Source organism: Hibiscus syriacus, unplaced genomic scaffold (genome assembly GCF_006381635.1).
Source record: "Hibiscus syriacus cultivar Baekdansim isolate YM2019G1 unplaced genomic scaffold, ASM638163v2 tig00110345_pilon, whole genome shotgun sequence".
Lineage (NCBI taxonomy): Eukaryota > Viridiplantae > Streptophyta > Magnoliopsida > Malvales > Malvaceae > Hibiscus > Hibiscus syriacus.
In genome coordinates, this window is record NW_024062696.1 from 742,946 (window position 1) to 815,034 (window position 72,089).

The window sequence follows — 72,089 nt, forward strand, 5'->3', positions numbered from 1 at the left end:
TAAATCGTTAGGAGAAAGAAAAAAAATAAATAAAAAACAAAAAAAGTAATAATAATAATAATAATAATAATACAAAAAATAATAAAATAAATAAAATATATAATAATAATAATAATAAAAGGGCTAAATTAAAGGAAAAAGAAAATAAATGGTAAAATTTAAAAGGAAATTGAAACTAAAATGGGAATTTAGGGGGCAAAATAAGAGTTTTAAAAAATGGGGGACCGAAAACGAAATTACCCCCTTTAAATTGAAAAACACGCGGATCCTAGGCTGGGTGGATCGGGTCACGGGTTGGTTCGGTTCGATTCGGTGGGTCACTATAAATGTCACTTTTTAGAAACACAAACTCATTTATCCCTCCCCTCTCAAATGAATCAAAACCAAAGCCAAAAAAAACTCTGAAATGTTCATCGTGTTCTTCATGTAAATGAAGAACACGACCGTGAAACCCAAAAATCGATCGGCCACCGCCTCGTCAGCCGCAATATATTGGCGCCAAAATTTTTTTAAACCATTCGAAAGATCTCCTTACCCTCGTTCCAAAAATCAAAACCTTTTCTTCAAAATAGCCTCGGGGAGGGCTAGATCTAAGATTAAAAATCTCGGTCCCTCCCCCATGTTCATCGGCTTCGAACCAAAAAGGAAATAAAAATATGGCATCACTACATGCAAGCACAACCGAAAAAAAAGTGAGTCCTTTACCTTTATTTCTTTTCAAAATCTTTACAAAAAGTGCTTCGGTTTCACTCTGATATTGCTTCTATGATTTTCATATCTTTCTTTTTCTTCATATGTAATTTCTACATTTATTTATAGTGCTAAAAATCCTATTTTAGGTTCGGTTTTAGTCTCCTAATAAAACTCAACTTCTTGTTGACTTGTTGTTGTTTTTTACTGGTGATGGTACCGAAAACTCCGGGGATAGGTTGCTGGAACGGAGTTGGAGTGGAGGCCTTAGGGTTGTGAAACCCTAATCTTTGGTGCAATTTAGACCGTTGGATGGGTCCAAATCCAACAATGGATAACGAGAAGCGGTTGGCGGTTGAAATGCTAAAAACCTTAATCTACTTTAGGGCTTTAGATCAGGTCAGGAACATGTGGATCCAGGTCTCGGGTCGGGCTCCAGACTCAGTTTTTGTTAAGGTTCTGGGTTGTTGCTGCTTTCGAATTGGGTTACCCTTGTAATGGTGTTGGGCTTAGGCCTATTGTCTATACTGTTGGATATGTAAAAGGAAAATAAAATAAGTATAATATATACTAATAATAAAAATGAAATATTAATATATTAGTATATTAAATCGGACAAAAATTAGTGTCCACAGTTGCCAATGTTACTTCAATGTAGTTTAAAACTATGGGTGTATGGGGTGCTTATGAACCCAGAATTTATTAACGGAGTTTATGATTTTAACTTAAAAGTTTATGCGATCACCTTTATAAAATGATAATTCGTTAGGTTGAGATGGACATTTTAGCATGCGTATGACCACATATATGAAATGCAACTTTGGTAGGAAAACCACATAATAATAATTGAGCAAAAAGATTCAATATCAAAGGAAAATAGTCTTTTCTTTTTTTTTTGGCTTTAAAATACAGCTTTATATACGGTTGTGTTCATATAGTTATGATTTTATGAACTCGACTTTGTACGACAACAAATTTTGTGCTAATAAAATTGTACATTTATTAGGAAACATATGTGATCCAAATGAAATATTAAAATTTGTTATTAGCATGCATGTATAATATAATGTTATTATAAAATATGATACAAAATTAAGCAACCAATTATGTTACACGTATAAGAGATACTAAAGTGTCATAAAAATAAAGTATAGATATCATAAGTTGTTTTTATAATTTGAGCAGAGAGAAAAATTACAAAATACTTAAATATGATTTAATATTCTCTTTATGTAAAGAGCACTACTACTCCCAAGAAATAGGTTAACTTAAATTTCTCTGATCTCTTAGAGTGTTTTTACATAAAAGGAAATTTTTTTTTGAAAGATCTTAACCTTCTAGGCATTCTGTAACAATAGATTCAGATATGTTTTTTTATGAATCTAATATTTTATGTTTAAGAGTTTGACATGATTAGATATTGAGTTTAATTTTATATTATAACTTTGGGTTAAAGATAATAGGGCTCATAAAATTGTGTTTTGTTTGCCCAATAGGGCAATCTAGAAAAAACATTTGGGAAAATAGGCCCCCAAAAGCTTTTATTTTGGGGAGAAAGGGCAATCTAGAAATTATTATTATATTCGATTGATTGATCAGTTTGAATATTTTATTATTTTTGTGGAACTCGTCACCTTTTAAAATAATATTTTTATTGCAGTGCTTTTATTTTAAATTTGATATTAAAAAAAGAAAGTTGTCACCTCGACATGACGAATTCCTTTGGTTTTGAATATATAGCCATGTATAAACGTTTGAAAAGTTGTCGCTTATATCCGTTGGAAGTTCCAACGGTTATTTTGATAAATTTTCACTATAAATAGGAGTGGGTAAGTTGATAGAGTTCTATGAGAATCAAATCATGCATTTATGGGAAGAATATTTAAAAAAAATCGAACGATCATTTAGGTCTGATTACTCTTATATTGATGATCCAAATTCAAGCTCGTCTTCAGATGAAGAGTGGGTAAAAGAGTCAATAAAGCCTATACTTGATCAACATAAGGAGATGAAAATGGAGGAGGAGGAGAAGAAGAATAAAGACTTATCAATCCAACACAGCAAGCGACTTATAGAGAGAAATGAAAAAAAAGAAAAAGAAAAATAATCGAGTAAAAAATGAGAGGAAGAAGAAGAGGAAATGTTGTTTATTTGTTGAAAAAATATTTTAAATATATGTATAATTTGTGTTTAGTTAAATGTTATTTATGAGTAGTTTGCAATTATATATGAAAATTTAAAAATAAAGATGATTATTGATATTCATAAATTATCCAAAACAAGTATAACATACAACATGTGAATAGAATTACGAAGGTTTTATTAGCCTGATTTATATTTTGGAAGATGTGGACAATGCTTCATATTGTGGTATTCACCTTTGCAGTGACCACAAAGCTTTGGCAGACCTTGCTCTCGTTGAGGATCTTCCATATTAGTATGAATTCGACTAGATTCAGGATAACTCTTCAATTTCCTTCGTAATTGTGGATTTTGCAACCATTTTTTAGAAATTTTTGGTGCCCAATAAGCATTGTTTGGGAGATACTTAAACTCACAACTGTATATATTAAGTATAGTATGCATGCTACAACAATCATCAGCGTATGAGTATGGGTTTATATTAACATGCATGCATGTAGCAACAACGTGAGCGTTTGTGTATCCAAAGGTTTGAAATCGAACTCAATCACACCATCTTCTATTGAGATTACCGGTGTTGGTGGTAGAATTCTCACCCTCAAGTGTTCGAACAAGTTCTTGAACAACGTAATCAGAATCGAGACTAGTGAAATAATGAACAAATATTAATGTTGCATGTGTTTAATTTTTTTTCATTACTTTCTCTATATCTGGAGCCCAATTTCTACCATCGTTAATCATTGCCTCTACTTGTGCACCTTTGTCTGCCTATACTTTACCCAATCTGATGTAAGTCTCTTGAATAATACTTTCTACATGGGGGTGTCTAGTCGCTTTAAACATTAAATTGATACATTTGACAAGATTGGTTGTCATATGACTATAACGCCAACCCTGTAACACCCTAGACACGACACACAGTCGACCGATTTAAGGTGCTACACAGAACCACCGAAGTGGCTAACCAACTTATTCTTAATTTCTTGTACTTTAAAACGACTCTTTAAATCTGATAGCCCTCAAAATATATAGATACTTACATACTGACTCTTAACTGACTTTACAACTCAATACAACTGAATTCATGAATATACATGCCATTTAGGAAATTTGTGACGTACTCTGCTCTGCACTGGATCTAGACCTTGGTCTCTCTAAAGCTTCACAACTGTTGGATCTACTAACCTGCCCATGGAAATATTAGAAGGTTGAGCTAACTAGCTCAGCGCCACACTAACAACTAAAATATACTAAAAGCATCACTGAAAAGCTCAAGCTATCAAGTATTCTGGTATAAGGTCTACTGTTATATGTTCTACTATTTGTTCTGTTCTACTATCCCACTCCTTGAGTGTTGGACCTTGCGCCCAAGCTAGTCTGCTTTAAAACTGGTTTAGTGAGTATCTTGAATACTCGCTCTCTAAGTTACAGTAGGCATCATGGTACGGTTGAGGGTTCTGCATCTTGGAGCTCACGCACCCCTATAGTCTACCCTAAATATGGCACCCAAAATTCTCTGCATCAGAAACCATACCCCTGACTAACCCACCTTTTATTCTAAAGAGTGTTAAGGCCTCAGCAACATAGTTTGTCAGAAGGGCCTCAGTCTTACATAAGGATATCCGAATTGAAACTATACTATCGACTCTGCTAGATTTTCTAAAGGAACTCGGTTCCCTGGTCGTTTTCCTGAGCATTCAAACAAGGCTAACTTTAACTTGTTTATACGTTTGAAAATAACATTGACGTTCTCACTTGTACTCTTATTTGAAGAATTACGAAAGTGTTGGGGTACCTCGAGTCTAAAACATTCAAAAAATGCCTTTATTGCTCAAAACAGACTAAAAGTATCGATATTATCCTTGGAGTATCGATACTCCTGCTAAAGTTTCGATACTTTATATATGTACCAATATTTGTTAGCCCTCTGTTCTGGAAAGTTTCGATACTTGCCTGTGAGTTTCGAAACTATTCCTAAAGTATCGATAATCTTGTAAGAGTATCAATACTCTTACCCAAAAAACGTAGTTTTGGAATAATGAACAAGTATCAATACTATCCCTATAATATTGATACTCCACCTGCAAAAAACACATTTTTACTCGAAAATCTCTTATTCATCTAACCCAAAGACCTTAGTTAGGTCTCAAACGTTCTTAAAGTCTTATGTGATTAAAGAGAAGCATAAATAAGGCCTTACAAGGTACTTAAACATCAAAACATGAAAACTACCATGATCATGCAACATTAAGCTTTATAATTAACTCTCAAGTTGGAAAACATCTCTAATTATCACTAGGAGTATGAAAGGGTTGATAGTGTGTTACATGGCCTCTTTGGTTGCTAAAATCTCCCTTAACTCAACTATTAGTCATCCTACCTTTATCCCTTGCTTTGAAACTCTTTTTCACCTCTTTAACTAAACCAAGCAAGGAAATTGATTACTACTCAACTAGAGGTTATATTAAGCTTAAATACAACTCCTACAACTCAAATCTACCAAAAAACAAGCTTAAAACACTTGATTTCTCTTAACTCCTAAAAACCCATTTTGAAATCTTAACCCAAAACCTATGATTTAGGGCTTAAAAAGAGCTTGAGGGAAGAAGATTAAGGTTCTTACCTTGGTTTCTTCAAACTAAACTTGGAACTCTAAAAACTTGCTCCTCTTTGGCTTATTATGGAGAATAAATAAGAAATGAGAAAAGAAGAGGAAGAAGAATATATTTTTGGGGAAGGTTCTCGTGAAATCCATCTAAATAAGGGGTTTATAACCTTTAAACCCAACAATGGGTAAACTACTCTTTTAGTCCCTCTCATTTTTACCTATACTTAAAACCATCACTTACCTTTAACTTGTTGGCCTTAATTATGCCCAATATCTATGTAACTTGGTCTAACTATCTTGGGAAGTTTAATTGACTTGACTTAAAGGTCTCGGATTGACCCAAACTACTAACTCGGGTTTCGGGGCATTACAAACCCTGACCATCATATGCTTGTGTTCTTATTTCCCGAGGTATTTCAGCTACAAAGTTATAAACATCTTCTCCATATTTCCTCAAATTTTCCAGCCTTAGGCTGAAGTTCAGTTGTAGCAAAGCATATCCAGGAAAAAAATGGATTTAAGAATAATAATAAATGAAGAACATAAATGAACGAAAAAAAGAATAAGTTATTCATGTGATAATTTCTTTCTTGATCTTTTTGTTCTTAAACATTGTCATAGTATTGGAAGCAATATGACATATGCAATATGTCGGATATGCGTGGGGAGATGACCACCTACTTCCCGGTCTATCAATCGTGGCCAACAACCCAGGTGAACGGTTTGATATCATACAAACCTCATCTTGAGTGACAACATAGGAACAAAAGTTAGATTGAAAGAAATTCCACGTTTCGTATGACTTATTTTTAACAATGGCTAAGGCAATGGGGAAAATGCTTCTGTCACCATCTTGTGAAACAGTTATCATCAGGACATGTTTGTATACGCCATGCAGAAAAGTCCCATTCACTTGAACTATTTGTTTGCAATAACGAAAACCTTCAATGGATGACTTGAAACCCCATAACAAGTCTCCGAAAACTCTTTTCCCTGTGATAACATGTCCATTAAACCTTGCTCGTATGGTTGAGGATGTTGTTTCCAGCTCGAATATCCTACTAACTAAGAAAAATGATGAAGAAACATATATAGCTAATAGAGACCCAGAAGCATGGTTTCAATTTGTACGTGAACGACAACAAAAAAATGGAGAACTGAATATTACTTCTAATGAGTCTACTGATTACAAGGATTAAAACATCAAAACGAATATTGTTATGTTTATGATTTTATTTACTGTTTAAGGTGTGTGTAAGGTTAGTTGTATTTATGTCTTTAATGTAATGTATTATATTTGTTGTTTTTATTTTCTTAATGTAATGTTAATGGTTCGTTGTTTTTATCTCCTTAATGTAATGTTTTATGGTTCAATGTAATGTTTATGGTTCGTCGTTTTTATAAACAAAATCTATTACAATCTCCTTAACTTTTCAGTAATATATCAATATGACTGTTGAAACTCATCACCTCAGTATGACGAGTTTCTTTTATATATATATATTAAAAATCCAATCACGAAAAAAAATATTATTTTAATGGAACTCGTCAACTCAAGGTGAGAGTTCAATTAAAAATAATTAAATATTATATCAAGTGAGTAGCCCGAATAAAAAATATTTTCAATTGGAACCCGTCACCTTGAAGTGATGAGTTCCATAAACACTGTGAAAATATCGTAGATTCCAAAATAAACCTCTATCTGTCTTATTTTTCAAAAAAATTTCCGGTTTGCCCTATAGGGCCAAGAAAACCCATAATATTGTTCTTGAAACTTAGGTGTCTTCATTGGTTCCGTCCGTGGTTTTTGTTGCCTTCAATGTAGGTTGTTAGATTGTAGTCAGCAGACATTTTAGGTTGAAGATGAGGAAGTGTTATGGAAGCAATGATCTCGTGTGAATTGGTTCCTACGGCTACATGCGGATCAAAATACTTTGTATCTCATTGTGTTGCCATGGTACGAATAGAAAGAAGCACGACTTTATTGAAATTCTTGTTGATGATGGGGGTGGCCGTCATACTAATCATTTGGCCATGGAGAAGGTTGTTGCGTATCTTCGTAGACCATGTCTCGGTCTAATGCTCTGCTCCAATGAATAATTTATTAGAGTTTGATCCTAATTTGATTTGACTTGAATTGATGAAAGAACATAAGAAATTTAATTTGATTAAAAGTAGCAAATCTTTTCTATTTTCTATTAATTTATAATAGTAAAAATAATTTGGATAGATTTTTTGTCATATAAGTTTCTTTTGTAATTATTGTTTGGCTTTAAACGAATTAATTGACTAATCAAAATTGTATTTGATTAATCAATTGAGTAATTAGATGTTAGATCAATTAACAGTTAAGAAAATTTTTCAAAATTTCGAATATCATTTAATTTTTCAAAAGTTTTAAGCTCGTTTACTGCCTTGCTGCAATGTAGCCGTTTATAATACTAGTATAAAAGGCCATACAAACACAAAACCAGAAATGATATAAACATGTTCATATTGTAGACATAAAAACTCCTACTCCATGCTTATTAAATATCTTATCCTCAAAAAAGATGATATAAACCAACAGATGAACATATAGGAAATACGAAAAATGGTTCTTCCAGCTTATTGTTCAAATGTTCTTAGATGCAAATAAATTGTCTGAAACAGAGAACCGCCCATCCCCTACCATCCAACAAGCAACAGTTTTAGAAGAGACATCCTTATATAAAGCCCATTCTTTGCTTGTCTAAAATAGGCAGCCCTCAGGTCCCCATCCACCTCGACGGTGATCTCGTCAAGCCTCGGGAGTGGGTGCATGACCACAGCATGCTTCTGCATCACCTTTAATACATTCTTGTCAACTATATATTTGCCTCGAGCTTCTTCGTAAAGATCAACTCTTTCTCCAAATCGTTCTCGCTGGATGCGAGTTTGATACACCAAGTCGCACTTAGAGGCCACTTCCATTAAATCAGCGCTTTCTTCCCACTCAACGTCCATTGATATCAAATACTCTTTAATGTCATCCTGAAATAGAATAAAAAGAAGCAAAACAAACAAATAATTTAATTTGGTAATCTATTGGAAGTCTGTCTGTGTGAGTGTAGTAAGGTTGAGTATAAATACTGGCCATGTAGTTCTTGTAAGTCGAGTTTGCTAAAAACCAACCTTCATTTTAACAACGTCGGGGGAGACAAAGTAGATCTTCACGTCTTGGTACTTTGCAAGCAAGTATGCAAGAGAACGAACTGTTCTCCCATTGGCAAGATCTCCGACAAGCCCAACTTTGATACCATCCAATTTTCCTATCTCTCTTTCTATGGTGTAGATATCTAAAAGTGCCTAAACAACAACAACAAAGAAACGATCATTTGAACTCAAACAGTTCAACTATATGGAAAAAAATACTTGGAAAATATTAAACATACTAATAATAAATACTTATTTGTACCTGACCTTCATCCTTGATTTCATGTAACATGGGATGCCAATTATTTATACTAAGAAACCAAACACCAGATGGATAACGACCTTAGAAGCGACAAAACAGATCATGGTGAAGGCAGGCCATATCCCATATTACAAAAATTACACAATAAGGATTGTTGGTTTTTCTTCATCCCATATGCTTTTCATTTTACAATTCTTTCATACCGATAATATAGTTTGCGACTGCCTACAGGGTTCAATGGAAATTAGTGAGATATTTTATTATAATTTACCTGGGTTGGATGTTGACCCGGACCATCGCCAGCATTGATGATAGGAATGCCTGCTGTAGTTGCTGCTCGCTTAGCAGCGCACCACTTTCAAAGTGCCGCATCACAATTATATCAGAGTACCCTTCAACAGTTCTTATAGTATCTACAAAACAAGTTACTTGGTTACGAAAAACACCATAATTGAATATAGTTTGCGACTGCCTACAGGGTTCAATGGAAATTAGTGAGATATTTTATTATAATTTACCTGGGTTGGATGTTGACCCGGACCATCGCCAGCATTGATGATAGGAATGCCTGCTGTAGTTGCTGCTCGCTTAGCAGCACCACTTTCAAAGTGCCGCATCACAATTATATCAGAGTACCCTTCAACAGTTCTTATAGTATCTACAAAACAAGTTACTGGTTACGAAAAACACCATAATTGAACAACTTCAAAGGACATTAACCAAAAAGGTCAATAGAATTTGCCTTCAAGAGTTTCTCCTTTAGCTGCTGAAGAAAACTCCCTAGCATTTTCAGTTGTTAGAACTTCACCACCTAACCGTTTCATGGCCGACTCAAAGGAAAGCCTAGTTCTGGTCGAGGGCTCGTAAAAAAGGGTGGCCATTAGGTAAACTTTGAGAATTTGACTCCCAGGTGATTTCTTTTCTATTTTCTCCATCTCTTTTGCCACTTCAAATATATCATTTAGAGTTTCTCTATCAAACTGTTGAGCTTCGATCACATCATCAAGTCGAAACTTCTTCCCCATTGGATACACAGGCACCTTCTTGACTTCCACCGCATGACATTGCATCCGATTCCTCAAAAGCATTTCACTTTGTCCGCATTTCAGCCACTTCTCATCAGTTAGCAATCTGAATTCATAAAGTCAGAAGATAACATGGCTTTAATAGGTAATCTATTCATGGGACTCAAAGCATTAAACTTGAACACTCTATTCGAATTGAAGGACTCCCTTTTCAAGGAGCAATTGGAAAATAATGTTGAAGAAGCCATTGTAATTGAATAAAAACAGCTTCAAAGTCTCTGCAACAAAAATATAAACCGATGGTTACACTTACTATTAATCATATAACCTACACATGAATTTCTATGGAAAAAAAAGAGTGAACTTTATGAATTTATTATTCAAAATGAATGAATCGTGCCAATGAAGGTTCCCTGATTATGCACGAAAAGTACCCACAATTTTCATTAAGCTGAATCAAGCCAAACACCTTTGCAATATATATATATAACGTTAAAATTATAAGCTTAGTAATATAAACATAACTTTGGAATTGTAAGCTTATTAGAATCAGAATTTTTCTCAAGCAGTCATCTACCACCGCATCAAAAGAAATATCCCAGTCTTTCAAATTCATCAAAATATAAAAAAGAGAATTAAATTACTGTACTACTGGCTCTCAGTATGATGTTCAGTTCAATATTTCCATCATTTTTATACCTTCAACCAAACAAACAGAAAGTACCCAATAACATGAAACGAGTATAAAGCTGATAAAGAAAAAGAGAGAGAGAGAGAGAAAAACGACTGAGAAAAAAGACCTGGCAAAATTTTCCAGGGAAGAGAGAAGCTGTGTTTGGATGCTGGAAATAAAGGTAAATAGAGTGAAGTGAGATAAAGATAGGGTTTTTCAATTTTTTGTTGTTGTTGAAGATTATTATAAATAGTAATGTTTTTAAAACCGGACCAGATATTGAATCGGTGAAGGTATTGGTTCATTGATTTACTTGTTCAACTGCGGTTGAATCGAATTTTATATAAAATAATATATTTTTTTAATTTTACATAATATTCAAAGTAATATTAATATATATGTAACATTTTTTTAAGTTTACAATATTAAAAGGTATAAAAATATTACAAGTCATAACATGTATAAATGAAAAACTATAAAATCAAGTGAAACAAAATTATTCAAATCAACTACAACATAATATTTAAGGTAAAACATATTAAATAATAAATATAATTATATAACTATAATTAAAAAAATAAAATTGGGGTTTAAAAAAATCATAACAAATGATGTCATTTGGTTTAATTGTTTTAAAAAAAATAATCTCACATGACTAAGAAACATAGAAGAGTATCCCAAAAGTTTAAAGAGTAAAAATATGAGAACAAAACAATCTCACATGGCTAAGAAACATAAAAGAGCATCCCAACTTACTTCTATAAATAATAGATGTAATTTGACATTCAAAATCATGGAGCCTTTTGGTGAGCACAAAGCGAAATATTCTTTCGCTTCAATTGAGCTCAAATTTTAAGCTTTAATTGAGCTCAAATTTTAGGCTTCAATCAAACTTCTAAATTTTTTTTTGAGTTCGAGCCTTTTTGATTTCAAGTTTTAATATTATATTTCGAGTTGATAATTTTTAGCTCGTGAGTTTTTGAGTCGAGTTGAGCTTACTTTTAAAATTTTCAAGTTCGAGTAGAGCTCAGCAATACTCGAATTTGACTCGACTCGTTGAACAAACGACGTTGTTTGGTTTAATTTTTTTTAAAGAAAAAAAGTGAACCGGCGGTTCAAACCGGTTTTGCCGGTTTTCAGCCGGTTCACCCCGGTTTTCCCGATTTTCAGCCGGTTCTTCCAGTTCTGTGCTAATCCGGTTTTGGGAGTTAACCGGATCGGACAGGCCACCGATTCACAGTTCAACCGGTCGAACCGGCTAGTCCGGTCCGGTTTTAATAACATTGATAAATAGGAAATGGAGAAAGTGAAAGAAAGAAAGTAGGGATTCTTTGGAAAGAGTGAAAATTCATGAAATTTTTGGCGGAAACTATGTATTTTTCCAGTTTCTTTTTTCTTTTTCTTTTGGATTTTGTCATCTGTTTTCGGCTGTAGTTAAATCGGTGTGCAAAATATGAAGTCAAAGGATTTAAGGTGACGTTTGGTTCGCTGGAATGTTTCTGAGGAAATTGGAATCTGTGAAGAAATTGAAATCTGTTAGGAATTGGAATTCAATTTCATATTCTGTTTGGTTGGCAGGAAATTGAATTGGAATCCAATTCTATATTCTGTTTGGTTCACAGACATATCAGATGAATTTGATTTCAGTAATGTAAAATGGTAGGATTGCCCTAAATTATTATTTTTTGTTTAATTTTAGTTTGTTTTATAAATTACATGTAACAATATATTATAAAAATTTAAAATAATAATAAATTTTAATTTTATTGATTGATTATTTATTTCAATAAATTATAAAAATCATGCTAATAAACATCATAAGTTAAAATCATCCCAATTAGGGATAGCCATGGGTCGGGTTTTTTGTCCACCGAACCGACCCGAGAACAAGGTAACCTCCATCCGAGACCCGACCCGACTAAAATAAAGTTTCACCCGACCCGACCCGAATATATGAATTAGAAATCCGACCCGAAATAATAAAAAAATTATTTTTATTCAATAAAAACAATGACTTAATTGAAAAATATATATATAGAGAGAGGGGTATTATTGTAATTATTCCTAAATATATAAGGTAAAATTATATATTTTTTGAGTGGGGTCGGGTATTTTTCACCCTAAACTCAAACCCGACCCGACCCGAATATCACACTTAAAAAACCCGACCCGACCCGACCAAAATAAAGTTTCACCCGACCCAACCCGAATATATGAATTAGAAATCCGGCCAGACCCGAAATAATAAAAAAATTATTTTTATTCAATAAAAACAGTGACTTAATTGAAAAAATTATATATAGAGGGGTATTATTGCAATTATTCCTAAATATATAAGGTAAAATTATATATATTTTCGGGTCGGGTATTTTTCACCCTAAACCCCGAACTCGACCCGACCCAAATATCACACTTAAAAAAACCGACCCGACCCGAACAAAATAAAATTTTACCCGACCCGTTCAGAATATATGAATTAGAAACCCGACCCGACCCAAAATAATAAAAAAATATTTTTATTCAATATATAAATAAGTTACCAAAAGATTGATGAGGGTAATATGGTCAAATTTTAATTCCCTCCAACAAGGGAATTGAATTTCATCATAGAATGGATGTAATTCACTTTCCCTCGTTTGATGAAAAGTTGAAGTCATGAGGGATTCTAATTCTCTTGAAAAACTTGAACAAAACATGAAAAAGTGGTGGAATTGGTTTCCAATTCTCCTTAATTCCAAGAGATTCATGCGAACCAAACGCCACGGGCTAACCTCTTCATGTCCTTTTCCTATACAAAAACGCGTTTTAATATCTTCATTGTTTTGCAGGGAAAAATTTATAAGGAAATCTGAGAAAATCATATTACACAATTTAAAAATTAAAATCCGAAAATATCAAAATCTTTTGACTGTTTATTTTATTTCGATAGTGAAATGTATAGAGAATTTGATTAATCATATTATCATCAAAAGTTGTGACATGATCTTAAACATATTTTAGATTATCTCACATTTAAAGAAGTGGCTGAGGAGGGCGTCTAGTCGATTTAAAGGGCCAAGACGGTGGCAGAAACGGCAAGGGAGCAGTGGACAAGGCCATAGTAGCAAAGGCTGTGCCGACGACGGTTAATGTAGAAACAACATTGAAAGGTAGGCTAGTTTGTGTCGAGGAGACAACATTAAACGGTTGGCTTGTTCCTACAACATTGCATTCAAGCATATGTCGGATGTTCCGGTCTGCATATCCATGGCCTAACCAGTATATATCTGGCTCAGGGAGTGTTCAATATCATCAGCCACAGTGAGGAAGAAAATGATGATGAGTACGGATTGCCGTTTATAGCTTCCCTTTGGATCAGTTTTCGCCATCGATATTACTCGCACTAACCAGAATCAACATATAATATATAGTAGCAATCCATTGGATAAACAGCTCATTTCAAGATGCACAAAATCAATAAGATCATAGACATATACGAGTAAAAAGGCCACTCTCTTTCACAAAACTTTGGGGATCTTACGGTAACTATTAGATGTGCACATTTGTCGGATTTCAATACGATCCGGATCGGTTTTTATCCGATCCGGTTTTTTCCCATAGAAAAAAAACCGGTTTATAAAATAACCGGTTCGGTTTCTAACCGGTTTGGAGGGCCGGATATCCTAACTGGTGTAACCGGTTTCGGTTTTAAAAAAACCGGTTTTTTTAAAAAAAAACCGGTTATAAAAAAACTGATTTTAATATTCCAGATTGCTCATAGGGAACCGATTCCTCCCCAAGGGGGTACCGATTCCTCACTGAATGGTTTGGCTCCGAGATTTCCAGAATGCTCGGAGGGAACCGATTCCCCCATAGGGGGTACCGATTCCCCCTATTCAACGATCGAAATATTTGAATTTTACACTTAGGGAACCGATTCCCTATGAGAGGAAACCGATTCCCTATGAGAGGGTACCGATTCCCCCACGCTCCAAGCATTTTTATTAAATGTTTTCACACTTAAACCGCTATATTATCTTCATTAATTATCACTAACGTTCAGAAGTGATTCAAGGTGTATTTAAGCAAGCTTAGAAGCCATTGATCAAAGACAAAAGCAACTAGAATCAAGAGAGAATCAAAGAGAAAACATCAAACCTCAAGTTCGATAATTTCAAATACTTAATTGAAATACTTAATTAACTCAACATAATTGAAATACTTAAATACTTCCAAGTTTGATAAATTCAAATACTTAAAAACTTCCAAGTTCGATAAATTCAAATACTTAAAAACTTCAAGTTCGATAATTGAAACAAAGTTTACGATAATTGAAATAAAGTTATAAAATAAACTACATTGCCATCTCTTCTTCATCATCTTCGCCTTCTTCGTTTGGAGGGGATATTCCAAGTTCGACTTCTTCAATGTGTAAGTTTGCTTCCAAATCGGCATCAATTGCATCTTCTAGGATGGTGATATGTTGCTTACGAGCCGCTCCATCCAAATAATCCTTTAAACAAATGCATACTTCCACCGACTCGGGACTTAGTCTTGATCTCCGTTGCGATATAACCCTGCCACTAACAGAAAAAACGGATTCCGAAGCTACCGTAGAAGTTTGGACGGTTAGTAAATCACGGGCCATGGCGGCTAGAATCGGAAATTGTGCTTCATTTTCTTTCCACCAAGCCAAAATATCCAAACTTTCAAACTCTTCAAATGTCATTTTTGATAGAAAATCGCATGACATGTAATTTCCCAACTCGCTACTTGGGGTGGTAGTACGTGATCGTTTGGATTGGGAATTTACAAGAGTGTTAAAAAGATTCAAATTTATGTTACTTGGACGTCTACTAGATGATTCCGCATTCATTCTTGGACGTCTACTAGATGATTCCGCATTCATTCTCATTTAATCGTGTATTACACTACTTGATCCGTATTTAGTTAAATAAATTACAAACATGTCTCGAAAACATTTGTTAAAATAATTTATTTGGTTTTGGACAAAGTTGGGTTCATCATCGGTTAGATTAAAAACAAACGCAATTTGTTCAATTAGTGTTTCAACCCCACCAACATTTAATGTTGGGTTTAAAGCGGCGGCACAAGTAAAAATGGGGGGAATCTCCTTAAAATATTTTAAAAGTTTTTCCTTCATTGCAAAGCCAATTTCTTGAAAAACTTCGGTTTCAAATTCAAAGTCATTTAGTCGGGTAGCCAACAAAAATATTTGATTAAGAACCAACAGGCTAGTAGGGTAATAAACACCGGATAAAAAAGTTGTTGCATTTTTAAAAACCTCAAGCAAATCGGTTATTTTGGCTATAGTTTCCCAACTCGAATCCGGATAAATGTTTGGGACATGACCCCTCTCGAAAAGCCGATCGTGAAATGTTTGCAATGTTTCCCTTTGCCTTAAGGCAGTATGCATCATCATCCAAGTTGAGTTCCAACGAGTTGGACAATCCAAATTAGGACCCAAAGCTTTTTTATTAACGGACTTACAAAATCGTTTATAATCATTTAGTCTTTTGTTGTTGTTACAAAGAACCGATTTTATCATTGTTTTAAATTCTAATCTAATCGGCTCAATAACCTCCAAACCGGCTTGCACGGATAAATTAATTATGTGTGCAACGCAACGTATATGAAAAAACACACCGTCTAAAATCGGTGAAAGTAATATTTTTAATCTTGGAACCGCGTTTGTATTATTCGATGCATTATCAAATGATATAGAAAAAACTTTATTTTCTAATTTATAAAGACAAATTACCCTTTTTAAAAGTGTAAATAAATTAGCACCGGTATGCGGCTCACCGAATAATTCAAACGCGATTGTTCTTTTCATCATTTGCCAATTATCTTGATCTAACCAATGTGACGTAACGGCTAAAAAAGAATTTCCGGTATTATGAGGGGAACTCCAAACGTCACATGTAAGCGACACACCATAACGGTGTTCTTGGAATCCTAAAATCATTTTTTCCCTCGTCGTACGCCACATTTTTATAGTATCTCTTCTAAGGGTAGTACGACTTACTTGAGTATAACGTGGTTGCATTAGTTGTTGAATTGTTGTCGTGAAATCTTCATCATCAAAGTGGTCGAACGGCAATGCTTTTGTAATCACGAACTTTGTAAACGTTTCTCGTAATTTTTCGCTGTCGTAAACAAAAACACCACCTTGCGGTGTAAGATTCGATTGACTAGGATCCGATCTTGAGCGAAGTGCCTTGCATGATTTTGTCAAATGGTTCTTCAACGTTGTGTTTCCTTCCGATGCAAGAAACTTTAGACAAAGTTTACAACGCGCCCTCCTCGAGCCATTTGACATCTCACATAAATCGTAGTGATCCCAAATGTCTTTGTTTCGAGTGTGTTCGATCACTCTCACGACTTCAAGGTTTCCCCCGACGGAAGATTCAGCCGTGTTACTCATGATAAACAAAAAAATTACAAAAATAAGATTTGAGAGATGTTTAAGTGTTGTGTAATAAGATTTGAGAAATTTGTAATCAACCAAATACATCTCCAACTTATTTATACATGTTTAGGGTGGTAAAATGGTAATTTTTTAAAGAAAAAAACGGTCAAAAACGGTCACAAAATCCCCCCCCCCAACAGCTATATTAACGGCTAGTTTTTTAAACCAAGACCGATTTTTTTTTCGGATAAAAACCGGTTTTTTAACCGATTTTTTTCAAACCGGGTTTTTATCCGGTAAAAAAACCGGTATAGGTTTTTTTTTCTCTAAACCGGTTAAAATAACCGATTTAAAAAAATCCGATCCGGTTAAAAAAAAACCGGTTTTTCTCAAATCCGATTTCGGATATTTTTTTCGCAAAATCGGATATTCGGATTTTTTGTGCACCCCTAGTAACTATCTAGCACTCATCGAAATGAAGGGTTTACCTCTCTTTGGTTTTAGATAATGGTTTTTCCGAAACAAAACATGATAACCCCACTGATTCGATGAAGCTCAAAAAGTCTACATGATATACAAACTAGAACTCGACAAAGCTGGCTAGTTTCAACTTTCAACAAAAACCGGATCACATATTTCAAGAAAGTTCAACTCGAGATATCAACTTATAAGCCACCCGTAAAGATACTGGTGCATAGAAGAACGCATACATCTAACAGATGACCAAAAAATGCAGATTAAAGGAACTACTACTAACTTCCAATCAAGCAACACTCCAAAGTACACTACACAACACAAAGATCCAAGAACCTGACGTCCAAATATATGTATTGTCTCATCAAAAGCATGAAACAAGATGGAGACAAGTTAATCAATCTCAGGCCTCACTTGCAACATATTAATAGTTATCCCAAACTGACATCAAGCCCGAACAAGATATGATCATTGAAAAATTCAAGGGAAAGAAGGAATGAAACTCCGAGAAGTGAAGAACTCTTATAAGCTATATTAAAGCAGCAACACACTGAATGAAAGATCGTCAAACCACAATTGAAACACTATCTTATAAAAAAGATCGAATGACATTCGATTAACTATTGACGCTCATATTATTCAACAACATAGGTGCTTAAATCGAACTGCAAATACTCAACATTGTATTAGAAACAACCATAATTTATTTTTAATTTTTCTCTGAGTGCTCAGTGTCATCCGGCTTCTCCAGCCCGTAGCGACGGTTGAACTTAGCAATCTGTCCTTCGGTTGCAGCTAATTGACGTTTAGCCCTCAAGTGATAAACTTTACCAACACTGTGTATTTTTGTCATCATGAAGTTAATTAAACGACCACTTGGGGTCACATAAGATATCCATTGGATCTGAGGGTGCAATCCTTTCTTCATCTTTAATAAAACTACAATCCAGACACAAGCTTATTATAGAATAACTATGAAAATCAACAAAGTAATATAGACAGAAACAGAGAGATTTTAATGTCCAATTAAAAAACAATAAGATTCAAACTCAAAATCAAAGGTTAAGAGCACTCCATTATGATTGAAGTATAGAAATCGTGTTTTTTGATTAAGATATAATTGTTCAGTCCTAAGGTTTAAAAGAAACAAAATTATTTTTCTAAACAAAGTTTAATTTAAACTAAAACCCAGAACTCTCCTTTTTTTTTAAACCCAAATTGGGGAATCTGGGTTCATAAAAAATAAAAGGAAAATATAAGCATTTTAAACAAGTTTCAAGAAAGACAGAAGCAAAAGAAATAAATTTATTATAAGAAAACAGAAATATCCGAACCTGGCGGTGGAATCAGCTGCGAGTGAGTAAAAGTATAAAGGGGTAGCGCCTGAGAACCAGAAAGACGCGGCGGAACAAAGAGGGAGTGACGGCGGTCAGCGAAGGAGAGAGCAAAGCCTATTTTCCGTGGTAAAACGAGAATTTGCCCCAAAAGGGAAAAAAACCAGAACAAACGTATTTGAAATGGCTTAATAAATGTCATTTCATTTTATCATAAAGCCCATGCCCCATGTTGATAATTTATTCTACAAATAATGGTTTATATTAAAAGCTTGAGGTCCATGGCCCAATTGTTCTTTTCTACTTATCCTTGGCAAAATTAGAGAAACATTACAGACAGAAAAAACAAATAAAGAAATAAAGAATTATGGCTGGTGAAAATTTATTTAAGCATATTTTACATTTAGTACAGTAGATTAAGTACTCGTTACGTGAGTATGAGGAGTTTCATAAAATATATATATATATATATATATATATATATATTTTATTTAAAATCATCATGTTCTCACGACGAATTAGAAATCATTGTTTGTAGAGAAGGCATACTTTGATTTGTTTGAAATTTTTACTTATTTACGTCGAAATTCTAGATATAAACAATGGACAATATCTATGTTCCTTTGGGTTCTTTTTCCTTTTCTGAAGTATTTATGTTTGCTACCATATATGACATTTTTGTACGAGGATATGGCCCTCTAAAAACCTTCTAAATATATGATTATGTAAAAAAATACGTATCCGTATTTAATCCTCATTATGACAACATAATAAATGCATCACGATGGAGGATGTTAAACACCCAATTTCTAATAGTAATAGTCTCTAGAGTCGTCGTGTCTAAAATCGAAGTAAGAAGAATCCTGATCCTTGTATGTACTAGAAGTGCTTGGGAGGTCCAAAGTATGCTAGGAGAAAGTTCTCCTCCCAACTTTGTTCCAGAAATAATTTTGATCTTAATTAGCCTTGTCTAAACTAGAGACAAAGATTTAATTATTTGATTTTATCTAAACTAGATTCTAGTCCACAAAACAATTCGGTAAGCTACTTTCGTTTCTATTGAACATACGATTGTTGACCTATGTGGCTTATTAATTTTTGAGGAGCAGTCAAAGAGTGTTTTTCTGTCGTGGTGAGTTTGGTGTTGATAATGCTCCCTTTCTTTTAAATTTACCTTCGCAGTTGTTGAGGATGCATGCTAGTGATAAAATTCTTTGGGTAGTTCAGTAGGATTGTCCGTGGAAATGGTATCTAGAAGAGTGACGTCATGGTGTCATTCCTCTTCCATCAATTGTGTCATGTAGGGCTGTAAAAAGTTGCCCTGACCTGTAAAATTGACTGAAATTGACTCGAGTCAAAATTATTTTTGACCTACATTGTCGCGATCAGAAACCGACTTGAGTCGGAACTGGTGTTGACCTGAACCCGATTTGGACTTGGAAATTGTGGATCCGAACCCGACCTGCATCCGACCTGAACCCGAATTGAACAGAAAATATGATACCCGAACCCGAACTTCATCTGACTGATATGAACCCAAACCCGAGATGGACCTGGTAAATAACTGGTATTACCCGACTGTTTTCAACCTGACCCATTTTCAACCTGACATGTTTTAGTCTGACCTGTTTTTAACCTGACCTGTAAATGATCCGACTTATTAATGACCTGATCTGATATTTATTTGACTTATATATTACCATGGAAATCTTATAAATTATCAGTTTTTTAACTTATGATCTAATTAAAATATTAATATGATTACTTTTTAAATGTTATAATAAAATATTTATTATGATAATTATATAAATAAATAGACCTATTATATAAAATTATTTAATAAAATTAATAAAATTATTTAAATATAAATTAGATAAAAACATTATTAATAATGCAAAGGAAAATTAATATAGTTTAATTTATATAAATTATATAGTTTAATTTATATAAAGAAAAAATAATATTAATAATAAAAGTATTTATTATGTAATATATATTAATGGTTTACATTAATAATAAAAATAATTTTGGCAATAAAATAATAATTAATTTGATAATAAATGAATATTAGTATTAAATGTGATTAATTCTCTAAAATATAAATATAAGCTATACCGTTTAATTTTTGTACAAAAAATTATCTAACAATTAGAACATAAATGAAAAATAATATAAATATAAACTATAACATTTATATAAACTATATACTTTATTACTTTATATAGTTTATGAATAGTGTTTCTATAAATTGCATCGAATTGAAAATTTAAGAAGATATTTACAATTAAACCATGACTAAAATGAAAGAAATTAAAAATCAAATACAAGTGGAAAAATGATGATTGTTGGAGGAGCATGAGCCTATTTAACCCAAAATATCTTGTTGGACACTATATTTGGCGCCAACTTCCCAAATTTTTCCCTCTAAATTCCCAAATAAAATAAAAAAAATTCACACAAAAATCTTTCTTTTAAAAAGTTTTCTCCCACCACTCACTTTGAATAATATATATATATATATATAATTAAACATAAGTGACTAAAATAAAATATTCTAAAATTAACATTAACATTTAATAATTAGCCTACATGTATTACAAATATATGCATTTAATAAAAAAAACCCTAAACTACTCCTAGTCGCCGATTTTTGTGGTGTAGGAGGGGAAAAATTTGACTTTGGTTTTTGAAAGGAGACAAAACACTAAATATTGACCTAACTTTTTAGGTGGTGTGATGTCACTGATCCATGGCTAAAGGTACCAACAAATTCTAACCCTTGGATCAAAAGTAGATCCAATGGCCAAGATATTGTCTTCTCCAAGAAGACTCCAAGCTTCATTAACGTCCTATATATAAATTCTATTTATTTTTAATTTTCCCTTCTTTCTTTAATGTGCATAATTATTAAATGTTAATGTTAATTTTAGAATCTTTTATTTTAGTCACTTATGTTTAATTATATATATATATATATATTATTCAAAGGGAGTGGTGGGAGAAAACTTTTTAAAAGAAATATTTTTGTGTGAAATTTTTTGATTTTATTTGGGAATTTAGAGAGAAATTAGGAAATTTTGAGAATGTAGGGAAATTGGGAATTTAGAGGAAAATTGGGAAATTTAGAGGGAATAGAAAATTTGGGAAGTTGGCGCCAAATATAGTGCCCAACAAGATATTTTGGGTTAATTAGGCTCATGCTCCTCCAACAATCATCATTTTTCCAATTATATTTGATTTTTAATTTATTTCATTTTAGTCATGGTTTAATTGTAAATATCTTCTTAAATTTTCAATTCGATGCAATTTATAGAAACACTATGCATAAACTATATAAAGTATTAAAATATATAGTTTATATAAACCTTAAACCATAAACAATAAACCCTAAACCCTATACCATAAACAATAAACCCTAATATATGTATAAACCATGTATAGTATATATAAACTATAAATATACATATACCTATATATATATATATATATATATATAAACTATATGAAGTAAATTACTTGTATAGTTTATAGAAACACTGTGCATAAACTATATAAAGTAATAAAGTATATAGTTTATAGAAATCCTAAACCCTAAATAGACTAATACATACATATATATACTATATTAATATAAATTATAACATATAAACTATATATTTTATATAGTTTATACATATATAGTTTATATATATACTATACTATATTAATATAAATAATATTTTATAAACTATATACTTTTTATAGTTTATACATATATAGTTTATATATATAGTTCACATAAACATAATTTTTATATATAGCTTATAATAATTATATAGTTTATAATATAAATATAGTTTATAATTTTATATACATAGTTTATATATATAGTTCACATAAATATAATTTATATATATAGTTTATAATAATTATATAGTTTATAATATAAATATAGTTTATATATAATTTTATATTATATATATATATATTATATTTTTAAATTTTTTTAAATGAATGCAAGTTAGTATATTTTTCATTATTTCTTCACATTTTTCATTTATTTCGATTTAATCCTTTTGTGTTTTTTAATTTATTTCAATTTTAAGTCTTTCACTTTTATATGTATTCAATTTAGTCCTTAAATTTATATTTACATATTCCATTGTTAGTTGTTATTTATTTATTTTTTCGTAATTGGCCCATAATTTTTTTAAATGTGTTTAATTTAGTCATTTTTATATTAATTTAAACCTCTCATTTTAAATTTATTTCGATTTAGTCCCTTACCTATGTGTGTTGTTTAATTTATATTTTAAGATTTTATTTGTAATTTTACAATTCTTCAATTTTGTCATTAAATTTATATTTTTTACAAAATTGATCCATGAATATTTATTTTTCTCTTAATTTACTCGAAATCATGTACAATTACAACTTGCAATTCAACAATCACGAAAGATGACAAAATAATTAATCTAAAAAATAAAAACGACCCGACCTGAACTCAGTCTGTATCCGATAAACATCCGACCTGAATTTTATCTGTCAATGATGTGACCTGATCTGAACTAGATCCGACTGAAGTCCACCTGAACCTGAATTAACCTGGTCTTTATCTGCTTCGGACCTGAACTGTTTTTACCTGAACTGACATCGATCCGAACTGAAAATGACCCGACCTGAACCCGATCTGGATCTGATGTCAAATCAACCTGAAAATAACTCGAACTGGTTTGACCTAACCTGAATCCGATCTGGATCTAATGTCAAATCAACCTGAGTTGACCTGTACCCGATTTTACCCGACTTGTTAAGATTCGATTGAAACATGTCCGATTACCTGATTTGACAGCCCTAGTGTGATGCATGCGCTGGTTTTGTTATTATTCTATCCAAAACAATTTAATAGAATTTGTGATCAGAGGACGCCAAATTTTCAAAACTCGAAGGGGGCAACACAGGTAAGCAAGGCGTGTGCGTTCATTCCCTTCGCTTTTCCAGAAACCTTCGCCCTTGTATGCGAACCCTGTAGAGCAAATTTGTAGGTGTTGCCCTTATGTAACAAAGTGTATCAGGGAATGTTTTTGGAAGGTGGTGTTGATTATTTTATGATAGATGGTGTTCCACGTTTATCGCATTACTTGGTGATGGGACCAAATGGATGGTGACGGCTATTAGTGCTACATCCCTTATGATTTGAACAAAGAGTCGTACTTAATGGAAGATCAACAGTTGATCGATCTCAAGAAGTCTATTTTCATAAAGAGATAGACCAAAAACCATAGATGAGGTGATTTCAGAGAGGTCCCACTAGTCTCTCAATCCTGCTCGAGAGGTTATATATGGACTCATTAGTATGTATGTCAGTGATAGGGTTATAATAACTATTTGTAGGTTAACAGATAAGCGGATACAGTAAAATGATGAAAATTTTGACTCTGATAGATCTCATGAATCTACTAGAGGTTATATTAGTTAGTTACAACTTTCTGAAGGATGTTAGGCAATCGAGGTCTTTTTTTTAAAGATGTCCTCTCTATATTTTCCAAAATTCTAGGATATAATAGATATTCTAAGATCCTCCTATGATTTTAAGGCATGAAGATAATTTCGTGCTAATAACTCTTTAACGAGTACAATAGTTATGATATTTATATTCCTATAAATAAACACCATGTAAATATAATATTAGAAAATAACAAAAATGTATTATACAAATCATTAAAATATCAGATTTTATATAAATATAAAATACATTAAAATCATCGTAAAATAAATTAATAAAGTACAAATATAAAGACCATAAAATCCAATGCAAGTTGCCTAAACATATAATGGGTTTCTAAACCCTAGCGCTTGCATCTTTGTTTTCTCTACCCGTCGTTTAATCATTTTTCCCTCATTTTTTTCTTTGTTATTAGGTGGCGACATCAATTTTGTTGCTAATTGTCACTGTTAGCATTTTTAATCAAATATATTTGCGTTTTTTTATTTCTAATAACTTTATTTTTATGGTACAATTTTCTCTGCTTTTATAGCTCATTTTTCCGCCTTTTGACATATTTGTTATTGTTTTCAATCATTTATCATTTACTTTTGTCAGGGTTGGATTTTGACATCGTCGAATTGATCAAGATAACACTCATTTGTTATTTCGTTGTTCTTCCTTGATTGCACCCTCGAATTTGGATTTGAATATGTAACATGCTATTATAGATAGTTATCTCATAATGATAGACTCTTATAAGTGTTTTGTCGGCGATCTTTTAATAGTTTAATCTCAGGTTGTGGCTCGTTTATCGTAACAGTCAAATCTGTTTGTATCTACCTTTGGTTCGAATTTTTTGGATGAAGTTTTAAGTTGTCCTTATATGGTTTTATATAATCCTCAATGGTTAGTTTCTTAATGATTATAGGCAAATATATCAATTATATGTTTAATTTATGATTTTTTATTGTAAACCTCTATTATAATTTTAAATATTTTTATTTTTTTAATAAAATTAGCTATTTCTATTTAAGAAGAAGCCACCTCAACATATTTTTTAATGTTTTAAATTGGTACACTACGACTGAAGTTTTTAGATTTTTCAATTGATCAATTTGAATTTAGGACCAGTTTGGTATAACTTTTGAAAAGTGACTTTTAAAAGTGATATAGAAACGAACTTTTAAAAAATGTTGTACAAAAGTATAGTTTAAAGTTTAACTATTTGGGATTGGTGTTAAAAAGTAAGTTTAAAAAGATAAAATGTTCATTATAGACATTATGTTATAAATTAAAAATATAATATTTAAATTATATTTACACTTATATATCAAACATATCAATTTAAAGTAGTAAAATAGAAATAAAAATATAATTATAACAAAAATATATTTTATAATAACTGACTATTAATATTTTAATACATAAACCATAAATTTATTTACTTTTAAGTAATTAAAATAAATTATTAAGTGATAAATTATTTTTTAAGGGTGTTAGAACTAAATTATTAAAATAAAATGTAAACACACAATTGAGGGAGTCCATGCTTTAACAAGGGTAAAACTTTAATTTGCTTCCAAACGTAAAGTTAAAAATGAAAAAGCTAAAAATCCTAACTTTTGCAGTTGATTTGAAACAAAGTTTTCACTATAATATTTTTTTACATATTTTTACCCATTTGACATTGATTTTATGGTCAAAACGGACTTTTTCGCTAAAAGTGATTTTGTAAAGCAACACCAAATGGGTCCTTAATTTTTATATTAATTTTAATTATTTATTTTCTAATTTATTTTTGATTGAATAATTTTATTTTATCAATTTTGACATTATTTGATAATTTTTTTTAAGTTTTTAATAAATATTAAAAAAAAAATATTTTTAAATAATAATTTAATAAAAACAATGTAAACTAAGTATGAAATTCAATTAGTAATAGATTATCCTTAACAATATATTATATTATTTGTAGAGTAACACCCTGATTTACGGGTTGGTAGTATCGGGTAAAACTCGAGTGAGTTATAAATAGACCAATAAACTCATTACGAGTGGTAGGCTAAAAGATAGCTTGTTTTGGTTTGTGCTTGAGCCCATTAAGGCTTAAAAAGTTTATTTTTGAAGTGAGGTTGAAATGAGGAGGACTAGGATAGTAATTAGATCCTAAACTATTTTAAAAGTTGTTTTTCATTAAAAGAGGATGATGTAAACATGTCAGGCTTCTCTTTTTCTTCATCCATCTTTGTATTCTTCTTATTCCTCTTATTCTTCATTTCCTCTCTTGTAGAATCTTGCAAATGAAGCACTTACACAAAAGAAAACGAAGAAGAAACAAGAAAAAAAAACATGGCGCACGTTTACGATTTTCTCTAGGCACACGTTTACGGTTTTCTGTAGACGCACGTTAGCAGGGCTAATGAAAACTGAGAATCTCGTCGCGCCTCCGGTGACTTTGATTAATCATTTCCAATCGTTTGTTCTTTGTTCTACTTTCTTTACTGCCTACTTCATTGCTCAATGGATTGGAGGAAACTGTTTAGGTGTCAAGCTGGGTAGGAGTTAATCTATTATCCCCCAAAATCGTGAGAAAAGACTCTGATTGTTCAACCTCCCCTCGAGGTCTTTGAAGCTGGAATTGCCAAATTGAAATCCTCACTAGTGGGTCAGTTCCTAGGGGCTGCTCCAAATTTTATCATAATTCAAAGAATTGTTGAGAATTTGTGGAATCAACTTTCGAAAGGGGCTCGTGTCCAGGTTAGTCATGCAGGAAACAATCTCTATATCTTTTCCTTCAATACTGATTCTGTTAGAGATTGGGTTCTCGAAAATGGTCCCTGGCACATCCTCAATAAACCATTAATTCTCAAAACATGGGAACCTACCTTAAAAAGGCTCGATTTTGATTTATCACGAATACCTATCTGGGTTCATCTCTTTAATGTGTGTCTTGAATTATTCTTGCATGAAAGACTAAGTTATATTGCTAGCGCTATAGAAGTTCCCTTATCTATGGACTCTATCACTGCTTCAAAATCAAGACTAGAATATACTAAAATCTGTATTGAGATAGGTGCTAATAAGGAAATCCCTATTTCTGTTGATACAGTTCTTGCAAATGGTCAAACCACTTCGATTTATGTTAAAGTTCCTTGGTTCCCTAACTTCTATATAAAATGCATTACTTTTGGTCATTCTGAAAAAGAATGCCTGGTTAAATCGTCTACATCCCCTACTACTTCACAAATATGGGTAAAAAAGGGTGGTTTGAACTCTACTTCAGACATCAATTCCTATGGAGGTATTGAAGTCCTGCATGATCCACTGTCAGCTGCAACTATCACTAAGGATGAGACTATCCCAAAAGCTAAAGATCCTGGAAAAGCAAAAGTATGTTCTTCTCCTGACCCTATTGATCTTTCTTCCAAGGGAGAACCTTATGTCCCTATAATCAATTATTCTTTTGATGGAAGTAATGTTATTATCAATCCCTCGACTCATTTTGAAACTTCTGTGGAAGGGGACCAATCTTCTCCTGCTCAAGTTATATCTATAGATAATGGAAATGAAGTACATATTATCCCTAAACGAGGTAGAGAAAGGCCTTTAAAGGTTAAATCTAAAGTTACTCTAAAAGGCTCAGCAAATAGATTTGAAGTTCTCAATACAATAGATGAGAATTCTCATTCCAATGAAGGTCAAGAAAGAAAAGCTCGGTCTGCTGCTGGTGGTGTTGCAAACTTGATCAACGAGCTCAAATAAAAAAATAATGAGCATTTAGATAAGGCAACAAGTATCTCAGATAGTGTAAAAGGGGGTGTTACAGACTCTCCGTCCCAATGATAATTTGTTTCTGGAATGTCAAAGGATTAAACAATCCTCAAAAATAAGAAAACGTTCTGCATAGGGCTAATCATTTTAAAGTTTATGCTCTTTGCTTAATGGAGACTCGAGTTAAAGCTGAAAAATCTGAGGATTTATTTAAAAATAAATTTGGGAGTTGAAATGTTATTTCTAACTATGACTTTGCTTCCAATGGAAGAATTTGCTTCCTATGGAAAAAAGGATTGAATATCTCATTTTATTATTCTTTTTCTCAAAGTATCACTGTTAAAGGCATGTATAATGGTGCTCCTCTTATTATTACTATGATTTATGGTAGAAATGATGGTACTACTAGAAGACAATTATGACAACAATTACGAGATCTTGACTCTAAGTTTGGCTCTTTCCCATGGATACTTGGAGGGGACTTCAATATTTTTCTTCATTCTAAGGAAAGTTCTGACTATGATCTTTTAGGTCCCTACATTACTTATGAAATGAAAGACTTCTAAGATGCTATTCAAGACCTTCTTCTCCAAGATCATCCTTTCTTTGGTCCTTCTTTCTCATAGAGCAACAAACAAAAAGATTTTTATCTAGCTAGGAAACTTGACAGAGTGCTTATCAACTCATTATGGGCTAATTCTTTTCAGAATTCATTTGTGGAATTCCTTGCTCCTGGTCCTTCTGATAATTGTATGGCCCTTGTTTGGCTTAATAAAGAGATCCAAGTCAACCGCCCCAAGCCATTCAAGATTTTCAACTTCTGGACTATTTACCCAAATTTCCTTACTGAAGTTCAGCATTATTGGCAGTAGCTTATTCAAGGTAATCCTATGAAGACTCTATTTCTTAAGTTAAAGCACCTTAAATCTTGCCTGAAGAACTTAAACAAGGACTGCTATAGTAATATTTCAGCAAGGGTAAGGCAAAAGAAAGTTGTGCTTGAACAAATACAACTTTAAACCCTTAAAGGAGTTAGCTCTATTGAGAATGAGTTGACTATCCAAAATGAGTTGTTAGCTCTTGAAGAAACTGAGATCTTGTTCCTTAAACAGAAAGCAACAGTTTTGTGGCTCAAAGAGGGAGAAAAATGCTCAAAAATTTTCCACTCTGTTATTGCTATCAAAAGCAAAAAGGATACTATCAAGGTTCTTGTCAATGATCAAGGAAGTAGGCTCGAGTCCTTTGATGAAATGACTTCAGAAGTAATTTATTTTTTTCAAAAATCAATTAGGTACTGCATACTCCAATGTTAAAGACAGTGACCCCTATTCCTTGAAAAATCTGCTACAAGTTAACATGCCTAGTGAAGTTTCTTCTGATTTAGTCAAAGACATCACTACTGAGGAGATCAAAGAAGCTATCTTCAACTAAGGAAATGAAAAATCTCCTGGTCTTGATGGATGCACTCCCCTCTTTTTCAAAAATTCTTGGTCTGTGGTTGGAGAGGATGTGGTAAATGCTGTTAAATTCTTCTTTCAAGAGGCATATATTCTGCATGCTTTCAATGCCACCATCATTGCTTTGATCCCAAACATTCCTAACCCCTGCAAGGTTAAAGATTATAGACCAATTTCCTGTTGCTCAGTGGTGTACAAGACAATTACTAAAATCCTTGTTAAAATGTTAACAAATTTACTACCAGAAATTATATCTCTTAACCAATCGACTTTTGTTAAATGAAGAACCATTATTAACAATATTCTCCTTGCTCAAAAACTGGTGAAAGGCTATGGAAGAAAGTTAATTTCCCCAAGGTGTACTCTAAAAATAGACCTTCAAAATGCTTTTGTTTCTCTTCATTGGGGTTTCATTTCTGCTATTCTAAAGGCTATTGAGCTGCCTACTATTTTCTTTGGCTGGATAGAAGCTTGCTTTAAAGAAGCTAGATATTCTATCTCCTTCAATGGAAGCTTGATTGATTATTTCAAGGGTGAAAGGGGAATAAGACAAGGTGATCCTTTATCCCCTATCCTATTTGTTCTTTCTATGAACGTTCTTTCAAGCTTCCTTAATATTGTTGCTGCTGCCAGAGGAATATTTAGGTTTCACCCAAAATATAAAAAATTGGACTCACTCACCTTTATTTTGTAGATGATCTCTTAATATTTTGTAAAGGAAATTTAGAATCGATTGCTGGTGTCATTAGTGTCCTGAACCACTTCTATGATTTGTCTAGTCTTAAATTAAATGTTATCAAGACTGAATTTTTTGCTACTGGAATTTCTCTTAGAAACCTTGAGATTATTAAACAATCTACAGGGTTCAAGTATGGACGCTTACCTGTGAGGTACTTAGGGGTACCATTAGTCACTAGAAAGCTTACAAAAAATTATTGTTTGACCCTTATTGAAAAGATCAGATTAAGGCTTCATCATTGGTCTGGGAAACTTTTAAGCTACGCTGGGAGGCTTGAACTTGTCAAAACTGTTATTTTTAGTGTTGCTAATTACTGGTGCAGGCAGTTTCTTCTTCCTCAGATAACAGGATAGATCAGCTTTTCTCTCGTTTCTTATGGAAAGGCTCTGACAAAGCTACATCTGGTGCTAGGATAAGATTTTCTGTCCTAAATCCAAAGGAGGACTTGGATTAAAGGATATTAAATCCTGGAATAAAGCATGTATGATTCAACTCATCCGAAACATTCTTGCTGGAGAAGGGTATTTATGGGTTGCTTGGATTAATAGTTATGTGATAAAGAGTAAAGATTTTAGAGACATGAATGAAAGTGTTGCTTTTAGCTGGTGCATCAGAAAACTAATGACACTAAGGACCGTGGCTCTCCCTATTTTAAATACAGGAACAATCAAGACTAAATATATATGGGAAGAAATTTGGGTCAAAAGAAACAAGGTTCCTTGGCACAAATTGATTTGGTTTACCCTCCATATCCCAAAATTTAACATGATAACTTCGATGGCTATTTTAGACAGACTCCAAACTCGGGATAGACTTATACATATGGGAATTGCTTCTGACGATTTGTGTGTCTTATGCAATGAAGTACTTGAAACAAGGAATCACCTTTTTACTGACTGTAACTTCACAATTTCCCTATGGAAGGCTATCTTGAATTTCTCTCAATTGCAGACCTCACATATCTTGGGATAGCATGCTTGATTGGGCTTGTGAAGCTTGGAAGGGTAAATCCCTCCTTTCTATAATCATAAAGATTGTTTGTGTTCTTTCAATTACTCTGTTTGGGAGGAAAGAAATAGAAGAATATTCCAAGGAATGACTCAAACAATTGATCATATTTTGAACTCCATTAAGGAGTTTGTTGGAATTCAACTTAGAGGTAGAAATATTAATAGACTTGATAATGTTAATATTTACCTATTTATTTATTGGGGTATAAACTAATCATTTCTGTTGTAAGTAAGTTTGATTTTGTTCCCTGGTTAGGATTTTTTTTTGTAGCAGAACTCTGCTTCTTTGGATAATAAAATTTAATTTATCCAAAAAAATGAAGCACCTTTATATCTCAATCTTCATAGTCTGAATTTGTGAAAGTAAGCTTTCAAATCACCCTCCTAGAGCTTTAAATGAAGATATCAACCTTAGAGTTTGGCCATGGTGGTCATAGTTGCAATAACCCAAAATTTTAGTTAGTGACAAAAATGTAAATTTTGAAAGTTTAATGGCCAAAGTATAAATTTTAGAAAGTTTACAAAACAAATATGTAATTTTAAAAAGTTATATATTTTTCCATAAATGAATAATTTATTTCAAAATTTACGTTTATGTGGGAATCAAAATTTTGATTCAGGATTTGTATTAAAAAATATAAAGTAGTAAATTCCACAAAGAATTCAGATAATCGAATCAAACCGAAATTTCAATAAAATATAAAGGAAGATAAAGAAGGGTTCGAAATATTATTTCCATAATTTATAACAATAAAATTTATCATGGATCAATGTAATTAAGGTTGATTTTTCAAAGTTAAGTCAAAATTGTGAATTTTAGTGACTAAATTACAATTTTCAAAAATCGCAAGAGTAAACATGGAAAATCAGAATTATGATATTTTTGTTGTGGATATGATGATTTAAGGGATGATGTTATGGTGTGGCAAATTTGTAGTTATGAAAATTCATTTTTATCGTAGCAGTCAAATCTGTTTGTATCTACCTTTGGTTCAAATTTTTTGGATGAAGTTTTAAGTTGTCCTTATATGGTTTTATATGATCCTCAATGGCTAATTTCATAATGATTATAGGCAAATATCTCAATTATATGTTTAATTTATGATTTCTTATTGTAAACATCTATTGTAATTTAAAATATTTTTAATTTTTTTTAATAAAATTAGCTATTTCTATTTAAGAAGAGGTTACCTCAACATATTTTTTTAACGTTTTAAACTGGTACACTACGACTTAATTTTTTAGATTTTTCAAAATGATCAATTTGAATTTAGGACCAGTTTGGTATACCTTTTGAAAAGTGACTTTTCAACGTGATATAGAAACGAACTTTTAAAAAGTGTTGTACAAAAGTATAGTTTAGAGTTTAACTATTTGGGATTGGTGTTAAAAAGTAAGTTTAAAAAGATAAAATGTTCATTATAGACATTATGTTATAAATTAAAAATATAATATTTAAATTATATTTACACTTATATATCGATCATATCAATTTAAAGTAAAAATAAAAATATAATTATAATAAAAATATATATTTTATAATAACTCATTATTAATATTTTAATATATAAACCATAAATTTTATTTACTTAAAAGTAACTAAAATAAATTATTAAGTGATAAATTATTTTTTAAGGGTGTTAGTATTAAATTATTAAAATATAATGTAAACACATACTTGAGGGGAGTCCATACATTAGTAAGGGTAAAGCTTCCAAACATAAAGTTGAAAATCAAAAAGTTAAAAATCTTAACTTTTGCAATTGATTTGAAACAACAGTTTTCACCTTAACATTTTTTTCATTTTTTTAACCATTTGACATTGATTTTGTGGTAAAAACAGACTTTTTAGCTAAAAATGATTTTGGATAGCCACCCAAACGGGGCATTAATTTGGTTCTTAATTTTTATATTAATTTTATGTATTTATTTTTCTAATTTATTTTTGATAGAATAAGTTTTTTTTATCAATTTTGATATTATTTGATAAATTTTTAAGTTTTTAATAAATATTTTAAAAAGAATTATTTTTAAATAATAATTTAATAAAAATAATGTAAACTAAGTATGAAATTCAATTACTAATGGATTATCCTTAACAATATATTATATTATTTGTAGTGTAACAACCCGATTTACGGTTTGGTAGTATCGGGTAAAACTCGAGTGAGTTATAAATAGACCAATAAACCCATTAGGAGTGGTAGGCCAAAAGATAGCTTGTTTTGGTTTGTGCTTGAGCCCATTAAGGCTTAAAAAGTGTATTTTTGAAGTGAGGTTGAAATGAGGAGGACTAGGGGTGTAAGTAAACCCTAAACTATTTTAAAAGTTGATTTTCATTAAAAGAATATGATGTAAACGTGCCAGGCTTCTCGTTTTCTTCACCCATCTTTGTCTTCTTCTTATTCCTCTTATTCTTCATTTCCTCTCTTGTAGATGCTTGCAAAGGAAGCACCTTTATATCCCAATCTTCATAGTCCGAATTTGTGAAAGTAAGCTTTGAAATCACCCTCCTAGAACTTTAAATCAAGATATCAACCTTAGAGTTTGGTCATGGTGGTCATAGTTGTAATAACCCAAAATTTTTGTTAGTGACCAAAATGTAAATTTTGAAATTCTAGTAGCTAAAGTATAAATTCTAGAAAGTTTATGGATCAAATATGTAATTTTAAAAAGTTATATATTTTTCCCCATAAATGAATAATTTATTTCAAAATTTATGTTTATGTGAGAATCATAATTTTGATTCAGGATTTGTATTAAAAGTTATAAAGTAGTAAATTCCACAAAGAATTCAGATAATCGAATCAAACCGAAATTTCAATAAAATATAAAGGAAGATAAAGAAGGGTTCGAAATATTATTTCCATAATTTATAACAATAAAATTTATCATGGATCAATGTAATTAAGGTTGATTTTTCAAAGTTAAGTCAAAATTGTGAATTTTAGTGACTAAATTACAATTTTCAAAAATCGCAAGAGTAAACATGGAAAATCAGAATTATGATATTCTTGTTATGGATATGATTATTTAAGGTATGATGTTATGGTGTGGCAAATTTGTAGTTATGAAAATTCATTTTTATCGTAGCAGTCAAATCTGTTTGTATCTACCGTTGGTTCAAATTTTTTGGATGAAGTTTTAAGTTGTCCTTATATGGTTTTATATGATCCTCAATGGCTAATTTCATAATGATTATAAGCAAATATCTCATTTATATGTTTAATTTACGATTTCTTATTGTAAACATATATTGTAATTTTCAATATTTTTAATTTTTTTAATAAAATTAGCTATTTCTATTTAAGAAGAAGCTGCCTCAACATATTTTTAACGTTTTCAATTGGTACACTACGACTGAATTTTTTAGATTTTTCAAAATGATCAATTTGAATTTAGGACCACTTTGGTATACCTTTTGAAAAGTGACTTTTCAACATGATTTAGAAACGAAATTTTAAAAAGTGTTGTACAAAAGTATAGTTTAGAGTTTAACTATTTGGGATTGGTGTTAAAAAGTAAGTTTAAAAAGATAAAATGTTCATTATAGACTTTATGTTATAAATTAAAAATATAATATTTAAATTATATTTACACTTATATATCAATCATATCAATTTAAAGTAAAAATAAAAATAAAAATATAATTATAATAAAAATATAAATTTTATAATAACTCACTATTAATATTTTAATATATAAACCATATATTTTATTTTATTTAAAGTAACTAAAATAAATTATTAAGTGATAAATTATTTTTTAGGAGTGTTAGTATTAAATTATTAAAATAAAATGTAAACACATGCTTGAGGGGAGTCCATACATAAGTAAGGGTAAACCTTCCAAACGTAATGTTGAAATTCAAAAAGCTAAAAATCCTAACTTTTGAAGTTGATTTGAAACCACCGTTTTCACCATAATATTTTTTTTTTCATTTTTTTACCCATTTGACATTGATTTTGTGGTCAAAATGAACTTTTTAGCTAAAAGTGATTTTGGAAAGCCACCCAAACGGGGCCTTAATTTGGTACTTAATTTTTATATTAATTTTATGTATTTATTTTTCTAATTTATTTTTGATAGAATAATTTTTTTTATCAATTTTGACATTATTTGATAAATTTTTAAGTTTTTAATAAATATTTTAAAAATAATTATTTTTAAATAATAAAAACAATGTAAACTAAGTATGAAATTCAATTACTAATGGATTATCCTTAACAATATACTATATTATTTGCAGTACTATATTATTTGCAGTGTAACACCCCAATTTACGATTTGGTAGTATCGGGTAAAACTCGAGTGAGTTATAAATAAACCAATAAACCTATTAGGAGTTGTAGGCCAAAATATAGCTTGTTTTGGTTTGTGCTTGAGACCATTAAGGCTTAAAAAGTGTATTTTTGAAGTGAGGTTGAAAGGAGGAGGACTAGGAGTGTAATTAAACCCTAAGCTATTTTAAAAGTTGATTTTCATTAAAATTGGATGATGTAAACGTGCCAGGCTTCTCTTTTTCTTCACCCATCTTTGTCTTCATCTTATTCCTCTTATTCTTCATTTCCTCTCTTGTAGATGCTTGCAAAGGAAGCACCTTTATATCCCAATCTTCATAGTCTGAATTTGTGAAAGCAAGCTTTGAAATCACCCTCCTAGAGCTTTAAATCAAGATATCAACCTTAGAGTTTGGTCATGGTGGTCATAGTTGTAATAACCTAAAATTTTAGTTAGTGACCAAAATGTAAATTTTGAAATTTTAATAGCTAAAGTATAAATTTTAGAAACTTTACGGATCAAATAAGTAATTTTAAAAAGTTATATATTTTTGCCCATAAATGAATAATTTATTTCAAAATTTATGTTTATTTGGGAATCATAATTTTGATTCAGGATTTGTATTAAAAGTTATAAAGTAGTAAATTCCACAAAGAATTCGGATAATCGAATCAAACCGGAATTTCAATAAAATATAAAGGAAGATATAGAAGGGTTAGAAATATTATTTCCATAATTTATAACAATAAAATTTATCATGGATCAATGTAATCAAGGTTGATTTTTCAAAGTTAAGTCACAATTGTGAATTTTAGTGACTAAATTACAATTTTCAAAACTCGCAAGAGTAAACATGGAAAATCATAATTATGATATTATTGTTAGGGTTATGATTATTTAAGGGATGATGTTATGGTGTGGCGAATTTGTAGTTATGAAAATTCATTTTTATCGTAGAAATCAAATCTGTTTCTATCTACCTTTGGTTCAATTTTTTTGGATGAAGTTTTAAGTTGTCCTTATATGGTTTTATATGATCCTCAATGGCTAATTTCTTAATGATTATAGGCAAATATCTCAATTATATGTTTAATTTATGATTTCTTATTGTAAACATCTATTGTAATTTTAAATATTTTTATTTTTTTTAATAAAATTATCTATTTCTATTTAAGAAGAAGTTGCCTCAACATATTTTTTAACGTTTTAAATTGGTACACTACGACTGAATTTTTTAGATTTTTTAAAATGATCAATTTGAATTTAGGACCAGTTTGGTATACCTTTTGAAAAGTGAATTTTCAACATGATTTAGAAACGAACTTTTAAAAAGTGTTGTACAAAAGTATAGTTTAGAGTTTAACTATTTGGGATTGGTATTAAAAAGTAAGTTTAAAAAGATAAAATGTTCATTATAGATATTATGTTATAAATTAAAAATATAATATTTAAATTATATTTACACTTATATATCAATCATATCAATTTAAAGTAAAAATAAAAATATAATTATAATAAAAATATATATTTTATAATAACTCACTATTAATATTTTAATATATAAACAATAAATTTTATCTACTTTAATGTAACTAAAATAAATTATTAAGTGATAAATGTTTTTAAGGGTGTTAGTATTAAATTATTAAAATAAATTGTAAACACATACTTGAGGGGAGTCCATACATAAGGGTAAAGCTTCCAAACGTAAAGTTGAAATTCAAAAAGCTAAAAATCCTAACTTTTGCAGTTGATTTGAAACCACCGTTTTCACCATAATATTTTTGTTTTCATTTTTTTACCCATTTGACATTGATTTTATGGTCAAAATGGACTTTTTAGCTAAAAGTGACTTTGGAAAGCCACCCAAACGGGACATTAATTTGGTTCTTAATTTTTATATTAATTTTATGTATTTATTTTTCTAATTTATTTTTGATAGAATAAATTTTTTTATCAATTTTGACATTATTTGATAAATTTTTAAGTTTTTGATAAATATTTTAAAAAGAATTATTTTTAAATAATAATTTAATAAAAACAATGTAAACTAAGTATGAAATTCAATTACTAATGGATTATCCTTAACAATATATTATATTATTTGTAGTGTAACACCCCGATTTATGGTTTGGTAGTATCGGGTAAAACTCGAGTGAGTTATAAATAGATCAATAAACCCATTAGGAGTGGTAGGCCAAGAGATAGCTTGTTTTGGTTTGTGCTTGAGCCCATTAAGGCTTAAAAAGTGTATTTTTGAAGTGAGGTTGAAATGAGGAGGACTAGGGGTGTAAGTAAACCCTAAACTATTTTAAAAGTTGATTTTCATTAAAAGTGGATGATGTAAACATGTCAGGCTTCTCTTTTTCTTCACCCATCTTTGTCTTCTTCTTATTCCTCTTATTCTTCATTTCCTCTCTTCTAGATGCTTTCAAAGGAAGCACCTTTATATCCATATCTTCATAGTCCGAATTTGTGAAAGTAAGCTTTGAAATCACCCTCCTAGAGCCTTAAATCAAGATATCAACCTTAGAGTTTGGTCATGGTGGTCATAGTTGTAATAACCCAAAATTTTAGTTAATGACCAAAATGTAAATTTTGAAATTTTAATAGCTAAAGTATAAATTTTGGAAAGTTTACGGATCAAATATGTAATTTTAAAAAGTTATATATTTTTGCCCATAAATGAATAATTTATTTCAAAATTTATGTTTATGTTGGAATCATAATTTTGATTCAGGATTAATATTAAAAGTTATAAAGTAGTAAATTCCAAAACGAATTCGGATAATCGAATCAAACCGGAATTTCAATAAAATTAAAGGAAGATAAAGAAGGGTTCGAAATATTATTTCCATAATTTATAACAATAAAATTTATCATGGATCAATGTAATCAAGGTTGATTTTTCAAAGTTAAGTCAAAATTGTGAATTTTAGTGACTAAATTACAATTTTCAAAAATCGCAAGAGTAAACATGGAAAATCAGATTTATGATATTCTTGTTATGGATATGATTATTTAAGGGATGATGTTATGGTGTGGCAAATTTGTAGTTATGAAAATTCATTTTTATCGTAGAAATCAAATATGTTTCTATCTACCTTTGGTTCAAATTTTTTGGATGAAGTTTTAAGTTGTCCTTATATGGTTTTATATGATCCTCAATGGCTAATTTCTTAATGATTATAGGAAAATATCTCAATTATATGTTTAATTTACGATTTCTTATTGTAAACATCTATTGTAATTTTAAAAATTTTATTTTTTTTAATAAAATTAGCTATTTCTATTTAAGAAGAAGTGACTTTTTAACATGATTTAGAAACGAACTTTTAAAAAGTTTTGTATAAAAGTATAGTTTAGAGTTTAACTATTTGGGATTGGTGTTAAAAAGTAAGTTTAAAAAGATAAAATGTTCATTATAGACATTATGTTATAAATTAAAAATATAATATTTAAATTATATTTACACTTATATATCAATCATAACAATTTAAAGTAAAAATAAAAATATAATTATAATAAAAATATATATTTTATAATAACTCACTATTAATATTTTAATATATAAACCATAAATTTTATTTACTTTGAAGTAACTAAAATAAATTATTAAGTGATAAATTATTTTTTAAGGTTGTTAGTATTAAATTATTAAAATAAAATGACACATACTTGAGGGGAGTCCATAAATTAGTAAGGGTAAAGCTTCCAAACGTAAAGTTGAAAATCAAAAAGCTAAAAATCCTAACTTTTGCAGTTGATTTGAAACCACCATTTTCACCATAATATTTTTGTTTTCATTTTTGTACCCATTTGACATTGATTTTGTGGTCAAAACTGACTTTTTAGCTAAAAGTGAATTTGGAAAGCCACCGAAAGAGGGCCTTAATTTGGTTGTTAATTTTTATATTAATTTTATGTATTTATGTTTCTAATTTATTTTTGATAGAATAATTTATTTCTTATCAATTTTGACATTATTTGATAAATTTTTAAGTTTTTAATAAATATTTTAAAAAGAATTATTTTTAAATAATAATTTAATAAAAACAATGTAAACTAAGTATGAAATTCAATTACTAATGGATTATCCTTAACAATATATTATATTATTTGTAGTGTAACACCCCAATTTACGGTTTGGTAGTATCGGGTAAAACTCAAGTGAGTTATAAATAGACCAATAAACCCATTAGGAGTGGTAGGCCAAAAGATAGCTTGTTTTGGTTTGTGCTTGAGTCCATTACGGCTTAAAAAGTGTATTTTTGAAGTGAGGTTGAAATGAGGAGGACTAGGAGTGTAATTAAACCCTAAAATATTTTAAAAGTTGATTTTCATTAAAAGTGGATGATGTAAACGTGTCAGGCTTCTCTTTTTCTTCACCCATCTTTGTCTTCTTCTTATTCCTCTTATTCTTTATTTCCTCTCTTGTAGATGCTTGCAAAGGAAGCACCTTTATACCCATATCTTCATAGTCTGAATTTGTGAAACTAAGCTTTGAAATCACCCTCCTAGAGCTTTAAATCAAGATATCAACCTTAGAGTTTGGTCATGGTGGTCATAGTTGCAATAACCCAAAATTTTAGTTAGTGACCAAAATGTAAATTTTGAAATTTTAGTAGCTAAAGTATAAATTATGGAAAGTTTACGAATCAAATATGTAATATTAAAAAGTTATATATTTTTGCCCATAAATGAATAATTTATTTCAAAATTTATGTTTATGTGGGAATCATAATTTTGATTCAGGATTTGTATTAAAAGTTATAAAGTAGTAAATTCCAAAAATAATTCGGATAATCGAATTAAACCGGAATTTCAATAAAATATAAAGGAAGATAAAGAAGGGTTCGAAATATTATTTCCATAATTTATAGCAATAAAAGTTTTCATGGATCAATGTAATTAAGGTTGATTTTTCAAAGTCAAGTCAAAATTGTGAATTTTAGTGACTAAATTACAATTTTCAAAAAGCGCAAGAGTAAACAAGGAAAATCAGAATCATGATATTTCTCTTATGGATATGATGATTTAAGGGATGATGTTATGGTGTGGCAAATTTGTAGTTATGAAAATTCATTTTTATCGTAGCAGTCAAATATGTTTCTATCTACCTTTGGTTCAAATTTTTTGGATGAAGTATTAAGTTGTTCTTATATGGTTTTATATGATCCTCAATTGCTAATTTCTTAATGATTATAGGCAAATATCTCAATTATATGTTTAATTTACGATTTCTTATTGTAAACATCAATTGTAATTTTAAATATTTTTAATTTTTTTAAATAAAATTAGCTATTTCTATTTAAGAAGAAGTTGCCTCAACATATTTTTTAACGTTTTAAATTGGTACACTACGACTGAATTTTTTAGATTTTTCAAAATGATCAATTTGAATTTAGGAGCAGTTTGGTATACCTTTTGAAAAGTGACTTTTCAACGTGATTTAGAAACGAACTTTTAAAAAGTGTTGTACAAATGTATAATTTAGAGTTTAACTATTTGGGATTGGTGTTATAAAGTAAAATTAAAAAGATAAAATGTTCATTATAGACATTATGTTATAAATTAAAAATATAATATTTAAATTATATTTACACTTATATATCAATCATATCAATTTAAAGTAAAAATAAAAATAAAAATATAATTATAATAAAAATATATATTTTATAATAACTTACTATTAATATTTTAATATATAAACCATAAATTTTATTTAATTTAAAGTAACTAAAATAAATTATTAAGTGATAAATTATTTTTTAATGGTGTTAGTATTAAATTATTAAAATAAAATGTAAACACATACTTGAGGGGAGTCTATACATAAGTAAGGGTAAAGCTTCCAAACGTAAAGTTGAAATTCAAAAAGCTAAAAATCCTAACTTTTGCAGTTGATTTGAAACCACCGTTTTTACCATAATATTTTTGTTTTCATTTTTTACCCATTTGACATTGATTTTGTGGTCAAAATGGACTTTTTATCTAAAAAGTGATTTTGGAAAGCCACCCAAACGGGGCTTTAATTTGGTTCTTAATTTTTATATTAATTTTATGTATTCATTTTTCTAATTTATTTTTGATAGAATATTTTTTTATCAATTTTGACATTATTTGATAAAATTTTAAGTTTTTAATAAATATTTTAAAAAGAATTATTTTTAAATAATAATTTAATAAAAACAATGTAAACTAAGTATGAAATTTAATTACTAATGGATTATCCTTAACAATATATTATATTATTTGTAGTGTAACACCCCGATTTACGGTTTGGTAGTATCGGGTAAAACTCGAGTGAGTTATAAATAGACCAATAATCCCATTAGGAGTGGTAGGCCAAATGTTGAGTTAATCGATCGACGAAATTGGCCAAGAGGGGGTGAATTGGCAAATAAAAATCTGGTGGAAGCTTTTGCAGAAAATTGAAAAGATTTGCACAGCGATTTAGAGTGGTTCGACTTTCTCAACCAAAGTCTACGTCCACTACCTTAGCTATCCACACTAAGGATTTTCCAACAAATTCACTAATTTGTTCTTTCTTTTGAGGCCAAAGAGACAACCTTACAACACTCTCAAGAATATACCCCAATTCTTGAGAGCACTCTTTCTCAAAGAGAAGATTACAAATTTGCAAACTTACAAGGAAATCCTCACAAGGTAGATTGTTTACACAATTCTAGAATAAAGAAAAGAACACTAAAAAATGAATACAATCGAGTACAAGTAGTGTTCTTGAAAGCAAAATGAATATTGAATGAAAAATAGGCTTGAAATGCTCAAACTTGAGGTTTGATGCTTTCTCTTTGATTCTCTCTTGATTCTAGTTGCTTGTTGTTTCTTGTTCTTGATCAATTGCTTCTAAGCTTGTTTAAATACACCTTCAATTGATTCTAAACGTTGGGGATGATTAGTGGACAATAGAGTCGTTTAAGTGTGAAAATAATTAATATTAGTGGTTGGGAGCGTCTCGTGCATTGATGCATACCCTAGGTGCATTGGTGCATCAAGTGTAAAATTCAAATATTTTGATCGTTGGACTCCGGTGTATCGGTGCACTAAGAGTGCATCGATGCATAAAATGCATTCGATGTTTTGAAATAGTCTGAGTGCATCGATGCATGGTCTTGTGCATCGATGCATCAAATGCACTAAGTGCATCGATGCATAAAATGCATTCGATGTTCAATTAATTCCATGGTGCATCGGTGCATGGATTGGTGCATCGGTGCATCACTTTGAAAATTTGATTTTAGGCTTGATTTTGGTTCAAAATACTTTGTGAAAATTGTTTCAAAAATACTTTAAGTATAAAACACAATTTTACACATTTAGTAAGGTTTGAAATGATCTTAAAAACTTGGAGTAATAATTTGATATTCGATTTGAATCGAATATACTTTAGAAAATCATTTGTAAAATCTTAAAATTCATTTAAACTTAGTTTGTTATGTCAAAATATCAAAATGTTTTCAATAATCTCCCCCTTTTTGATATAACAAAACTCTTGAGTAATTTTAAGATTTTCTTTGAAAATAAGTTTTGAAATCAATTTTGAAATTACTCCCCCTTACTATAACACTTCTCCCCTTTAAAACTTTTAAAACTTAACACTTCTCCCCCTTTTTGTTAAATCAAAAAGACTCAAAAAATGAGTGAAAGAAGGCTTTGAAAAACATAGCCAATTGATTAAACATTTTAATTGAATATAGCTTAAGCTGCTAAGATCAAAGATCAAAAGAGAGGTTAGCCATTAGTGTTCATAATCAATATTCAAATCAAATGTGAAAAGGTAAATTGGTCATAATGCAACTAAGATGTCAATAATGCAAAAATTAATAAACATGAAGCAAATAAAGATCAAACCAAATAAATAAAAAATTCAAACATTCAACAATAGTTAAACAATTCAAAAACAAAAAAATGTTTTAACAATCCAAGTTTTAAGTTTTAATCCCAAATACAATCAAAATAAAATAAGTCTAGTCATCTATAGAAGGATCGGGAGGCAGAGGAGGAAATCGGTCTTGCATCTCAAGAGAGAGAGAGCATCCATGCGTGCAAGCATCTCCCTTTGAAACTCCATCTGACGAGCTTCCAAAGTGTCTAAGCGTTGATTTACTGCTTTGTGAGTAGCGGTCAAGTGGGATTCGATGGAAGCGTACTGTAGATCAAATGTCTCCAAAAATGAACGAAAATATGGAGGCATTTGATCCTCCTGTGGAGTTGGTTCCGGTGCAGACTCATCATCGGGTACGTGATCATCGATGTCTTACATAAGCTTTTGAAATTCAGGATCATCGTCAGTAGCCAGAGCCGGAGGAGGAGGAGCACGAGAGGAGCTAGGAGCAACTCATGAGGAACTAGCTCCCGGAGTTTGCTTACCGGGTCTAAAAACCCATTGACCGATTACCTCGTCTTAATACAATACATCCACTATAAATCCCTAGCACGAAGAGTGGAGTACCTACCCGCGGATGGTCGAAACCACTACGAGATCATTAAATGAAGAAAACGATCGTGATGAGATTGAAGGGTACTAACACTAGCGTTTGGGAGATATGGATATTCCACAGTTTCTTTTTCGTCATATACACCATTGTCATCTAACCCAAATTTTGAAGCTATAGTTACGGAATCAATAAGAATATATTGTCCTAAAAGCTAGGATCTAATTCCTATAGTTCCACATTGAGTTTCATTTTGAATACAGACCGCATTAGAATATAAAATGCGGACTAATTGATGAAAGACGACAGGTCTAAGAGAAAACAGTTTATCAAACTTCCATGTTCTAAGAATCGGGAGGTATTCAAATTTAAAGTCTATCATGGCTTGTAGAGATGGAATACGTTCTTCCCTAATTCTATAAGATTGGAAAGAATCCATGTACCTATGGTACAATTCTTCTCTTCGACGTTCAGGCATATTAAAACATGTACTAATTATGGTCTTTTGAGGATTGTTTGGATTTTGTGGTGGAGGAACGGGAGGACGATTTTGGTTTGACCGACTCAAAGAGGACCTAGGACGTTTGGGATTTGACATGATTCAAAGATCGAAAAAAGGAAAGAAATATATAACCTGCAAATTGAAAAACATGTATGCACAATAATCAATCCCAAAACTCAATTGAGTCTGCAATAATCAAGGTTCTCTAAAACAATCCTAATGGGCAAAGTTTTGAAAACTATTTGAAAATATCATTGGAAATATTTCAATACATATAGTTTTCATAAAAACAATATAATGAAGTCAAAAACATCAATGATTTTCGAAAATAATTTTTTTTAATTTCGAATTTCAAAGAAAATTTTGAAAAATTATGTGTTTTTGGTGAAATTTGTTATAAAATCTAGTTTAGAATCATCATATAACCAATGCCCGATATAATGTTCATCCTAGAACTAATCAAAACTATTCCTAAGATCGAAAATTGATAAAATGAATTTTTAGAAAAGTTTACCTTGAATTTTTGGATTGAGAGGGATGTATTGATGTTTTGCACGAATTAATGATTGAAACAGGATTAGGAGTTGAAAAGCTCAAAGATTCCGATCAAAAACCAAGGATTTGGAGCAATTTTGAGAGTAGGAAAGAGAGAGGAGGCGAACGGCTAAGAGAGTTAAGTTTTAGGTTTTGAAACAAATGAGAAAATAAGCCTTTTTAACCTAAAACCCGAAGGATGCATCGATGCATGACCCTGTGCATCGATGCACATTCAAGACTTGCATCGGTGTATCAACAAGATGAATCGATGCACATTCAAAGGGATGCATCGATGCACGGTTAAGTGAATCGATGCATTAAGCACAAAAATGTCAAAAATCCGTTTTAAACACTCAAAATGCTATATTAATTAGCTCTAGTGGTTTTGGTAACTCATATATTGAAAATTAATCATGTTCAGTCAATCAAATTATTCCTTAAACTACATTTGAACATAAAATTAATTTTCACCAAATAGCATAAACTCCCCCTAACTAATAGCATAGAATGCAATCAAAAATTATTATTATAAGCTTTTTTCATTTATTCTTAAAAGTGCTAAAATTATTTTAAACACTAAGTGAAGATAGTTTGGTTAAACCTAATTCTCTCCTAAGTGTCCAAAATCTTTCCTTGTCTAAAGGCTTTGTAAAAATATCCGCTAATTGGTGCAAAGTATCAACAAATTCTAGAACTATATCTTCCTTAGCGACATGGTCTCTAATGAAGTGATGTCTTATTTCAATATGCTTAGTTCTAGAGTGTTGGATGGGATTTTTAGTGAGACAAATAGCACTAGTATTGTCGCACTTGATAGGAATAGTACCTACTTCAATTCCATAATAAAAAAGTTGTTGCTTCATCCATAAAACTTGTGCACAACAACTACCGGCTGAAATGTATTCCGCTTCAATGGTAGATAATGCAACACAATTTTTTTCTTTTAAAACCAAGAAATCAACATATTTCCAAGGAATTGGCAAGTACCGAAGGTGCTTTTCCTATCTAATTTGCATCCTCCATAATCCGCATCAGAAAAGGCATGCAAGCTAAAGCTAGAGTCTCTAGGATACCAAAGTCCTAAACTATGAGTGTCCTTAAGGTATCTAAAGATTCTCTTAATAGCTAGAAAATGTGATTCCTTAGGGCATGATTGAAATCTAGCACATAAGCAAACATTAAACATAATGGCTGGTCTACTTGCAGTTAGATAAAGTAAAGATCCAATCATTGACCTATATAATTTAACATCTACACATTTACCTCCTTCATCTAAGTCAAGCTTTGTTAAAGAGCTCATTAGAGTGTCATGAGGTTTGCCATTTTCCAGTCCAAACTTCTTGAGCATATCTTTGACGTACTTAGCTTGATTGATGAAGATGCATCTTTTCTTTGCTTGATTTGGAGTCCCAAGAAAAATGAGAGCTCCCCCATCATGCTCATTTTGAATTCACTTTGCATTAGCTTAGAAAATTCTTGGCAAAGAATATCATTAGTAGAACCAAATATTATATCATCAACATAAATTTGAACTACTAATAAATCTTTACCTCTATGCTTTAAAAACAATGTAGTGTCAACCTTCCCTTTTGAAAAACCTTTTTCAATTAGAAAGTTTGACAATCTTTCATACCAAGCTCTTGGAGCTTGTTTTAAACCATAAAGTGCTTTTGTCAATTTAAAAAAATTATTTAGAAATTTTGAATCTTCAAAACCTGGATGTTGTTCCACATACACTTCTTATTTTATAAAACCATTTAAAATGCACTTTTAACATCCATTTGATACAATTTAAATTCATAAAAACATGCAAATGCTAATAACATTCTAATTGCTTCCATCTTAGCTACGGGAGCGTATGTTTCATCATAGTCTATGCCCTCTTCTTGAGTATACCCTTGAGCAACAAGTCTAGCCTTGTTTCTCACTATATTACCACTCTCATCAAGCTTATTCCTAAACACCCATCTAGTACCCACAGTAGATTTATTACTAGGCCTTTCAACTAATGTCCATACTTTACTTCTCTCAAATTGATTTAACTCTTCTTGCAAGCCATAATCCAATGTTCATCATTTAATGCTTCTTTAATATTCTTAGGCTCTATGCATGAGATAAATGCAACATAATTAAAAATATTTCTAAGAGAAGATTGAGTTGTTACTCCTTTGGATGGATCACCTATGATTTCACCATCCTTGACATAGTTGTACTCTCTTGGGTAAGATACTTCCCTTTCTTCAATGGTTGGATTCTCGAGAGGATCATGAGTTTTCTCATCTTTCGTTTCTTCCTTTGATGATGATTCTCCAACGTCATGTCTAACGTCATTTGTATTTATAATACCTACATCATCATTCAAACAAGAATCCTTCCTCGGAAGGAGATTATCATCGAAAACAACATGTATAGACTCTTCTACAACTAAAGTTCTTTTATTAAATACTCGATAAGCTTTAGAAGTTAAGGAATAACCCAGAAAAATTCCTTCATCACTTTTAGCATCAAATTTTCCAAGACTGTCTTTACCGTTGTTTAAAACAAAACATTTACATCCAAAAGGATGAAAATAGCTAATGTTAGGCTTTTTATTTTTGATAATTTCATATCGAGTTTTCTTTAAAATAGGCCTAATTATTACTCGATTAATAACATAACAAGCGGTATTTGTGGCTTCCGCCTAAAAATATTTTGCCAAATTGTTTTCACAAAGCATGGTTCTAGCCATTTCTTCTAAAGTTCGATTTTTCCTCTCAACAACTCTATTTTGTTGAGGGGTTCTAGGTGCTAAAAAATTATGGCTAATACCGTTAGAATCAAAAAATTCATTAAATCCAAGGTTTTCAAATTCAGTTCCATGATCACTCCTAACACTAGTTATAGAGTAACCTTTTTCATTTTGTATTACTTTTGAAAACGTGATGAATTTTTCTAATGCTTCATCTTTAGTACTTAAAAATAGAACCCAAGTATATCTAGAATAGTCATCTACCAAGACAAATGCATATTGTTTTCCACCCAAGCTAGTAGTCCTAGTTGGCCCAAAAAGATCCATATGGATCAATTAAATACTCTACTAGTTGATACATCATTAATGGATTTAAAAGAAACTCGCTTTTGTTTTCCTTTAGCACGAGCATCACAGATTTTATCATTATCAAATTTTAGTTTAGGCAACCCTCGAACTAAATCACCTTGAATTAGCCATTGCAAAACACTCATACTAGCATGTCCTAGTCTCCTATGCCATAACCAACTATCATGCTCATCCTTAGCAACTAGGCATAAATTAGTCATATCAATAGAGTCTAAATGCACCATGTATATGTTTCATATTCTATGACCAACAAGCATAATTCGATTAGATGCAATGTCAATAACTTTACAACCATTGGTTTCAAACATGACATTGAATCCTTTATCACATAATTGACTAATACTTAAGAGATTATGCTTTAATCCATTCACATATAAAACATTTTTAATTTTTATGGAAGAGGTATTACCTATAGTACCTATACCTTCGATGTGACCTTTTGAATTATCATTAAAAGTCACTTCTCCTCCATTTTTGGCTTTAAGTTCTATGAACCGGTTTTTGTCTCCGGTCATGTGTCTTGAGCATCCACTATAAAGGTACCATGAGTTTGAATTTATTTCTCGTGCCTTGTAGCAATGCTCCTTTCCCTACAAACATAGATTAATTTCTAATTTTTGGTACCCAAATTCTTTTAGGTCCATATTCATTAGTTTCCAAAATCCTAGTCCCCTTAGGTATCCATTTGTGTAGGATATCCTTATCTTTAGTAGTAATGAGCTCTTTAGGAACCCATATACTTCTAAAGATTTTTCTATTAGAGGTTCTTCGGGGACCTCTATGATTGTAGTTTTTAAAACTTTTTCTAATAAAGTTAGATTTTGAATTTTCTCCATTTTCAAAACGTTTTGTTCCAAATTTATCAAAAGAAGTTTTAAGATCATCAATTTTATTTTGATGATCATCATTGACCTTTGAAAGTAAATTTTGCAAATCCAAAATTTTCTTTTCAAACTCTTATAGTTAGATTTGCAAATCATTGATTTTACTTTCAAGATCGTTGTTGGTTTTGGATATGAGTTTATTTTCATTTTTCAATTTTGAAACATCATTTTTATATTTTAAAAACAATTTCTCATAATCCGAAGCCAACCCATTATATTCCTCAAATAGCTCATCATAATCATCAAATTCAGATGAGTTAGAGGTTACCTTAGAATCTTCCCCGAATGCCATCAAGCACAAGTTTGCTACTTTTTGTTCCTCTTCATCTGAACACTCTTCATCGCTCCATGTAGCCATATGAGCCTTGTGCTTATTTTTTTATTGACCCTTTCTTTTCAATTATGGGCAATCATATTTGACATGCCCTGGTTTTTTGCATTCATAACAAATGATAGGGTCCTTCTCTTTTGGTTCATTTTTTAGGCCTTCATTTCGTTTGAATTTTCTTCCTCATTAAGGTCTCATCATTTTTCTGAACCGTTTAGCAAACAATACCATTTCCTCGTCATCTTCATTCGAATCACTCTCATCTTTTATGGATTTGAGAGCAACTCTAATATTTTTCTTCTTCTCCTTCTCCATTGGTGTCTCGTCAATCTTATTGAGGTCCACCTCATCTTTAAGCATCATTTCATGAGTGAGGAGGGAACCGATTAGCTCTTCAAGAGTTAAGGACTTTAGGTTCATAGCCTCGATGATTGTAGTCTTCTTGGTTTGCCATGATTTTGGAAGTGAGTAAACTAACTTTCTCACAAGCTTTTTGTTTGGTATGATCTCTCCATATGATTTGAGACCATTGACAATCGTTGAGAATCTATCCGTCATAGCTTTGATATCTTCATTTGGTTTCATACTGGAATTTTCATAGCTATGTGTTAGAAGGCTAATTTTAGATTCTTTTACCTCGTCGGTGCCTTCATGAGTGACTTGTAGTTTATCCCATATTTCTTTGGTGGTTGTACAAGATGAAACTCTTCCATATTCGTCTGGTCTAAGAGCACAAAATATGATATGGATGGCTTTGGAGTTGAGCTGGAAAATTCTTGTCTCTCCTTCACTCCACAATCTTGGATGAGTGAGAGGCTTGATATATCAATCTTCTACAACATTCCATGCTCCCATGTCACTAGCTTGAATAAAATACATCATCCTATTCTTCCAATAGGCATAGTTATCCCCATTGAAGAAATGAGGCTTGTTGACGGGCATCGAATCAAGACCGGAGTCGACGTTTGAAGTGGAGGCCATTGATGACTTTGATTATCGATGTAACTCTTCCCGAATCGACTCAAGAGGCGATTAAACCTTCAAATGAGTTAGGCTCTGATACCAATTTTTGAGTTAATCGATCAACAAAATTGGCCAAGAGGGAGTGAATTGGCAAATAAAAATATGGTGGAAGCTTTTGCAGAAAATTGAAAAGATTTGCACAACGATTTAAAGTGGTTCGACTTTCTCAACCAAAGTCTACGTCCACTATCTTAGCCATCCACACTAAGGATTTTCCAACAAATTCATTAATTTGTTCTTTCTTTTGAGGCCAAAGAGATAACCTTACAACACCCTCAAGAATATACCCCAATTCTTGAGAACACTCTTTCTCAAAGAGAATATTACAAATTTGCAAACTTACAAGGAAATCCTCACAAGGTAGATTGTTTGCACAATTCTAGAACAAAGAAAAGAACACTAAAAAATGAATACAATTGAGTACAAGTAGTGTTCTTGAAAGCAAAATGAATATTGAATGAAAAATAGGCTTGAAATGCTTAAACTTGAGGTTTGATGCTTTCTCATTGATTCTCTCTTGATTCTAGTTGCTTGTTGTTTCTTGTTCTTGATCAATTGCTTCTAAGCTTGTTTAAATACACCTTCAATTGATTCTGAATGTTGGGGATGATTAGAGCCGTTTGAGTGTGAAAACAATTAATATTAGTGGTTGGGAGCGTCTCATGCATAGATGCATACCCTAGGTGCATCGGTGCATCAAGTGTAAAATTCAAATATTTTGACCATTGGACTCTCAGTGCATCGGTGCACTAAGAGTGCATCGAATGCATAAAATGCATTCGATGTTTTGAAATAGCCTGAGTGCATCGATGCATGGTCTTGTGCATCGATGCATCAAATGCACTAAGTGCATCGATGCATAAAATGCATTCGATGTTCAATTAATTCCATGGTTCATCGATGCATGGATTGGTGCATCACTTTGAAAATTTGATTTTAGGCTTGATTTTGGTTCAAAATACTTTGTGAAAATTGTTTCAAAAATAGTTTAAGTATAAAACACAATTTTACACATTTAGTAAGGTTTGAAATGATCTTGGAAGACTTGGAGTAATAATTTGATATTCGATTATTTGAATCGAATATACTTTAGAAAATTATTTGTAAAATCTTAAAATTCATTTAAACTTAGTTTGTTATGTCGAAATATCAAAATGTTTTCAACACCAAAAGATATCTTACTTTGGTTTGTGCTTGAGCCCATTAAGGGTTAAAAAGTGTATTTTTGAAGTGAGGTTGAAAGTAGGAGGACTAGGAGTGTAATTAAACCCTAAACTATTTTAAAAGTTGATTTTCATTAAAAGAGGATGATGTAAACAAGTCGGGCTTCTCTTTTTCTTCACCTATCTTTGTCTTCTTCTTATTCCTCTTATTCTTCATTTCATCTATTGTAGATGCTTGCAAATGAAGCACCTTTATATCCATATCTTCATAGTCCGAATTTGTGAAAGTAAGCTTTGAAGTCACCCTCCTAGAGCTTTAAATCAAGTATCAACCTTAGAGTTTGGTTATAGTTGTAATAACCCAAAATTTTAGTTAGTGACCAAAATGTAAATTTTGAAATTTTAACAGCTAAAGTATAACTTTTGGAAAGTTTACATATCAAATATGTAATTTTAAAAAGTTAAATATTTTCCCATAAATGAATAATTTATTTCAAAATTTATGTTTATGTGGGAATCCGAATTTTGATTCAGGATTTGTATTAAAAGTTATAAAGTAGTAAATTCCACAAAGAATTCGGATAATTGAATCAATCCGGAATTTCAATAAAATATAAAGGAAGTTAAAGAAGGGTTCAAAATATTATTTCCATAATTAATAACAATAAAATATAAAGGAAGTTAAAGAAGGGTTCAAAATATTATTTCCATAATTAATAACAATAAAATTTATCATGGATCAATGTAATTAAGGTTGATTTTTCAAAGTTAAGTTAAAATTGTGAATTTTAGTGACTAAATTACAATTTTCAAAAATCGCAAGAGTAAACATGGAAAATCAGAATTATGATATTTTTGTTATGGATATGATGATTTAAGGGATGATGTTATGGTGTGGCAAATTTGTAGTTATGAAAATTCATTTTTATCGCAGCAGTCAAATCTGTTTGTATCTACCTTTGGTTCAAATTTTTTGGATGAAGTTTTAAGTTGTCCTTATATGGTTTTATATGATCCTCAATGGCTAATTTCTCAATGATTATAGGCAAATATCTCAATTATATGTTTAATTTATGATTTCTTATTGTAAACATCTATTGTAATTTTAAATATTTTAAATATTTTTAATAAAAATTAGCTATTTCTATTTAAGAAGTTGCCTCAAATTATTTTTTAACTTTTAAATTGGTACACTACGACTGGATTTTTTAGATTTTTCAAAAAGATCAATTTGAATTTAGGAGCAGTTTGGTATACCTTTTGAAAAGTGACTTTTTAACATGATTTAGAAACGAACTTTTAAAAAGTGTTGTAAAAAAGTATAGTTTATAGTTTAACTATTTGGGATTGGTGTTAAAAAGTAAGTTTAAAAAGATAAAATGTTCATTATAGACATTATGTTATAAATTAAAAAAATAATATTTAAATTATATTTACACTTATATATCAATCATATCAATTTAAGGTAAAAAACTAGAAATAAAAATATAATTATAACAAAAATATATTTTATAATAACTCACTATTAATATTTTAATATATAAACCATAAATGTTATTTACTTTTAAGTAATTAAAATAAATTATTAAGTGATAAATTATTTTTTAAGGGTGTTAGAACTAAATTATTAAAATAAAATGTAAACACATAATTGAGGGGAGTCCATGCATTAGTAAGGGTAAAGCTTCCAAACGTAAAGTTAAAATTCAAAAAGCTAAAAAACCTAACTTTTGCAGTTGATTTGAAACCACCGTTTTCACCATAATATTTTTGATTTCATTTTTTTACCCATTTGACATTGATTTTGTGGTCAAAACAAACTCTTTTTTAGCTAAAAGTGATTTTGGAAAGCCACCCAAACGGGGCCTTAATTTGGTTCTTAATTTTTATATTAATTTTATGTATTTATTTTTCTAATTTATTTTTAATAAAATAGTTTGTTTTTATCAATTTTGACCGTATTTGATAAATTTTTAAGTTTTTAATAAATATTTTAAAAATAAATATTTTTAAATAATAATTTAATAAAAACAATGTAAACTAAGTACAAAATTCAATTACTAATGGATTATCCTTAACAATATATTATATTATTTGTAGTGTAACACCCCGATTTACGGTTTGGTAGTATCGAGTAAAACTCGAGTGAGTTATAAATAGACCAATAAACCCATTAGGAGTGGTAGGCCAAAAGATAGCTTGTTTTGGTTTGTGCTTGAGCCCATTAAGGTTTAAAAAGTGTATTTTTGAAGTGAGGTTGAAACGTGGAAGACTAGGAGTGTAATTAAACCCTAAACTATTTTAAAAGTTGATTTTCATTAAAAGAGGATGATGTAAACGTGCCAGGCTTCTCTTTTTCTTCACCCATCTTTGTCTTCTTCTTATTCCTCTTATTCTTCATTTCCTCTCTTGTAGATGCTTACAAAGGAAGAACCTTTATATCCATATCTTCATAGTCCGAATTTGTGAAAGTAAGCTTTGAAATCACCCTCCTAGAGCTTTAAATCAAGTATCAACCTTAGAGTTTGGTCATAGTTGTAATAACCTAAAATTTTAGTTAGTGACGAAAATGTAAATTTTGAAATTTTAATAGCTAAAGTATAAATTTTAGAAAGTTTATGGATCAAATAAGTAATTTTAAAAAGTTATATATTTTTTCCATTAAATGAATAATTTATTTCAAAAATTATGTTTATGTGGGAATCAGAATTTTGATTCAGGATTTGTATAAAAATTATAAAGTAGTAAATTCCACAAAGAATTCAGATAATCGAATCAAACCAGAATTTCAATAAATTATAAAGGAATATAAAGAAGGGTTAGAAATATTATTTCCACAATTTATAACAATAAAATTTATCATGGATCAATGTAATTAAGGTTGGTTTTTCAAAGTTAAGTCAAAATTGTGAATTTTAGTGACTAAATTACAATTTTCAAAACTCGCAAGAGTACACATGGAAAATCATAATTATGATATTCTTGTTATGGATATGATTATTTAAGGGATGATGTTATGGTGTGGTGAATTTGTAGTTATGAAAATTCATTTTTATCGTAGAAATCAAATCTGTTTCTATCTACCTTTGGTTCAATTTTTTTGGATGAAGTTTTAAGTTGTCCTTATATGGTTTTATATGATCCTCAATGGCTAATTTCTTAATGATTATAGGCAAATATCTCAATTATATGTTTAATTTACGATTTCTTATTGTAAACATCTATTGTAATTTTAAATATTTTTCATTTTTTAAATAAAATTAGTTATTTCTATTTAAGAAGAAGTTGCCTCAACTTATTTTTTAACGTTTTAAATTGGTACACTACGACTGAATTTTTTAGATTTTTCAAAATGATCAATTTGAATTTAGGAGCAGTTTGGTATACCTTTTGAAAAGTGACTTTTCAACATGATTTAGAAACCAACTTTTAAAAAGTGTTGTACAAAAGTATAGTTTAGAGTTTAACTATTTGGGATTGGTGTTAAAAAGTAAGTTTAAAAAGATAAAATATTCATTATAGACATTATGTTATAAATTAAAAATATAATATTTAAATTATATTTATACTTATATATCAATCATATCAACTTAAAGTAAAAATAAAAATAAAAATATAATTATAATAAAAATATATATTTTATAATAACTCACTATTAATATTTTAATATATAAACCATTGATTTTCATTTTTTACCCATTTGACATTGATTTTGTGGACAAAACGGACTTTTTAGCTAAAAGTGATTTTGGAAAGCCACCCAAACGGGGCCTTAATTTGGTTCTTAATTTTTATATTAATTTTAGGTATTTATTTTTCTAATTTATTTTTGATAGAATAATTTTTTTTTATCAATTTTGACATTATTTGATAAATTTTTAAGTTTTTAATAAATATTTTTCAAGGAATATTTTTAAATAATAATTTAATAAAAAAATGTAAACTAAGTACGAAATTCAGTTACTAATGGATTATCCTTAACAATATATTATATTATGTGTAGTGTAACACCCCGATTTACTCTTTGGTAGTATCAAGTAAAATTTGAGTGAGTTATAAATAGACCAATAAACCCATTAGGACTGGTAGGCCAAAAGATAGCTTGTTTTGGTTTGTGCTTGAGTCCATTAAGGCTTAAAAAGTGTATTTTTTAAGTGAGGTTGAAAGGAGGAGGACTAGGAGTGTAATTAAACCCTAAAATATTCTAAAAGTTGATTTTTATTAAAAGAGGATGATGTAAACGTGCAAGGCTTCTCTTTTTCTTCACCCATCTTTATCTTCTTCTTATTCCTCTTATTCTTCATTTCCTCTCTTGTAGATGCTTGCAAAGGAAGAACCTTTATATACATATCTTCATAGTCCGAATTTGTGAAAGTAAGCTTTGAAATCACCCTCCTAGGGCTTTAAATGAAGATATCAACCTTAGAGTTTGGTCATGGTGGTCATAGTTGTAATAACCCAAAATTTTAGTTAGTGACCAAAATGTAAATTCTGAAATTTTAATAGCTAAAGTATAAATTTTGAAAAGTTTATAGATCAAATAAATAATTTTAAAAAGTTATATATTTTTGCCCATAAATGAATAATTTATTTCAAAATTTATGTTTATGTGGGAATCAGAATTTTGATTCAGTATTTGTATTAAAAGTTATAAAGTAGTAAATTCCACAAAGAATTCGGATAATCGAATCAAACCGGAATTTCAATAAAATATAAAGGAACATAAATAAGGGTTAGAAATATTATTTCCATAATTTATAACAATAAAATTTATCATGGATCAATGTAATTAAGGTTGGTTTTTCAAAGTTAAGTCAAATTGTGAATTTTAGTGACTAAATTACAATTTTCAAAAAATCGCAAGAGTAAACATGGAAAATGAGAATTATGATATTTTTGTTATGGATATGATGATTTAAGTGATGATGTTATGGTGTGGCAAATTTGTAGTTAAGAAAATTCATTTTTATCGTAGCAGTCAAATCTTTTTGTATCTACCTTTGGTTCAAATTTTTTGGATGAAGTTTTAAGTTGTCCTTATATGGTTTTATATGATCATCAATGGCTAATTCCTTAATGATTATAGGCAAATATCTCAATTATATGTTTAATTTACTATTTCTTATTGTAAACATCTATTGTAATTTTAAATATTTTTAATTTTTTAATAAAATTAGCTATTTCTATTTAAGAAGTTGCTTCAACGTATTTTTTAACTTTTAAATTGGTACACTACGACTGAATTTTTTAGATTTTTCAAAATGATCAATTTGAATTTAGGAGTAGTTTGGTATATCTTTTGAAAAGTAACTTTTCAACATGATTTAGAAACGAACTTTTAAAAAGTGTTGTACAAAAGTATAGTTCAGAGTTTAACTATTTGGGATTGGTGTTAAAAAGTAAGTTTAAAAAGATAAAATGTTCATTATAGACATTATGTTATAAATTAAAAATATAATATTTAAATTATATTTACACTTATATATCAATCATATCAATTTAAAGTAAATATAAAAATAAAAATATAATTATAATAAAAATATATATTTTATAATAACTCACTATTAATATTTTAATATATAAACCATAAATTGTATTTAATTTAAAGTAACTAAAATAAATTATTAAGTGATAAATTATTTTTTAAGGGTTTTAGTATTAAATTATTAAAATAAAATGTAAACACATACTTGAGGATAGTCCATACATAAGTAAGGGTAAAGCTTCCAAACATAAAGTTGAAATTCAAAAAGCTAAAAATCCTAACTTTTGCAGTTGATTTGTATTTATTTTTGATAGAATAATTTTTTTTTATCAATTTTGACCTTATTTGATAAATTTTTAAGTTTTTAATAAATATTTTAAAAAGAAATATTTTTAAATAATAATTTAATAAAACAAATGTAAACTAAGTATGAAATTCAATTACTAATGGATTATCCTTAACAATATATTATATTATTTGTAATGTAACACCCCGATTTACTGTTTGGTAGTATCGGGTAAAACTCGAGTGAGTTTTAAATAGACCAATAAACCCATTAGGAGTTATAGGCCAAAAGATAGCTTGTTTTGGTTTGTGCTTGAGCCCATTAAGGCTTAAAAAGTGTATTTTTGAAGTGAGGTTGAAAGGAGGAGGACTAGGAGTGTAATTAAACCCTAAAATATTTTAAAAGTTGATTTTCATTAAAAGAGGATGATGTAAACGTGCCAGGCTTCTCTTTTTCTTCACCCGTCTTTGTCTTCTTCTTATTCCTCTTATTCCTCATTTCCTCTCTTGTAGATGCTTGCAAAGGAAGAACCTTTATATCCATATCTTCATAGTCCGAATTTGTGAAAGTAAGCTTTGAAATCACCCTCCTAGAGCTTTAAATCAAGTATCAACCTTAGAGTTTGGTCATAGTTGTAATAACCTAAAATTTTAGTTAGTGACCAAAATGAAATTTTTAAAATTTTAATAGCTAAAGTATAAATTTGGAAAGTTTACGGATCAAATAAGTAATTTTAAAAAGTTATATATTTTTTCCCATAAATGAATAATTTATTTCAAAATTTATGTTTATGTGGGAATCAGAATTTTGATTCAGGATTTGTATTAAAAGTTATAAAGTAGTAAATTCCACAAAGAATTCAGATAATCGAATCAAACCAGAATTTCAATAAATTATAAAGGAACATAAATAAGGGTTAGAAATATTATTTCCATAATTTATAACAATAAAATTTATCATGGATCAATGTAATTAAGGTTGGTTTTTCAAAGTTAAGTCAAATTGTGAATTTTAGTGACTAAATTACAATTTTCAAAAAATCGCAAGAGTAAACATGGAAAATGAGAATTATGATATTTTTGTTATGGATATGATGATTTAAGTGATGATGTTATGGTGTGGCAAATTTGTAGTTAAGAAAATTCATTTTTATCGTAGCAGTCAAATCTTTTTGTATCTACCTTTGGTTCAAATTTTTTGGATGAAGTTTTAAGTTGTCCTTATATGGTTTTATATGATCATCAATGGCTAATTCCTTAATGATTATAGGCAAATATCTCAATTATATGTTTAATTTACTATTTCTTATTGTAAACATCTATTGTAATTTTAAATATTTTTAATTTTTTAATAAAATTAGCTATTTCTATTTAAGAAGAAGTTGCTTCAACGTATTTTTTAACTTTTAAATTGGTACACTACGACTGAATTTTTTAGATTTTTCAAAATGATCAATTTGAATTTAGGAGTAGTTTGGTATATCTTTTGAAAAGTAACTTTTCAACATGATTTAGAAACGAACTTTTAAAAAGTGTTGTACAAAAGTATAGTTCAGAGTTTAACTATTTGGGATTGGTGTTAAAAAGTAAGTTTAAAAAGATAAAATGTTCATTATAGACATTATGTTATAAATTAAAAATATAATATTTAAATTATATTTACACTTATATATCAATCATATCAATTTAAAGTAAAAATAAAAATAAAAATATAATTATAATAAAAATATATATTTTGTAATAACTCACTATTAATATTTTAATATATAAACCATAAATTTTATTTAATTTAAAGTAACTAAAATAAATTATTAAGTGATAAATTATTTTTTAAGGGTGTCAGTATTAAATTATTAAAATAAAATGTAAACACATACTTGAGGATAGTTCATACATAAGTAAGGGTAAAGCTTCCAAACATAAAGTTGAAATTCAAAAAGCTAAAAATCCTAACTTTTGCAGTTGATTTGTAACCACCGTTTTCACCATAATATTTTTGTTTTCATTTTTTAACCCATTTGACATTGATTTTGTGGTCAAAACGGACTTTTTAGCTAAAAGTGATTTTGAAAAGCCACCCAAACGGGGCCTTAATTTGGTTCTTAATTTTTATATTAATTTTATGTATTTATTTTTGATAGAATAATTTTTTTTTATCAATTTTGACATTATTTGATAAATTTTTAAGTTTTTAATAAATATTTTTGAAAGAATTAATTTTAAATAATAATTTAATAAAAACTATGTAAACTAAGTACGAAATTCAATTACTAATGGATTATCCATAACAATATATTATATTGTTTATAGTGCAACACCTCGATTTACTGTTTGGTAGTATCGGGTAAAACTCGAGTGAGTTGTAAATAGACCAATAAACCCATTAGGAGTGGTAGGCCAAAAGATAGCTTGTTTTGGATTGTGCTTGAGCCCATTAAGGCTTAAAAAGTGTATTTTTGAAGTGAGGTTGAAAGGAGGAGGACTAAGAGTGTAATTAAACTCTAAACTATTTTAAAAGTTGATTTTCATTAAAAGAGGATGATGTAAACGTGCTAGGCTTCTCTTTTTCTTCACCCATCTTTGTTTTCATCTTATTCCTCCTCTTATTCTTCATTTCCTCTCTTGTAGATGGTTGCAAAGGAAGAACCTTTATATCCATATCTTCATAGTCTGAATTTGTGAAAGTAAGCTTTGAAATCACCCTCCTAGAGCTTTAAATCAAGATATCAACCTTAGAGTTTGGTCATGGTGGTCATAGTTGTAATAACCCAAAATTTTAGTTAGTGACCAAAATGTAAATTTTGAATTTTTAATAGCTAAAGTATAAATTTTGGAAAGCTTACGGATCAAATAAGTAATTTTAAAAAGTTATATATTTTTTCCCATAAATGAATAATTTATTTCAAAATTTATGTTTATGTGGGAATTAGAATTTTGATTCAGGATTTGTATTAAAAGTTATAAAGTAGTAAATTCCATAAAGCATTCAGATAATCGAATCAAACCGAAATTTCAATAAAATATAAAGGAAGATAAAGAAGGGTTCGAAATATTATTTCCATAATTTATAACAATAAAAAATTTTCATGGATCAATGTAATTAAGGTTGATTTTTCAAAGTCAAGTTAAAATTGTGAATTTTAGTGACTAAATTACAATTTTCAAAAATCTCAAGAGTAAACATGGATATGATGATTTAAGGGATGATGTTATGGTGTGGCAAATTTGTAGTTATGAAAATTCATTTTTATAGTAGCAGTCAAATCTGTTTGTATCTACCTTTGGTTCAAATTTTTTGGATGAAGTTTTAAGTTGTCCTTATATGGTTTTATATGATCCTCAATGGCTAATTTCTTAATGATTATTGGCAAATATCTCAATTATATGTTTAATTTACGATTTCTTATTGTAAACATCTATTGTAATTTTAATTTTTTTTTAATTTTTTTTAAATAAAATTAGATATTTCTATTTAAGAAGAAGTTGCCTCAACTTATTTTTTAACGTTTTAAATTGGTACACTACGACTGATTTTTTTAGATTTTTCAAAATGATCAATTTGAATTTAGGAGCAGTTTGGTATACCTTTTGAAAAGTGACATTTCAACATGATTTAGAAACCAACTTTTAAAAAGTGTTGTACAAAAGTATAGTTTAGAGTTTAACTATTTGGGATTGGTGTTAAAAAGTAAGTTTAAAAAGATAGAATGTTAATTATAGACATTATGTTATAAAAATAAAAATATAATTATAATTATAATAAAAATAAAAATATATATTTTATAATAACTCACTATTAATATTTTAATATATAAACCATAAATTTTATTTTATTTAAAGTAACTAAAATAAATTATTAAGTGATAAATTATTTTTTAAGGGTGTTAGTATTAAATTATTAAAATAAAATGTAAACACATACTTAAGGGGAGTGCATACATAAGTAAGGGTAAAGCTTCCAAACGTAAAGTTGAAATTAAAAAAGCTAAAAATCCTAACTTTTGAAGTTGATTTGAAACCACCGTTTTCACCATAATATTTTTGTTTTCACTTTTTTACCCATTTGACATTGATTTTGTGGTCAAAACGGACTTTTTAGCTAAAAGTGATTTTGGAAAGCCACCCAAACGGGGCCTTAATTTTGTTCTTAATTTTTATATTAATTTTATGTATTTATTTTTCTAATTTATTTTTGATAGAATAATTTTTTTATCAATTTTGACATTATTTGATAAAGTTTTAAGTTTTTAATAAATATTTTTAAAAGAATTATTTTTAAATAATAATTTAATAAAAACAATGTAAACTAAGTAAGAAATTTAATTACTAATGGATTATCCTTAACAATATATTATATTATTTGTAGTGTAACACCCCGATTTACGGTTTGGTAGTATCGGGTAAAACTCAAGTGAGTTATAAATAGAACAATAAACCCATTAGGAGTGGTAGGCCAAAAGATAGCTTGTTTTGGTTTGTGCTTGAGCCCATTAAGGCTTCAAAAGTGTATTTTTTAAGTGAGGTTGAAAGGAGGAGGACTAGGAGTGTAATTAAACCCTAAACTATTTTAAAAGTTGATTTTCATTAAAAGAGGATGATGTAAACGTGCCAGGCTTCTCTTTTTCTTCACCCATCTTTATCTTCTTCTTATTCCTCTTATTCTTCATTTCCTCTCTGGTAGATGCTTGCAAAGGAAGAACCTTTATATCCATATCTTAATAATCCGAATTTGTGAAAGTAAGCTTTGAAATCACTCTCCTAGAGATTTAAATCAAGATATCAACCTTAGAGTTTTGTCATGGTGGTCATAGTTGTAATAACCCAAAATTTTAGTTAGTGACCAAAATGTAAATTTTGAAATTTTAATAGCTAAAGTATAAATTTTGGAAAGTTTACGGATCAAATAATTAATTTTAAAAAGTTATATATTTTTGCCCATAAATTAATAATTTATTTGAAAATTTATTTTTATGTGGGAATCAGAATTGTGATTCAGGATTTGTATTAAAAGTTATAAAGTAGTAAATTCCACAAAGAATTCGGATAATCGAATCAAACCGGAATTTCAATAAAATATATAGGAAGATAAAGAATGGTTCGAAATATTATTTCCATAATTTATAACAATAAAAAATTTTCATGGATCAATGTAATTAAGGTTGATTTTTCAAAGTCAAGTCAAAATTGTGAATTTTAGTGACTAAATAACAATTTTAAAAAATTGCAAGAGTAAACATGGAAAATTAGAATTATGTTATTTTTGTTATGGATATGATGATTTAAGGGATGATGTTATGGTGTGGCAAATTTGCAGTTATGAAAATTCATTTTTATCGTAGTAGTAAAATCTGTTTCTATCTACCTTTGGTTTAAATATTTTGGATGAAGTTTTAAGTTGTCCTTATATGGTTTTATATGATCCTCAATGGCTAATTTCTTAATGATTATAGGCAAATATCTCAATTATATGTTTAATTTACGATTTCTTATTGTAAACATCTATTGTAATTTTAAATATTTTTAATTTTTTTTAAATAAAATTAGCTATTTCTATTTAAGAAGAAGTTGCCTCAACACATTTTTTAACGTTTTAAATTGGTAAACTACGACTGAATTTTTTAGATTTTTCAAAATGATCAATTTGAATTTAGGAGCAGTTTGGTATACCTTTTGAAAAGTGACTTTTCAACATGATTTAGAAACCAACTTTTAAAAAGCGTTGTACAAAAGTATAGTTTAGAGTTTAATTATTTGGGATTGGTTATAAAAAGTGAGTTTAAAAAGATAAAATGTTCATTATAGACATTATGTTATAAATTAAAAATATAATATTTAAATTATATTTACACTTATATATCAATCATATCAATTTAAAGTAAAAATAAAAATAAAAATATAATTATAGGCAAATATTTTAATTATATGTTTAATTTCTGATTTCTTATTGTAAACATCTATTGTAATTTTAAATATTTTTAATTTTTTTAAATAAAATAAGCTATTTCTATTTAAGAAGAAGTTGCCTCAACATATTTTTTAACGTTTTAAATTGGTACACTACGACTGAATTTTTTAGATTTTTCAAAATGATCAATTTGAATTTAGGAGCAGTTTGGTATACCTTTTGAAAAGTGACTCTTCAACATGATTTAGAAACGAACTTTTAAAAAGTGTTGTACAAAAGTATAGTTTAGAGTTTAACTATTTGGGATTGGTGTTAAAAAGTAAGTTTAAAAAGAAAAAATATTCATTATAGACTTTATCTTATAAATTAAAAATATAATATTTAAATTATATTTACACTTATATATCAATCATATCAATTTAAAGTAAAAATAAAAATATCATTATAATAAAAATATACATTTTATAATAACTCACTATTAATATTTTAATATATAAACCATAAATTTTAATTAATTTAAAGTAACTAAAATAAATTATTAAGTGATAAATTATTTTTTAAGGGTGTTAGTATTAAATTATTAAAATAAAATGTAAACACATACTTGAGGGGAGTCCATACATAAGTAATGGTAAAGCTTCCAAACGTAAAGTTGAAATTCAAAAAGCTAAGAATCCTAGCTTTTGCAGTTGATTTGAGACCACCGTTTTCACCATAATATTTTTGTTTTCATTTTTTTACCCATTTGAAATTGATTTGTGGTAAAAACAGACTTTTTAGCTTAAAGTGATTTTGGAAAGCCACCCAAACGGGGCCTTAATTTGGTTCTTAATTTTTATATTAATTTTATGTATTTATTTTTCTAATTTATTTTTGATAGAATAATATTTTTTTATCAATTTTGACATTATTTGATAAATTTTTAAGTTTTTAATTAATATTTTTAAAAGAATTATTTTTAAATAATAATTTAATAAAAACAATGTAAACTATGTATGAAATTCAATTACAAATGGATTATCCTTAACAATATATTATATTATTTGTAGTGTAACACCCCGATTAACGGTTTGGTAGTATCGGGTAAAACTGGAGTGAGTTATAAATAGACCAATAAACCCATTAGGAGTGGTAGGCCAAAAGATAGCTTGTTTTGGTTTGTGCTTGAGCCCATTAAGGCTTAAAAAGTGTATTTTTGAAGTGAGGTTGAAAAGAGGAGGACTAGGAGTGTAATTAAACCCTAAACTATTTTAAAAGTTGATTTTCATTAAAAGAGGATGATGTAAACGTGCCAGGCTTCTCTTTTTCTTCCCCCATCTTTGTCTTCTTCTTAGTCCATTTATTCTTCATTTCCTCTCTTGTAGATGGTTGCAAAGGAAGAACCTTTATATCCATATCTTCATAGTCCGAATTTGTGAAAGTAAGCTTTGAAATCACCCTCCTAGAGCTTTAAATCAAGATATCAACCTTAGAGTTTGGTCATGGTGGTCATAGTTGTAATAACCCAAAAGTTTAGTTAGTGACCAAAATGTAAATTTTGAAATTTTAATAGCTAAATTATAAATTTTAAAAAGTTTACGGATCAAATAATTAATTTTAAAAAGTTATATATTTTTGCCCATAAATTAATAATTTATTTGAAAATTTATTTTTATGTGGGAATCAGAATTGTGATTCAGGATTTGTATTAAAAGTTATAAAGTAGTAAATTCCACAAAGAATTCGGATAATCGAATCAAACCGGAATTTCAAAAAAATATAAAGGAAAATAAAGAAGGGTTCGAAATATTATTTCCATAATTTATAAAAATAAAATATTTTCATGGATCAATGTAATAAAGGTTGATTTTTCAAAGTCAAGTCAAAATTGTGAATTTTAGTGACTAAATTACAATTTTCAAAAATCGCAAGAGTAAACATGGAAAATTTGAATTATGTTATTTTTGTTATGGATATGATGATTTAAGGGATGATGTTATGGTGTGGCAAATTTGCAGTTATGAAAATTCATTTTTATCGTATCAGTCAAATATGTTTCTATATACCTTTGGTTCAAATTTTTTGGATGAAGTTTTAAGTTGTCCTTATATGGTTTTATATGACCCTCAATGGATAATTTCTTAATGATTATAGGCAAATATCTTAATTATATGTTTAATTTACGATTTCTTATTGTAAACATCTATTGTAATTTTAAATATTTTTAATTTTTTTAAATAAAATAAGTTATTTCTATTTAAGAAGAAGTTGCCTCAACATATTTTTTAACGTTTTAAATTGGTACACTACGACTGAATTTTTTAGATTTTTCAAAATGATCAATTTGAATTTAGGAGCAGTTTGGTATACCTTTGGAAAAGTGACTTTTCAACATGATTTAGAAACGAACTTTTAAAAAGTGTTGTACAAAAGTATAGTTTAGAGTTTAACTATTTGGGATTGGTGTTAAAAAGTAAGTTTAAAAAGATAAAATATTCATTATAGATTTTATCTTATAAATTAAAAATATAATATTTAAATTATATTTACACTTATATATCAATCATATCATTTTAAAGTAAAAATAAAAATATCATTATAATAAAAATATACATTTTATAATAATTCACTATTAATATTTTAATAAATAAACCATAAATTTTAATTAATTTAAAGTAACTAAAATAAATTATTAAGTGATAAATTATTTTTTAAGGGTGTTAGTATTAAATTATTAAAATAAAATGTAAACACATACTTGAGGGGAGTCCATACATAAGTAAGGGTAAAGCTTCCAAACGTAAAGTTGAAATTCAAAAAGCTAAGAATCCTAACTTTTGCAGTTGATTTGAGACCACCGTTTTCACCATAATATTTTTGTTTCATTTTTACCCATTTGACATTGATTTTGTGGTCAAAACGGACTTTTTAGCTAAAAGTGATTTTGGAAAGCCACCCAAACGGGGCCTTAATTTGGTTCTTAATTTTTATATTAATTTTATGTATTTATTTTTCTAATTTATTTTTGATAGAATAATTTTTTTATCAATTTTGACATTATTTGATAAATTTTTAAGTTTTTAATAAATATTTTTAAAAGAATTATTTCTAAATAATAATTTAATAAAAACAATGTAAACTAAGTACGAAATTCAATTACAAATGGATTATCCTTAACAATATATTATATTATTTGTAGTGTAACACCCATGTTTACGGTTTGATAGTATCGGGTAAAACTCGAGTGAGTTATAAATAGACCAATAAACCCATTAGGAGTGGTAGGCCAAAAGATAGCTTGTTTTGGTTTGTGCTTGAGCCCATTAAGGCTTAAAAAGTATATTTTTGAAGTGAGGTTGAAAGGAGGAGGACTAGGAGTGTAATTAAACCCTAATCTATTTTAAAAGTTGATTTTCATTAAAAGAGGATGATGTAAACGTGTCAGGCTTCTCTTTTTCTTCCCCCATCTTTGTCTTCTTCTTATTCCTCTTATTCTTCATTTCCTCCCTTGTAGATGGTTGCAAAGGAAGAACCTTTATATCCATATCTTCATAGTCCGAATTTGTGAAAGTAAGCTTTGAAATCACCCTCCTATAGCTTTAAATCAAGATATCAACCTTAGAGTTTGGTCATAGTGGTTATAGTTGTAATAACCCAAAATTTTAGTTAGTGACCAAAATGTAAATTTTGAAATTTTAATAGCTAAATTATAAATTTTGAAAAGTTTACGGATCAAATAAGTAATTTTAAAAAGTTATATATTTTTCCCATAAATTAATAATTTATTTGAAAATTTATTTTTATGTGGGAATCAGAATTGTGATTCAGGATTTGTATTAAAAGTTATAAAGTAGTAAATTCCACAAAGAATTCGGATAATCGAATCAAACCGGAATTTCAAAAAAAATATAAAGGAAAATAAAGAAGGGTTCGAAATATTATTTCCATAATTTATAACAATAAAATATTTTCATGGATCAATGTAATTAAGGTTGTTTTTTCAAAGTCAAGTCAAAATTGTGAATTTTAGTAACTAAATTACAATTTTCAAAAATCGCAAGAGTAAATAAGGAAAATTAGAATTATGTTATTTTAGTTATGGATATGATGATTTAAGGGATGATGTTATGGTCTGGCAAATTTGCAGTTACGAAAATTCATTTTTATCGTATCAGTCAAATCTGTTTCTATAGACCTTTGGTTTAAATTTTTTGGATGAAGTTTTAAGTTGTCCTTATATGGTTTTATATGACCCTCAATGGATAATTTCTTAATGATTATAGGCAAATATCTTAATTATATGTTTAATTTACGATTTCTTATTGTAAACATCTATTGTAATTTTAAATATTTTTAATTTTTTTAAATAAAATAAGTTATTTCTATTTAAGAAGAAGTTGCCTCAACATATTTTTTAACGTTTTAAATTGGTACACTACGACTGAATTTTTTAGATTTTTCAAAATGATCAATTTGAATTTAGGAGCAGTTTGGTATACCATTGGAAAAGTGACTTTTCAACATGATTTAGAAACGAACTTTTAAAAAGTGTTGTACAAAAGTATAGTTTAGAGTTTAACTATTTGGGATTGGTGTTAAAAAGTAAGTTTAAAAAGATAAAATATTCATTATAGATTTTATCTTATAAATTAAAAATATAATATTTAAATTATATTTACACTTATATATATCAATCATATCATTTTAAAGTAAAAATAAAAATATCATTATAATAAAAATATACATTTTATAATAACTCACTATTAATATTTTAATATATAAACCATAAATTTTAATTAATTTAAAGTAACTAAAATAAATTATTAAGTGATAAATTATTTTTTAAGGGTGTTAGTATTAAATTTTTAAAATAAAATGTAAACACATACTTGAGGGGAGTCCATACATAAGTAAGGGTAAAGCTTCCAAACGTAAAGTTGAAATTCAAATAGCTAAGAATCCTAACTTTTGCAGTTGATTTGAGACCACCGTTTTCACCATAATATTTTTGTTTTCATTTTTTACCCATTTGACATTGATTTTGTGGTCAAAACGGACTTTTTAGCTAAAAGTGATTTTGGAAAGCCACCCAAGCGGGGCCTTAATTTGGTTCTTAATTTTTATATTAATTTTATGTATTTATTTTTCTAATTTATTTTTGATAGAATAATTTTTTTTTATTAATTTTGACATTATTTGATAAATTTTTAAGTTTTTAATAAATATTTTTAAAAGAATTATTTCTAAATAATAATTTAATAAAAACAATGTAAACTAAGTACGAAATTCAATTACAAATGGATTATCCTTAACAATATATTATATTATTTGTAGTGTAACACCCCGGTTTACGGTTTGGTAGTATCGGGTAAAACTCGAGTGAGTTATAAATAGACCAATAAACCCATTAGGAGTGGTAGGCCAAAAGATAGCTTGTTTTGGTTTGTGCTTGAGCCCATTAAGACTTAAAAAGTATATTTTTGAAGTGAGGTTGAAAGGAGGAGGACTAGGAGTGTAATTAAACCCTAATCTATTTTAAAAGTTGATTTTCATTAAAAGAGGATGATGTAAACGTGTCAGGCTTCTCTTTTTCTTCCCCCATCTTTGTCTTCTTCTTATTCCTCTTATTCTTCATTTCCTCCCTTGTAGATGGTTGCAAAGGAAGAACCTTTATATCCATATCTTCATAGTCCGAATTTGTGAAAGTAAGCTTTGAAATCACCCTCCTATAGCTTTAAATCAAGATATCAACCTTAGAGTTTGGTCATGGTGGTTATAGTTGTAAAAACCCAAAATTTTAGTTAGTGACCAAAATGTAAATTTTGAAATTTTAATAGCTAATGTATAAATTTTGGAAAGTTTACGGAACAAATAAGTAATTTTAAAAAGTTATATATTTTTGCCCATAAATGAATAATTTATTTGAAAATTTAAGTTTATGTGGGAATCAGAATTTTGATTCAGGATTTGTATTAAAAGTTATAAAGTAGTAAATTCCACAAAGAATTGTGATATTCGAATCAAACCGGAATTTCAATAAAATATAAAGGAAAATAAAGAAGGGTTCGAAATATTATTTCCATAATTTATAACAATAAAATATTTTCATGGATCAATGTAATTAAGGTTGTTTTTTCAAAGTCAAGTCAAAATTGTGAATTTTAGTAACTAAATTACAATTTTCAAAAATCGCAAGAGTAAATAAGGAAAATTAGAATTATGTTATTTTAGTTATGGATATGATGATTTAAGGGATGATGTTATGGTCTGGCAAATTTGCAGTTACGAAAATTCATTTTTATCGTATCAGTCAAATCTGTTTCTATAGACCTTTGGTTTAAATTTTTTGGATGAAGTTTTAAGTTGTCCTTATATGGTTTTATATGATCTTCAATGGCTAATTTCTTAAATATTATAGACAAATATCTCAATTATATGTTTAATTTACGATTTCTTATTGTAAACATCTATTGTAATTTTAAATATTTTTAATTTTTTTAAATAAAATTAGCTATTTCTATTTAAGAAGAAGTTGCCTCAACATATTTTTTAACGTTTTAAATTGGTACACTACGACTAAATTTTTTAGATTTTTTAAAATGATCAATTTGAATTTAAGAGCTATTTGATATACCTTTTGAAAAGTGACTTTTCAACATGATTTAGAAATGAACTTTTAAAAAGTGTTATACAAAAGTATAGTTTAGAGTTTAACTATTTGGGATTGGTGTTAAAAAGTAAGTTTAAAAAGATAAAATGTTCATTATAGACATTATGTTATAAATTAAAAATATACTATTTAAATTATATTTACACTTATATATCAATCATATCAATTTAAAGTAAAAATAAAAATAAAAATATCATTATAATAAAAATATATATTTTATAATAACTCACTATTAATATTTTAATATATAAACCATAAATTTTAATTAATTTAAAGTAACTAAAATAAATTATTAAGTGATAAATATTTTTTAAGGGTGTTAGTATTAGATTTTTAAAATAAAATGTAAACACATACTTGAGGGGAGTCCATACATAAGTAAGGGTAAAGCTTCCAAACGTAAAGTTGAAATTCAAAAAGCTAAGAATCCTAACTTTTGCAGTTGATTTGAGACCACCGTTTTCACCATAATATTTTTGTTTTCATTTTTTTACCCATTTGACATTGATTTTGTGGTCAAAACGGTCTTTTTAGCTAAAAGTGATTTTGGAAAGCCACCCAAACGGGGCCTTAATTTGGTTCTTAATTTTTATATTAATTTTATGTATTTATTTTTCTAATTTATTTTTGATAGAATAATTTTTTTTATCAATTTTGACATTATTTGATAAAATTTTAAGTTTTTAATAAATATTTTTAAAAGAATTATTTTTAAATAATAATTTAATAAAAACAATGTAAACTAAGTACGAAATTCAATTACAAATGGATTATCCTTAACAATATATTATATTATTTGTAGTGTAACAACCCGATTTACGGTTTGGTAGTATCAGGTAAAACTCGAGTGAGTTATAAATAGACCAATAAACCCATTAGGAGTGGTAGGCCAAAAGATAGCTTGTTTTGGTTTGTGCTTGAGCCCATTAAGGCTTAAAAAGTGTATTTTTGAAGTGAGGTTGAAAGGAGGAGGACTAGGAGTGTAATTAAACCCTAAACTATTTTAAAAGTTGATTTTCATTAAAAGAGGATGATGTAAACGTGCCAGGCTTCTCTTTTTCTTCACCCATCTTTGTCTTCTTCTTATTCCTCTTATTCTTCATTTCCTCTCTTGTAGATGCTTGCAAAGGAAGAACCTTTATATCCATATCTTCATAGTCCGAATTTGTGAAAGTAAGCTTTGAAATCACCTTCCTAGAGCTTTAAATCAAGTATCAACCTTAGAGTTTGGCCTTGGTGGTCATAGTTGTAATAACCCAAAATTTTAGTTAGTGACTAAAATGTAAATTTTGAAAGTTTAATGATCAAAGTATAAATTTTTGAAAGTTTACTGACCAAATAAGTAATTTTAAAAAGTTATATATTTTTGCATATAAATGAATAGTTTATTTCAAAATTTATGTTTATGTTGGAATCAGAATTTTGATTCAGGAGTTGTATTAAAAGTTATAAAGTAATAAATTCCACAAAGAATTCGGATAATCGAATCAAACTGGAATTTCAATAATTATAAAGGAAGATAAAGAAGGATTCAAAATATTATTTTCATAATTTATAACAATAAAATTTAACATGGATCAATGTAATTAAGGTTGATTTTTCCATGTTAAGTCAAAATTGTGAATTTTAGTGACTAAATTAATATTTTCAATAATCGCAAGGGTAAACATGGAAAATCAGAATTATGATATTTTTATTAAGGATATGATGATGTAAGAGATGATGTTATGGTGTGGCAAACTTGTTGTTATGAAAATTCATTTTTATCGTAGCAGTCAAATCTGTTTGTATCTACCTTCGGTTCGAAATTTTATAATGAAGTTTTAAGTTGTCCTTATATGGTTTTATATGATCCTCAATGGCTAATTTCTTAATGATTATAGGAAAATATCTCAATTATACGTTTAATTTACGATTTTTTATTGTAAACATCTATTGTAATTTTAAATATTTTTAACTTTTTAAAAAATAAAATTAGCCATCTTTATTTAAGAAGATGCTCCCTTAACATATTTTTTAATGTTTTAAATTGGTACACTACCACTAAATATTTTAGATTTTTCAAATGAACAATTTGAATTTAGGATCAGTTTGGTATATCTTTTGAAAATTGACTTTTAAAAGTGATAGAAAAACGAACTTTTAAAAAGTATTGTACAAAAGTATACTTTAAAGTTTAACTATTTGAGATTGGTGATAAAAAGTAATTTTAAAAAGGTAAAATGTTCGTTATAGACATTATGTTATAAATTA

The 72,089-nt window shown here is 29.1% G+C and overlaps 1 long non-coding RNA gene and 1 pseudogene across 1 annotated transcript; both read right to left on the minus strand.

Moving 5' to 3' along the window:
• Nucleotides 1-8,092: 8,092 nt before the first annotated feature.
• Nucleotides 8,093-10,780, minus strand: LOC120120685 (annotated as a pseudogene).
• Nucleotides 10,781-18,058: 7,278 nt separating this feature from the next.
• Nucleotides 18,059-42,264, minus strand: LOC120120678. Its single transcript, XR_005515917.1, has 4 exons — nucleotides 42,227-42,264; nucleotides 23,416-23,420; nucleotides 23,206-23,207; nucleotides 18,059-18,388 (listed from the first exon to the last, which is right to left on the minus strand). It is a non-coding gene; the product is annotated as an uncharacterized LOC120120678 (long non-coding RNA).
• Between the last annotated feature and the right edge of the window lie 29,825 nt (nucleotides 42,265-72,089).